Below are 72089 nucleotides of genomic sequence, written 5' to 3'. Positions count from 1 at the left end.
CGGTATACCTATACCTTGTTCAATGTCGTTATCGGTAAGTCTCTTTACTCGTTCCGTAGTACGTCATTGTGTGACTAATTCCTTAGTCACATTGAGCTCATGATGATGTTCTACCGAGTGGGCCCAGAGATACCTCTCCATCACACGGAGTGACAAATCCCGATCTCGATTCGTACCAACCCAACAAACACTTTCAGAGGTACCCGTAGTGCACCTTTATAGTCACCCAGTTACGTTGTGACGTTTGATACACCCAAAGCACTCCTACGGTATTCGGGAGTTGCACAATCTCACGGTCGAAGGAAAAGACACTTGACATTAGAAAAGCTTTAGCATACGAAAAATACGATCTAGTGCTATGCTTAGGATTGGGTCTTGTACGTCACATCATTCTCCCAATGATGTGATCCCGTTATCAATGACATCTAATATCCATGATCAGGAAACCATGATCATCTATTGATCAACGAGCTAGCCAACTAGAGGCTTGCTAGGGACACATTGTGATCTATTTATTCACACATGTATTACTATTTCCTGTTAATACAATTATAGCATGAACAATAGACGATTATCATGAACAAGGAAATATGATAATAACCATTTTATTATTGCCTCTAGGGCATATTTCCAACAGTCTCCCACTTGCACTAGAGTCAATAATCTAGTTACATTGTGATGTATCGAACACCCATAGCATTATGGTGTTGATCATGTTTTGCTCGAGGAAGAGGTTTAGTCAACGGGTCGGCAACATTCAGATCCGTATGTACTTTAGAAATCTCTATTACTCCACTCTGGACATGGTCCTGGATGGAGTTGTAGCGGCGTTTGATGTGCTTGGTCTTTCGATGAAACCTGGGCTCCTTGGCTATGGCAATGGCCCCAGTGTTATCACAGAAGAGTGTCATTGGACCCGACGTGCTTGGAACCACTCCAAGGTCGGTGATGAGCTCCTTCATCGAAATTCCTTCATGAGCTGCTTCTGAAGCAGCTATGTACTCCGATTGACATGTAGATGCCGCCACGACTTCTTGCTTGCTGCTGCACGAGCTCACTGCCCCACCATTCGAAACATACACATATCCGGTCTGTGACTTAGAGTCATCCGGATCTGTGTCGAAGCTAGCATCGACGTAACCCTTTACGACGAGCTCTTCGTCACCTCCATAAACGAGAAACATCTCCTTAGTCCTCTTCAGGCACTTAAGGATATTCTTGACCGATGTCCAGTGTTCCATACCGGGATCACTTTGGTACCTCCCTACCAAACTTATGGCAAGGTTTATATCAGGTCTGGTACACAGCATGGCATACATTAGAGAGCCTACGGCTGAAGCGTAGGGGACAATACTCATCTTCTCTCTATCTACTGTCGTGGTCGGTTATTGAGTCTTACTCAATCTCATACCTTGCAAAACTGGCAAGAACCCCTTCTTTGAGTTTTCCATATTGAACTTCTTCAATATCTTGTCAAGGTATGTACTTTGCGAAAGACCTATGAGGCGTCTTGATCTATCTCTATAGATCTTGATGCCTAATATGTATGCAGCTTCTCCAAGGTCCATCATTGAAACACTCTTGTTCAAATAGGCCTTTATGCTCTCCAACATCTCTATATTATTCCCCGTCAATAATATGTCATCCACATACAGTATGAGGAAAGCTACAGAGCTCCCACTCACTTTCTTATACATACGAGCTTCTCCATAAACCTGTATGAACCCAAACGCTTTAGTCACCTCATTGAAGCGAATGTTCCAACTCCGAGATGCTTGCTGAAAGTGCGTTATATCGACTAGAGGGGGGTGAATAGGAGATTTTGAGAATTTCATCACTGAGGAAATTCCTTTTGAGGAAATTCCTCACTGATGACTAACTTACAGCGGAAACAGTAAAGGATCAGACGTGCAAACGTTCACACCAACAGTATTTCAGAGTGAAGAATGTGAAAACAGATTGCACAGTAAGCAGGCACGATGAATACAGATGATGATTAACTATTGTGAAGAATTTGGGGTTGAGGAAATTCACAGAAAGTCTTCAACAAATTCTTCAAACAGTCACAGTGAAAGTCATCAACACATAATACAGAGAAAGTAAAGAGTTGAGGAGTTAGAACGCGATTCTCGGAGATGACAGTCGTTGATGACCCAGTTCCAACTGTTGTGACAGTTGTACATCTGGTTTGGAGCGGCTTGGTATTGAAACCAAAGGACACCCAGTCCCGGGACACACAGTCCCTACCGTATTCTCCTTGAGATAAGGACACACAGTCCTCGCCCAACACTCGTGGTAAGTCTTCAGGGCAGACTTCCAAACCCTCACAAACTTGGTCACCCGACGATCCACAATTGACTGCTGGATTGCTCTAGACCATGATGCCTAACCGTTTGGAGGATGCACAGTCCTCAAAGGTAAAAGGCTTCAGTCCCACACAGGAACAACTTCTTCAGTGATGCTCAATCACTAGGTTTGGTTTGTGGTTTCGGTGGGTGGTGTATTTCCTCACTGATGAATTACTCTTGAAGGCTCTGAGGAATTTGGGTTGCTCTTATGACAAGTGTCATTTTCTAACGGAGCAGCCAACCAGCTAGTGGTTGTGGGGTGGCTATTTATAGCCTGGGAGCATCCCGACATGATTTGACACTAATGCCCTTAAATAATATGACCGTTGGAGTGGATAAGACCAGTGACTTGGCGTGGTTATCGAAACGGTCGGGACCCTCAACTGTGAGAGTCCGCATGTCACTCATATTCCTCACTTGAGGCTTTTGGTAGGATTAGGCTTGGGTTGAGCATCATGAGGAAATCCATTCCATAGTGTTACTTTGACCCCCTTTAACAGTACGGTGTTCCTATTCATCAAATGCGAAGAAAGTAAAACAGAAAACGTAAATCTTCATGCTTCAATTTCTTCAGAATGATTTTCTTCAGGAACCACCGGTCTTCTCAATATCAGTATCTTCATGAGGAATATCAATTTCATCGCAGATTCCTCGCGATTCATTTCTTCAGCTTCAGACCAATTTCTTCAACTGAAGATATACATTTTTAGGGGTCGATATTCTTCAAATATCTCAAACTCCTCAATGACTTATAGATCCTGTGTATACTCACAAACACATTAGATACTTAACCTATAAGTCTTCAAACCACCAAAATCACTAAGGGGCACTAGATGCACTTACAATCTCCCCCTTTTTGGTGGTTGATGACAATTAGGTTAAGTCTTCAACGGGGATCAAAAATATGAAGTGTAAATACTCATTTGAGGAATTTGAAAACAAGATTCAGAGAGACTCCCCCTGAAGATGTGCATACCTTGAGGATTTTGCTTTTATAGCAGATACACATTGATGATTTATATCATGGAGATCTCCCCGTGAGTCTTGTAAATCATGCATACATATAACATATCATATGAAGAAAATGAAGATGCATGATGGAAAATGGTATCTAATGAATTCCAGCATGCGTGCATTAAAACTTTGAGGAATAAGCATGCGAATAAAAACGTTCAAAAGCGTCAGAGTACCATCGGGCTTAAGTTACAACTCATTACATAAAAACTTCAGAAGAGCCAAGAGTTTGTAACTTAAATATAGTTCATAAGCCCCAAAAATATCCCGCTTGAAGACTAACTCTCGAGTTTCTCCCCCTTTGTCATCAAGTGACAAAAAGGGACAAACTAAGGACTAACGCCCGTGAAGACTTCATTTCTTGGCGGTTGATGAAGAGACGTGACGCTTCTTGGGGGTAGTCTTCTTCCTTGGGCCGGTTGTTGTGTTGAGTTGTTCCTCATCAGATTCAGCGGTGCGGAATGAAGAAAAGGAGTTGTCTTCAAGGTCTGGCACTAGAATGGGCCTGAACTTCCTCTTGGGAGGCCACGACCAGTCAAAGTCCTGCTCAAAGTTCATTTCTTCAAGCTCAGTCCGAGTCTTCAGATGTGCAAGTGTAGCCCAGGTGCGATCGAAAACCTCATGCAGATAGTGATGATTAATGTTCACAGAGTTCTGGGTTTCAGTGAGGGTTTTCACAATGGCACCAAACTGGCGTTTGACCCATTTGTGGTTGTGATCCACCTTCTGGTGAAGACTGAGGAGAAGCTCTCTGGTGGTTAGCACGCGAGGAGGAACAGGGCTTGTTGGACGAGTCTCAGTATCATCCCATGAAGAATATGCTTCTGTCTCTTTGAACTGGCCATCAAGGGGCCTGCTGCCTTCTTCAATCACAGATTTTCCTTTTCCTTCGATGGGCTCAAAAGTCTTCTTGTTTACCCGGATAGGAGGCATATAACCCATGTGGTTTTGGAAATCTGTGTGGAAGTTGATGCCTGTCCTTGTCCTGATGAATCTCATGATCCATGGGGCATAAATCTTGTGATCATAGGGGCACATGGCATTGTCAGCCAAAGTCCTCAAGACGAAATCATGGATATTGATAGGAATACCATGAATGATGTTGAAGAGGATATTCTTCATGAGGCCTACAACATCTTCTTCATCGTCATGGCCTTTGATTGGCACGAGCACACTGTAGAGAATTCTGTAGACAAACCGGGGTGTGTACTTGAGCTCATGGACGAGGAATGTGGTTCTTGAGGGTTTTCCTGCAGCCAAAGGCTTCATGAGGACTTCCATCATTCCATTTGGCAGCTCACGCTCACCATAAAGCTTCACTGCCCCATCTGAGGGAATTGGTACGGGCAGTTCTCTGAGGAGTTCAGAAGCCGGAGCTTTGTAGTGAGTATTTTGGGACATCCAGTCGAACACCCAAGTGTTGATGTCATCAGCGTTGCCAGAAATGTGCAGAGTTGCATAGAACTGAAGAATAAGCTCACTATTCTAGTCTGATATGTCTGAGCACATAGGGAGCAAACCTGCATCGTGGAGTACACTGAGGACTGGTTCCAGACAGGGTATTGCTTCAAGCTCAACATGAGGAATGTGCCTGTGCTGGACTATCTTGTTGCGGCCACAGAGCACTGAGGAATAGTAGTTCATCTGAGTCCTTGTCCAAAACTTCAGATGCCTCATTTGAGGCTTGTCATAAGGGTTCTCTCCGATGAAATACATGCGTTCTTCAAAGAAATCTTCTTTCTGAAACTTTGGACGCTTGGAGAATGGTTGGCGCTGAACTGGCTTAAGATTCTGCTGAGGAATGGGAGGGGAGACAACCATGGCAGTCTCTGGGTTGAGCACAATGACTTCATTGTCTTGGACGGGTACATTTTCTTCAGCATTTTCCTCAAGTTGAGGAATTTCATCAGCTGGTGCTTGTTGCTGGAGAGATGATGCTTGCTCTGGCTGAGCTTCAGGCTGAGGAATTTCTGCTTCTTTCTCAGTTTGAGGAGTTGGGTTAGCCTGTTCCTCATCTTGAGGAGTCTGCTCAGAATGTACATTTTCCTCAGCTTGTTTTTCTTCAGCTGGCTTTGTGGCAGAAGGAGTCTCATCAGCTGCTGCAGCTGATGCTTGAGCGGTCTCTGTCTGAGGAATGAGGGGTTGAGGACTGTCATCAATCTGGATTTCCTCATCAGTGTGTTCCTTAGAGGCGACATCCTTCATTTCCTCATCAGCCCTTGTAGCTGGGTCATCAATGACGACCATCTCATATGAGGGGGCGACATTTAGAGGTACTGGATCCAGAGGAGCAGTTTCTTCAGTTTCTTTGAGACGCTTTGCCTCTGTCTCTTCTACTGCTGAGGAAGCTTTTCTCTTCTTTGCTTCCTTTTCAGCAGCCCTTGTTTTCTTCACGTCTGATGCAGACGGAATTATCTTCTTCACCTTTGAAGCTTTAGGTGAAGGTGTTCTTTCTGCAGATTCTTCAGATGGTAGTGAGGAACCAGCTGGAACAGAGTCATCAGCCTGCTTTGATGAAGCAGCTGGATCAGGAGCAGTCTCATCAGTGGTTGCAATTTCATCAGTTGCAGTTTCCGTGATGATTTCTTCAATGGCCGGTTCATCAGCACGGCGCTCCTGGTGTTCTTCCTCAGCTTGAGGAGTTTCCTCCTCATCAGGAGATGCATCTGCTGGCTGCTCAACCAGGGGCTGAGGAGTTGGTGTTGGTTGTGCGGTTTTCTTGTTGTATTCATCAACAACACTAGTGGCTAGTTTGATGAAATTGCGCTTGATGCTTTTGTGATCTGACAGCCTGTCATACTTGTCAGTCGGTACTTGCAGCTCTGCCTGAGTTGACACCAGTGCATCAGGAGTCAGCTTGAGGAGATTCTGCCTGAGGAATTTCTCCTTTTTTGCCTTTGCAACCTTTGCCTGCCGGGCCTGCTGTTCTTTCCACTCGGCTTCATTTATGAAGGTGGCCACCATGTGGCTGATGCCAGGAGGAAGTTTCAAATCATCAATGTGTTGGAATTATGCCCTAGAGGCAATAATAAATATAGTTATTATTATAATTCCTGTATCAAGATAATAGTTTATTATCCATGCTATAATTGTATTGAATGAAGACTCATTTACATGTGTGGATACATAGACAAAACACCGTCCCTAGCATGCCTCTAGTTGGCTGGCCAGTTGATCAATGATAGTCGGTGTCTTCTAATTATGAACAAGGTGTTGTTGCTTGATAACTGGATCACGTCATTGGGAGAATCACGTGATGGACTAGACCCAAACTAATAGACGTAGCATGTTGATCGTGTCATTTTGTTGCTACTGTTTTCTGCGTGTCAAGTATTTATTCCTATGACCATGAGATCATATAACTCACTGACACCGGAGGAATGCTTTATGTGTATCAAACGTCGCAACGTAACTGGGTGACTATAAAGATGCTCTACAGGTATCTCCGAAGGTGTTAGTTGAGTTAGTATGGATCAAGACTGGGATTTGTCACTCCGTATGACGGAGAGGTATCTCGGGGCCCACTCGGTAATGCAACATCACACACAAGCCTTGCAAGCAATGTAACTTAGTGTAAGCTGCGGGATCTTGTATTACAGAACGAGTAAAGAGACTTGCCGGTAAACGAGATTGAAATAGGTATGCGGATACTAACGATCGAATCTCGGGCAAGTAACATACCGAAGGACAAAGGGAATGACATACGGGATTATACGAATCCTTGGCACTGAGGTTCAAACGATAAGATCTTCGTAGGATATGTAGGATCCAATATGGGCATCCAGGTCCCGCTATTGAATATTGACCGAGGAGTCTCTCGGGTCATGTCTACATAGTTCTCGAACCCGCAGGGTCTGCACACTTAAGGTTCGACGTTGTTTTATGTGTATTTGAGTTATATGGTTGGTTACCGAATGTTGTTCGGAGTCCCGGATGAGATCACGGACGTCACGAGGGTTTCCGGAATGGTCCGGAAACAAAGATTGATATATAGGATGACCTCATTTGATTACCGGAAGGTTTTCGGAGTTACCGGGAATGTACCGGGAATGACGAATGGGTTCCGGGAGTTCACCGGGGGGGCAACCCACCCCGGGGAAGCCCATAGGCTATGAGGGTGGCGCACCAGCCCTTAGTGGGCTGGTGGGACAGCCCAAGAGGGGCGTATGCGCCAAGGATAAGAAATCAAAGGAAAAGAAAAAAAAGGGGGGGAAGTGGGAAGGGAGGGGGACTCCCTCCCACCAAACCTAGTCCAACTCGGTTTGGGGGGGAGAGTCCTCCCCCTTGGCTCGGCCGACTCCTTGAGGGTCCTTGGACCCCAAGGCAAGGCCCCCCTCCCTCCCACCTATATATACGGAGGTTTTAGGGCAGATTTGAGACGACTTTCTCACGGCTGCCCGACCACATACCTCCACGGTTTTTCCTCTAGATCGTGTTTCTGCGGAGCTCGGGCGGAGCCCTGCTGAGACAAGGTCAATACCAACCTCCGGAGCGCCGTCACGCTGCCGGAGAACTCTTCTACCTCTCCATCTCTCTTGCTGGATCAAGAAGGCCGAGATCATCGTCGAGCTGTACGTGTGCTGAACGCGGAGGTGCCGTCCGTTCGGTACTTGATCGTGGGACTGATCGCGGGATTGTTCGCGGGGCGGATCGAGGGACGTGAGGACGTTCCACTACATCAACCGCGTTCTCTAACGCTTCTGCTGTACGGTCTACAAGGGTATGTAGATCACTCATCCCCTCTCGTAGATGGACATCACCATGATAGGTCTTCGTGCGCGTAGGAAAATTTTTGTTTCCCATGCGACGTTCCCCAACAGTGGCATCATGATCTAGGTTCATGCGTAGATGTCTTCTCGAGTAGAACACAAAAGTTTTTGTGGGCGGTGATGTGCGTTTTGCTGCCCTCCTTAGTCTTTTCTTGATTCCGCAGTATTGTTGGATTGAAGCGGCTTGGACCGACATTACTCGTACGCTTACGAGAGACTGGTTTCATCGTTACGAGTAACCCCCTTTGCTCAAAGATGACTGGCAAGTGACGGTTTCTCCAACTTTAGTTGAATCGGATTTGACCGAGGAGGTCCTTGGATGAGGTTAAATAGCAACTCATATATCTCCGTTGTGGTGTTTGCGTAAGTAAGATGCGATCCTACTAGATACCCTTGGTCACCACGTAAAACATGCAACAACAAAATTAGAGGACGTCTAACTTGTTTTTGCAGGGTATGATTGTGATGTGATATGGCCAACGATGTGATGTGATATATTGGATGTATGAGATGATCATGTTGTAATAGAAATATCGACTTGCACGTCGATGGTACGGCAACCGGCAGGAGCCATAGGGTTGTCTTTATACTAACGTTTGTGCTTGCAGATGCGTTTACTATTTTGCTAGGATGTAGCTTTAGTAGTAATAGCATAAGTAGCACGACAACCCCGATGGCAACACGTTGATGGATGATCATGGTGTGGCGCCGGTGACAAGTAGATCGTGCCGGTGCTTTGGTGATGGAGATCAAGAAGCACGCGATGATGGCCATATCATGTCACTTATGAATTGCATGTGATGTTAATCCTTTTATGCACCTTATTTTGCTTAGAATGACGGTAGCATTATGAGGTGATCTCTCACTAAAATTTCAAGACGAAATTGTGTTCTCCCCGACTATGCACCGTTGCTACAGTTCGTCGTTTCGAGACACCACGTGATGATCGGGTGTGATAGACTCAGCGTTCACATACAACGGGTGCAAAACAGTTGCGCACGCGGAACACTCAGGTTAAGCTTGACGAGCCTAGCATGTGCAGACATGGCCTCGGAACACATGAGACCGAAAGGTCGATCGTGAATCATATAGTTGATATGATTAGCATAGGGATGCTTACCACTGAAACTATACCCAACTCACGTGATGATCGGACTTGGAATAGTGTAAGTGGATCATGAACCACTCAAATGACTAGAGAGATGTACTTTTTGAGTGGGAGTTTAGCATATAATTTGATTAAGTTGAACTCTAATTATCTTGAACATAGTCTAAAGTCCACTTTGAATATATTTGTGTTGTAGATCATGGCTCACGCGACAGTCATCCTGAATTTTAATACGTTCCTAGAGAAAGCTAAGTTGAAAGATGATGGAAGCAACTTTGTAGACTGGGCTCGTAATCTTAAGCTAATCTTACAAGCTGGGAAGAAGGATTATGTCCTTAATGCTGCGCTAGGAGATGAACCACCCGCTACGGCTGATCAGGATGTTAAGAACGCTTGGTTAGCACGTAAGGAGGACTACTCAATAGTTCAATGTGCAGTCTTGTATGGCTTAGAACCGGGACTTCAACGTCGCTTTGAGCGTCATGGAGCATTTGAGATGTTCCAGGAGTTGGAGTTTATCTTTCAGAAGAATGCCCGGATCGAGAGGTATGAGACCTCCGATAAATTCCATGCTTGCAAGATGGAGGAAAACTCGTCTGTCAGTGAACATGTGCTCAAAATGTCTGGGTACTCAAACCGTCTAGCTGAACTGGGGATTGAACTCCCGCAAGAAGCTATCACTGACAGAATCCTTCAATCACCGCCGCCAAGCTATAAAGGCTTTGTGTTGAACTACAACATGCAAGGGATGAACAAGTCTCCCGACGAGTTGTTTGCGATGCTGAAAGTCGCAGAGTTTGAACTCCGTAAAGAGCATCAAGTGTTGATGGTGAGCAAGACCACTAGTTTCAAGAGAAACGGCAAAGGCAAGAAGGGCAATTCGAAGAAGAGCGGCAAGCCTGTTGCCAATCCGCCGAAGAAACCCAAGGCTGGACCTAAGCCTGAAACAGAGTGCTTCTATTGCAAGGGTATGGGTCACTAGAAGCGCAATTGCCCCAAGTATCTGGCAGATAAGAAGGCGGGCAAAGAAAAATCAGGTATATTTGATATACATGTTATTGATGTGTACTTAACCGGCTCTTGTAGTAGTGCCTGGGTATTTGATACCGGTTCTGTTGCTCACATTTGCAACTCGAAGCAGGAACTGCGGAATAGACGAAGGCTGGCGAAAGACGAAGTGACGATGCGCGTAGGAAACGGTTCCAAGGTTGATGCAATCGCCATCGGCACAGTGTCACTTCAGCTACCATCGGGATTAGTGATGAACTTAAATCATTGTTATTTAGTGCCTGCGTTGAGCATGAACATTATATCTGGATCTTGTTTATTGCGAGACGGTTACTCTTTTAAGTCTGAGAATAATGGTTGTTCTATTTCTATGAGTAACATCTTTTATGGTCATGCACCGAATGTGAGAGGATTGTTCATATTGAATCTTGATAGCGATACGCATATACATAACATTGAGACCAAAAGAGTTAGAGTAAACAATGATAGCGCCATATTTTTGTGGCACTGCCGCTTGGGTCATATTGGTGCAAAGCGCATGAAGAAACTCCATGCTGATGGACTTTTGGAGTCACTTGACTTTGATTCACTTGACACGTGCGAACCATGCCTCATGGGCAAGATGACTAAAACTCCGTTCTCCGGAACAATGGAGCGTGCAAGTGACTTGTTGGAAATCATACATACCGATGTGTGTGGTCCAATGAGCGTAGAGGCACGCGGCGGATATCGTTATTTTCTCACCTTCACTGACGATTTAAGTAGATATGGTTATGTCTACTTGATGAAACACAAGTCTGAAACATTTGAAAAGTTCAAGCAATTTCAGAGTGAAGTGGAAAATCATCGTAACAAGAAGATCAAGTTCCTACGGTCTGATCGTGGAGGTGAATATCTGAGTTTCGAGTTTGGTGCTCACTTAAGACAATGTGGAATTGTTTCGCAGTTAACACCGCCTGGAACACCACAGCGTAATGGTGTGTCCGAACGTCGTAATCGTACTTTGTTAGAGATGGTGCGATCTATGATGTCTCTTACTGATTTGCCGTTATCATTTTGGGGTTATGCATTGGAAACAGCTGCATTCACTTTAAATAGGGCACCATCAAAATCCGTTGAGACGACACCATACGAACTGTGGTATGGCAAAAGGCCAAAGTTGTCGTTTCTTAAAGTTTGGGGATGTGATGCTTATGTCAAAAAGCTTCAGCTTGAAAAGCTGGAACCCAAAGCGGAAAAGTGCGTCTTCATAGGTTACCCAAAAGAGACAGTTGGGTACACCTTCTATCTCAAATCCGAGGGCAAAGTGTTTGTTGCTAAAAACGGAGCTTTTCTCGAGAAGGAGTTTCTCTCGAGAGAATTGAGTGGGAGGAAGATAGAACTTGACGAGGTTGTCGAACCTCTCATCCCTCTGGATGGTGGCGCAGGGCAAGGGGAAACCTCTATCGCTGCAACGCCGGTTGAGGAGGAAGTTAATGATGATGATCATGAAACTCCAGTTCCAGTTTCTGTTGAACCACGCAGGTCAACGAGATCACGCGCTGCTCCAGAGTGGTACGGTAATCCCGTCTTATCAATCATGTTGTTGGACAACAATGAACCTGCAAATTATGAAGAAGCAATGGTGGGCCCAGATTCCAACAAATGGCTAGAAGCCATGAAATCCGAGATAGGATCCATGTATGAGAACAAAGTGTGGACTTTGGAGATACTACCTGAGGGCCGCAAGGCTATTCAGAACAAATGGATCTTTAAGAAGAAGACGGACGCTGACGGTAATGTGACCGTTTATAAAGCTCGACTTGTGGCAAAGGGTTTTTCACAAGTTCCAGGAGTTGACTACGATGAGACTTTCTCACCCGTAGCGGTGCTTAAATCCGTCAGAATCATGTTAGCAATAGGTGCATTTTTCGATTATGAAATCTCGCAGATGGATGTCAAAACGGCGTTCCTTAACGGTTTCCTTAAGGAAGAGTTGTATATGATGCAACCCGAAGGTTTTGTCGATCCTAAGAGTGCTGACAAGGTGTGCAAGCTCCAGCGATCCATTTATGGACTGGTGCAAGCATCTCGGAGTTGGAACAAACGCTTTGATGAGGTGATCAAAGCATTTGGGTTTATACAAGTGGTTGGAGAATCTTGTATTTACAAGAAAGTGAGTGGGAGCTCTGTGGCGTTTCTAATGTTATATGTGGATGACATATTACTGATTGGAAACAACGTAGAGATTTTGGAGAGCATAAAAGGTTACTTGAATAAAAGTTTCTCTATGAAGGACCTAGGAGAAGCTGCTTACATTCTAGGCATTAAGATCTATAGGGATAGATCAAAACGCCTGATAGGACTTTCACAAAGCACATACCTTGATAAAGTTTTGAAGAGGTTCAAAATGGAACAGTCCAAGAAAGGGTTCTTGCCAGTTTTACAAGGTACGAAATTGAGTAAGACTCGGTGCCCAGCAACTGATGAAGATAGAGAGCATATGCGCTCCGTCCCCTATGCTTCAGCCATAGGTTCTATCATGTATGCGATGCTGTGCACTAGACCGGATGTTAGCCTGGCCATAAGTATGGCAGGTAGGTTCCAGAGTAATCCAGGAGTGGATCACTGGACAGCGGTCAAGAATATCCTGAAGTACCTGAAAAGGACTAAGGAGATGTTTCTCGTGTATGGAGGTGACGAAGAGCTCGCCGTAAAAGGTTACGTCGATGCAAGCTTTGACACAGATCCGGACGACTCTAAGTCGCAAACTGGATACGTATTTATTCTTAATGGGGGTGCAGTAAGCTGGTGCAGTTCCAAGCAAAGCGTCGTAGCAGATTCTACATGTGAAGCGGAGTACATGGCTGCCTCGGAGGCGGCTAAGGAGGGTGTCTGGATGAAGCAGTTCATGACGGATCTTGGAGTGGTGCCAAGCGCACTGAATCCAATAACCTTGTTTTGTGACAACACTGGTGCCATTGCCTTAGCAAAGGAACCACGGTTTCACAAGGAGACCAGACACATCAAACGACGCTTCAACCTCATCCGCGACTACGTCGGGGAAGAGAACGTAAATATATGCAAGGTGCACACGGATCTGAATGTAGCAGACCTGCTGACTAAACCTCTTCCACGGCCAAAACATGATCGACACCAGAACTGTATGGGTGTTAGATTTATTACAATGTAATTCACATGGTGATGTGAGGGCTAGATTATTGACTCTAGTGCAAGTGGGAGACTGTTGGAATTATGCCCTAGAGGCAATAATAAATATAGTTATTATTATAATTCCTGTATCAAGATAATAGTTTATTATCCATGCTATAATTGTATTGAATGAAGACTCATTTACATGTGTGGACACATAGACAAAACACCGTCCCTAGCATGCCTCTAGTTGGCTGGCCAGTTGATCAATGACAGTCAGTGTCTTCTGATTATGAACAAGGTGTTATTGCTTGATAACTGGATCACGTCATTGGGAGAATCACGTGATGGACTAGACCCAAACTAATAGACGTAGCATGTTGATCGTGTCATTTTGTTGCTACTGTTTTCTGCGTGTCAAGTATTTATTCCTATGACCATGAGATCATATAACTCACTGACACCGGAGGAATGCTTTGTGTGTATCAAACGTCGCAACGTAACTGGGTGACTATAAAGATGCTCTACAGGTATCTCCGAAGGTGTTAGCTGAGTTAGTATGGATCAAGACTGGGATTTGTCACTCCGTATGACGGAGAGGTATCTCGGGGCCCACTCGGTAATGCAACATCACACACAAGCCTTGCAAGCAATGTAACTTAGTGTAAGTTGCGGGATCTTGTATTACGGAACGAGTAAAGAGACTTGCCGGTAAACGAGATTGAAATAGGTATGCGGATACTAACGATCGAATCTCGGGCAAGTAACATACCGAAGGACAAAGGGAATGACATACGGGATTATACGAATCCTTGGCACTGAGGTTCAAACGATAAGATCTTCGTAGGATATGTAGGATCCAATATGGGCATCCAGGTCCCGCTATTGAATATTGACCGAGGAGTCTCTCGGGTCATGTCTACATAGTTCTCGAACCCGCAGGGTCTGCACACTTAAGGTTCGACGTTGTTTTATGTGTATTTGAGTTATATGGTTGGTTACCGAATGTTGTTCGGAGTCCCGAATGATATCACGGACGTCACGAGGGTTTCCGGAATGAGAGTTACCGGGAATGTACCGGGAATGACGAATGGGTTCCGGGAGTTCACCGGGGGGGGCAACCCACCCCGGGGAAGCCCATAGGCTATGAGGGTGGCGCACCAGCCCTTAGTGGGCTGGTGGGACAGCCCAAGAGGGGCCTATGCGCCAAGGATAAGAAATCAAAGGAAAAGAAAAAAAAGGGGGGGGAGTGGGAAGGGAGGGGGACTCCCTCCCACCAAACCTAGTCCAACTCGGTTTGGGGGGGGAGAGTCCTCCCCCTTGGCTCGGCCGACTCCTTGAGGGTCCTTGGACCCCAAGGCAAGGCCCCCCTCCCTCCCACCTATATATACGGAGGTTTTAGGGCAGATTTGAGACGACTTTCTCACGGCTGCCCGACCACATACCTCCACGGTTTTTCCTCTAGATCACGTTTCTGCGGAGCTCGGGAGGAGCCCTGCTGAGACAAGGTCATCACCAACCTCCGGAGCGCCGTCACACTGCCGGAGAACTCTTCTACCTCTTCGTCTCTCTTGCTGGATCAAGAAGGCCGAGATCATCGTCGAGCTGTACGTGTGCTGAACGCGGAGGTGCCGTCCGTTCGGTACTTGATCGTGGGACTGATCGCGGGATTGTTCGCGGGGCGGATCGAGGGACGTGAGGACGTTCCACTACATCAACCGCGTTCTCTAACGCTTCTGCTGTACGGTCTACAAGGGTATGTAGATCACTCATCCCCTCTCGTAGATGGACATCACCATGATAGGTCTTCGTGCGCGTAGGAAATTTTTTGTTTCCCATGCGACGTTCCCCAACACAATGGGTGTGTTTGGGTCCTCATACCATATATTGATGTAGTCGAGGAGGACCTTGGGGTCCATGGCCAGAGGAATAGCACTGCATGATGCTTGTGCTACCCTTTCTTGGTTTTTTCTGATGATGGCTTGTAGGGTTTCATCATCATAGTCATCACTTCCCTCTGATGCAGACGGGACTGCGATGATTTTGCTAGGGCTGGGCAGAGGTGCACGTTCAGTAGTTGCCAAAGTCTTTACAAGTGGTGTTGAAGACTTTGTCTCCGAGCTAGTTGCAGCTGGGAGTGAGGAGCTGGAGCTGGCGGTCGTAGGCTTCACGACATGCTTTTGTACTGGTTTTTCTTGAGGATTTGGAGGTGGAGCTGAGGACTTTGGTGCAGAGGAGATTGGTGCTGAGGGTTTTGGCGCTGATGGTTTTGGTGTTGAAGGTTTTGGAACTGAGGGTTTTGGAGCTGAGGGTTTTGTGACAGAAGCCTGAACAGACTTCTCTTGAGGCTTTGGAGCCCTTTCCTTTGTTGGCACAGACTGCGTGTGAGGAATTTCTGAGCCTGAGGTTTCTGCCGCTGAGGAATTTGCAGTACCGGAGGCAGCAGCTGAGGATTCATTAAATTTCCTCACTGCAGCTTCTGCTTGCTTCTTGAGCTTAGCCAGATGTTTTTCTTTCTCATCTGGGTAGTCATCAATTGTCATAAGGTTAGATGGATGAGCTACTTGATGATCCTCAAGTGGGGCCCTTCTGCCAGGAGGCTTCAAAGCGAATTTCTTCGCATATTTTGGAGTCACAAACATGTACTCCTTCCATTCCTTCGCCCATCGGCGTTCAATCTTCTGCAGCCTTATCTTTCTCTTGGCCATTGTCTCATGTTCTTCATCAGGCGTACAATAGTCCAAGTATATGTCCTCAGGAATATCAGCAGCTGTGTTCTGCTCAAGTTTCTTTCCTCCTTCTATTTTCTCTCTTCCTCCATTTTCTTCAGTTGAGGACTTTGCTGATGATTTTGAACTCTTGAGGATTCTGATGAGCCTTCAAGAGTTTCTTCTAGAAACGCTGCAAATGAGTTAATGTGATGAGAACCGAGAGATTCATCAGCTGACATGTGTGTACCTGTGAACAGAGTATAGTTGTGAGGAATTTGGAGAGGTCATATGCATTCTCAGATTTGAAGAAAATGAAAAAGTTTGACGGTTTGAGGAATATAACCAGTGGTTGAGGAATTTGCCTAAGCATACTGTTCTTGGATTTCAGAGTTGTACATATCCGAAAATTCACACAATTGAGGAATCTCATGAAAATCTTAGATGCTTAGCTAGTTCATTAATGATTGCGGTGATAGGTAGTGTTTGAGGAATCATGTGCGCATCGTATCTTGAGGAAAAATAGATTTCACATAGAAGAGGTAAAATTTCAGATCTAATCTGCTGTAAAAATGGGATATATTTACCCTGGAAGGTGCGAACGAAGAACTAAGAAAGTAGTGTTGGAGAGGCTCTTCGGTCGAGTGTCCAATGCACCCTAACTTGGCGGCAGAGGACGTCTATGGCGGCGGAGGACGTAGATGGTCCGACTCCGGCGTGATCCTGGCGACGAAAAGGTCGAGGCAGTGAAGCTCTTCCTCACCGGCGACAAGACTACCAGCGGTGGCGCTAGGGTTTGGTGGAGTGTGTTGTGGCAGGAGAGTGATGAGGCGAAGAAGAGGATACCGAGGGGGATAAGGACATATTTATAGCCCGGAAGTTGCTGTTTGGCGTGAAAGTTTCGGACCACATAGCCCCTGCCTCTACGTCTCCGCAGGACACGTGTAGCTCCCGTACGATGCGGTGGAGATAGTGGAGATCGTGGTTATCCGATCGTGGGAAGTGGGGGTTCAGTTACTGTGCCTTTAAAGAAAACAATTTTTAAAGATTTGAGGATTTTCGTTACAAAATCATCAGCTGACAAGGATGCAGTGAGGATTTTGAACAAAGTTTCAAGTAGAACGCATATGAAGAATTGAATAGACTGGATAAGTATAACATAGAGGGAAAGTAGGGTCCGATCACATTCACTTAGCAGAAACATCAACTTGAAGAAATAGCAATAAGTGAATGCTGTTGAGGACTAGAAATCACAGTCTACCTAGGCAAATGAAAGTCATCAAGTGTTTTTGAAGATTTTGTAATAGATCATCACAATGAAGAACAACTGTTTTGAAGAAAAATGCATTGTGAGGAAATTGATCATTTGAAGAAAATCAACTTGAGGAATTTCACATTGGGCGGTGGCGTTACCCACCATATAAGAATGTTGATTACAGACGCCGCGTACAATTGTCGTAGGGCCCTGAGAATCAATTTCTTGGTTAATTTCTTCACATTCAGAGTGACTTTCTTCATCAGTTGAAGAAAATCGTTTCATCATGTCTTGCACATCTAAGTCATCAACTTTGCATAAGTGTTAGGATGCGTGCATGTTTTTTTTACAAAACATTTGAAGACTCTAAGGTATTTAGCTCACACCGCAACTTGCAAAACCTTTTCTCATCCAAGGGCTTAGTGAAGATATCTGCCAGTTGATCATTAGTCTTCACATGGTCGATGAGGATATTGCCCTTGAGGACATGGTCCCAAAGAAAATGATGACGAATCTGGATGTGCTTGGTCTTCGAGTGCTGTACTGGGTTGTATGCAATCTTGATAGCACTCTCATTGTCACAGTAGAGAGGCACATTCTTCATGTTGATGCCGTAGTCCTTGAGGGTTTGCTTCATCCAGAGCAATTGTGCACAGCAAGAACCAGCAGCAATGTACTCAGCTTCGGCAGTGGAGAGTGATACGCACTTCTGCTTCTTTGAGGACCAGCAAACTAGTGATCTTCCGAGGAAATGGCATGTGCCAGAAGTTGACTTGCGATCCACACGGTCACCAACATAGTCTGAATCAGAATACCCTACCAGATGAAGATTGGAGCCCTTGGGATACCATAATCCTAGTGTTGGTGTGTGAGCTAAGTATCGAAGAATATGTTTCACAGCCTTATGGTGTGATTCCTTCGGTTTTGCTTGAAAACGTGCACACATGCAAACACTAAGCATTATATCTTTCCTAGATGCACATAGATACAATAAGGAGCCAATCATAGAACGGTATACCTATTGATCGAAATCTTTACCATTTTCATCAGTGCCGAGGTGGCCGTTGGTAGGCATTGGAGTCTTGGCACCTTTGCATTCGTGCATGCCGAATTTCCTCCGAACATCCTTGAGGTATTTCTCCTATGATATGAAGATTCCATTGATTTGTTGATGAATTTCAAGACCTAAGACGAATTTCAGCTCCCCCATCATGGACATCTGATATTCTTCACTCATCATGTAGGCAAATTCATCAGTGTATCTTTTGTCAGTACAGCCAAATATGATATCATCAACATATATTTGACATACAAACAGCTCATTATCATAGGATTTTGTGAAAAGAGTTGGATCGAGTGAACCAAGTTTGAAGCCTTTCTTCATGAGGAATTCCTTCAATGTATCATACCATGCCCGAGGGGCTTGCTTGAGGCCATACAGAGCCTTTTTGAGTCTGAAGACTTTGTCTGGATTCTTTGGATCCTCAAAACCAGGGGGTTGAGCAACATATACTTCTTCCTCAAGCTTACCATTGAGGAATGCACTTTTCACATCCATTTGATATAAGGTGATGTTATGATGATTAGCATAAGAAAGTAGTATTCGAATAGCTTCAAGTCTAGCAACAGGTGCAAAAGTTTCATCGAAATCTGTTCCTTCAACCTGGGTGTAGCCTTGGGCTACAAGTCGTGCCTTGTTCCTCACCACTTGACCGTCCTCATCTTGCTTGTTTCGGAAAATCCACTTGGTGCCGATGATGTTACGCTTGCGAGGATATGGTCATTTGATGAGCTCCCATACGTCATTCAGCTTGAATTGAAGAAGTTCGTCTTGCATAGCTTGGATCCACTCCGGTTCCAGAAAAGCCTCAGCTACTTTTGAGGGTTTGGTGATGGATACAAAGGAAAAATGCCCACAAAAGTTAACTAAGTGTGAAGCTTTTGAGCGAGTGAGAGGACCTGGCGCGTTGATGTCGTTGAGGATTTTGTCAAGTTCTACTTCGTTTGCAATCCTCGGATGAGCTGGTTGAGGATTTTGTCTGGGCTGAGGAAGTGGTGCTGTTGCAATTTCCTCAGGAGCATCTTCTTGGTTTTTATCAGCGATGGGGATCGTTTCTTCACCAATTTCCTCAGTGGGGACAATGTGTTCAGTAGGCTTAAGCTTTATCGCTTCCTCAGGAGACAGCTTATCTGGATCAGAAGGCAATTGTTCTCTTTGAGAGCCATTAGTTTCATCGAACCGCACATCTACAGTCTCAACAACTTTGTTGTGATAGTTATTGAAGACTCTGTAGGTGTGCGAGTCCTTTCCATAACCGAGCATAAAACCTTCATGTGCCTTAGGTGCAAATTTTGAGCTATGGTGAGGATCTCTAATCCAGCATTTTGCACCGAAGACTTTGAAATGACTTACATTGGGTTTCTTGTCAGTGAGGAGTTCATATGAGGTTTTCTTGAGGAATTTGTGAAGATATACCCTGTTGATGATATGGCATGCAGTGTTGATTGCTTCAGGCCAGAAGTGACGAGGAGTCTGATATTCTTCAAGCATAGTTCTTGCCATTTCAACCAGAGTCATGTTCTTCCTTTCGACGACACCATTCTGCTGAGGAGTCTAAGGAGCAGACAATTCGTGAGTAATACCAAGTTCATCAAGATAATCATCAAGACCAGTGTTTTGAACTCGGTTCCATTATCACTCCTAATGTGTTTGATCTTGATGCCAAAGTTCGTCGAGGCCCTTGAAGAAAATCGTTTGAAGATTTCCTGCACTTCAGTTTTATACACTATGATATGCACCCAAGTATATCTGGAATAATCATTGACTATGACGAAGCCATATAAAGATGCTGCATTGGTTAGTGTGGCATAGTGAGTAGGTCCAAATAAGTCCATATGAAGCAATTCGAATGGACGTGTTGTAGTCATGATGGTTTTAGAGGGATGCTTGGATCTGATCATTTTCCCGGATTCACAAGCACCGCAGAGATGGTCCTTGAGGAATTTGACTGATTCGATGCCGATGACATGCTTCTTCTTTGCAAGTGTGTGCAAATTCCTCATGCCTACATGACCTAGTCTTCGGTGCCACAACCATCCTTCTGAGGTTTTTGCTAGGAAGCAAGTGGCTGGTTGAGGACCTGTAGAGAAATCAACAATGTACAAATCCCCTCTTCTTACACCTTCGAAGACTTTGGATCTGTCAGATTCCATGATGACTACACATCTATATCTACCAAAGATAACAATCATATCAAGATCACAAAGCATCGAGACTGACATGAGGTTAAAACCAAGGGATTCAACAAGCATCACTTTGTCCATATGCCTATCCTTGGAAATAGCTACTTTGCCAAGTCCCAATACCTTGCTTTTACCTTTGTCAGCATATGTGATTTGCTTCAGAGGTGATGGAGTTAGTGGCATATTCATCAGTAGGCTTTTATCACCAGTCATGTGATGTGTGCAACCACTATCGAGAACCCACTCAGTATTTTTGGGTTTGTCATCCTGCAGATGAATTAGTACAGCTTACCATCTCATATGCTTCAGATTTGAAGAATATGATACTAATTTCAACAGTTTAGTAATTTCATCATAACAGAAATGTAAGGACGTCTGAAATATTTCTATTTCATCAATCATTAGCTTGCGTCCTATCAAGCATTTTCTCAGGTCTCCAGCAAATTCTTCAGATGTTGATTTTCATCTGGAGACCTGACCTGCAGAAGTGATTAGTTTGATTTCTTCACCACCCACATCTGAAGGGGTGGCAAAGAGTTCATCATCCTGCGAGCACCATATGAGAAAGGTGGCATTGAAGCTAATGCACTTCTCTTAACAGTAGGGGGGGTTAAAGTACTCATATGGATATGCAGAGAACTAGTTTGAGGATTTATGAACATAATGATTTGAGGAGTAACGCTCATATTCATATTCCTTGTAGTTCCCCTGCATGTTAGACACATAAGCATGGGTACGAGCATAGTTTTGACCAGTTGAGGATTTTGATCCTCTTGAAGACTTTGGTCCTCCTGAGGAATTTGATCTGGGGTTCAGATTCTTCAGAGGTGGTGTCATGAGGACATTCACCTGAAGGTTTTCAAGACAACTTTTGGGAACCCAGATTTTCCTCAGAGGAGGGCCATTCCTGCAGTTAGTTCCAACATATCGAGCAAATACTTCACCAGATTAATTTTTGAACAGTTTATAGTTGTAATCAAATGACTCATCCGAGGAATAGGATAATTCACATGAGAAGCCAGTTAGATTAGATGGATCAAAAGGAGGCCCAGTAGCAGCAACCCATGAGGTTTTGGGATACTGCTCAGGTTTTCAATAAGATCCATCAGCATTTAATTTCCTCTCAAAGGCAATTCCTTCTTTCCTCGGGTTCCTGTTCAAGATCTACTTTTTGAGCACATCACAAAGGGTTTGGTGTCCTTTGAGGCTTTTGTACATGCCTGTCACGTACAATTCCTTCAACCCTGCATTTTCATCAGTAACATTTGTGTTTTCCTCAAGTGAGGAAATAGACACAACAGGTGCAGTTGAAGAATTTGTAGCATTTGATGATTCTGGTGAGGAATTAGCAGTTTCACGTTCAATGCATTTAAGACATGGAGGAATAAATTCAACTTGACTAGCGCTGATTTGTTGAGCTAGTAATGAATCATTTTCCATACGAAGATCATCATGAGACATCCTCAGCTTCTCAAGATCAAGCTTCCTTTGAAGAAATTCGTAGGAAAGCTTCTCATGATCAGTGAGGAGTGTATCATAACGATCCTGAAGATTATCAAATCTAGACTGAAGATTTTTCATGTCATCAGCGAGGATTTGATTTCATTTCATCATTCAACAGATCATCACTTTTGTCTAGCAGTTTTTGAAGCTTTTCCAGAGCAGTTTGTTGTTTAGTGGCAATGATAGCAAGTTTACTGTAACTGGGTTTCTTATAATCATTATGTTCACAGTCACTTGAATCAGAGGAGGAGGCATTATTTGATACATTTGAACCTTTTGCCATGAAGCAATAGGTTGGAGTGATGTCATCAGCATAATCATCAGTATGGATGGTGCAATCATTTTCTTCAAGATTGAAGATTGACTTGCTGACGAAAGTGGTTGCTAGTGCGAGACTAGCCTGTCCGGATTCTGAGTCTTCTCCAGAGCCTTCTTCTTCATCACATTCCTCTGATTCTGCCTCGGAGTCCATTTCCTTGCCAATAAGTGCCCGAGCCTTTCTGAAGCTAGTCTTCTTGTCGTTGGGGCATAGTTTATGCCTAAGTAATTTTGGTGATTGATGACAGTACCGTACAGGACTAATCGTGTGTGTCAAGGTTTCACGTAACACTCGTCAACGGCACAAGACGACACGTCTCCTCTCTTCTGGAACGGAAGCACGACGCTCTCTACGATTCTCTTTATTTTGAGTCATAGGAAAGCCGTACTATTAAGAGGGGATCCGTAGTGGAAAGGTTTGGATGGAATCTATCTTTACACACGCGCACTTCACATTCTCCCTTTCCTTATCTTTTGGAGCGGCCCTCGCCTATTCGTCTCGATTATCTCTGCAAAATGGTCCCCAGCGGTAGTACCGCTGGTGCCAGCGGTAGTACCGCCCCTGGTCAGCGGTAGTACCGCTAGCCAGCGGTAGTACCGCCCTTGGTCAGCGGTAGTACCGCTCCAGGTGTTTTGTTCCACCTACCTAGCGGTAGTTCGTGGACGGACCCTTTTGCGAAGACTTTCCCGGCGGTAGTAGTGCTTGTGCACTACCAAGGGGCCAGCGGTAGTACCGCTGGTGTCAGCGGTAGTACCGCTGGAGGCCCAGCAGTAGTACCGCTGCAGCCAGCGGTAGTACCGCTCCTGCACAGCGGTAGTACCGCTGGTACTCGGGCAGAGAGTGGGAAAACGGTCTGAATTTTCCCCCCACTATATAAAGGGTTCTTCTAGCTGAGGAACCCTATCTCTTACCTCTCTAAGCTCCATTGTTGCTCCACAAGCTCAAAAGTGCCCGATCTCTCTCCCTAGCCAATCAAACTTATTGATTCTTTAGGGATTGGTTGAGAAGGCCTAGATCCACACTTCCACCAAGAGAAAAGTTGATTGCCCCACCAATCCCTTGCGGATCTTGTTACTCTTGGATGTTTGAGCATCCTAGATGGTTGAGGTCACCTCGAAGCCATATTCCATTGTGGTGAAGCTTCATGGTTTAGTTGGGAGCCTCCAAGCTTTGTGTGGAGTTGCCCCAATCTTTTTTGTAAAGGTTCGGTCGCCGCCTTCAAGGGCACCTATAGTGGAATCACGGTACCTTGCATCGTGCGAGGGCGTGAGGAGAATACGGTGGCCTTAATGGCTTTTTGGGGAGCATTGTGCCTCCACACCGCTCCAACGGAGACGTACTTCTTGTCAAGGGGAAGGAACTTCGGTAACACATCCTCGTCTCCATCGGTTCCACTTGTGGTTATCTCTACCCTTTAATTTGTATTTGCTTTTGCTTGTGACTATATCTTACTTGTCTTAATAGCTCTCGTTGTTAGCTTCTATAGGGTTCACCTCATTGTCATATTATTTGTGAACCCGTATAGTGTTTACCTTAACTTGTTAAGATTAATTAAAAAGTGGTCGTTGTCTATTCACCCCCCCTCTAGCCAACCATATCGATCCTTTCAATTGGTATTAGAGCCACGTCTCTTTATTAAGGGTTCAACCACCCGAAGAGTATGGAAGGCGGAGAGGAAGTTAACCGTGGGCAACTCGAGGATATGGACTTGACTTTGGTCACAAGGGACGACTTGAATACGGCTATGGCAGCTCTCAAGACGTCCTTGATGAGCGAAGTCAAAACCATGCTTAAAGAATTAATTGATGGTCTTAAAAGTTCACCCGAACCGGCTTTAGTGGTTAAACCCACCATTTCCGATTCGGAGGCCAACTCCTCTAAGGAAGCGGCTAAAGGTATGCAACCTGCTTCACCTCACGAAAAGGATGGGACTGGAACATATGCTTCGGTTCCACCTCCCATGACATATGGAGGATCCGTTCTCGCACCTCGTCTTAATCCTGTTGGTCCTCCTCCTAAACTTGTGAAAGGTGACTTTTCTAACTGGGTATTTTCTATTAAGTCTCATTTGAATCATAGCTCAACAAACTTGTGGAGAATCATCGAGCAAGGATATTATCCCCATGACCCAAGCAACCTCACTCCAAGAGAAGATGCAGACAATCAATACAATCACTCCGCGTTGTTTATTGTCCAGTTTGCTGTGCCACCTGAAGATCTTCCCCACTTGCGTCCCTTCACATTGGCCAAGGATTGTTGGGAGCATATTATGGTACTGTACAAGGGAAGCTCAAGTATTCAACGATCCAACTATGAAGTGATACTTGATAAGGCCGATGAGTTTGTGATGAAGGAAGACGAGGACCCTCGTGATCTCTATCGGAGGGTGACTGCTATTGCTGTGGCACTAAAGGATCATGGGCAAGTTTCTCAAAGCCATCATGCCTTTCAATAAAGCCATGTCATCTGTCATTCGTCAGCGGCCAGACTTCCACTCCTTGTCTTCCAGTGAAGTGTTGGATGAGTTCATTGCAATGTCAATCATGAACGAAACAGCCGACAATGCACTTGCTCGTGTCCGATCAAAAACCACTTCACCCAACCTTGCGTTGAAAGCAAGAGCAATGCTTGAAGAAGAAGAAGAAGATGAGGAAGAGGAGAGCTGCCCTGAAGACACAAAGTATGCTTATCATGAGCACATGGCTCTTGCATCAAGGCAATTCTGGGGAAATAAAAGGAACTCAAGACCCACCTTCAACAAGAACAACTCGAGTGGATTCAAACCCAAACAACGAGTGAGGACATGTTATAACTGTGGCAACGTGAGTCACTTCGTGGCAGAATGTCCCTATGAGAAGAGGGAAGACAACGGAGGCAAGCTCATTCGCAAAGACAAAACCAAATCATTTCCAATCAAGAACAACTCTGTGAAGAAACCTCACCCAAAAGGGATGGTGGCCCTGGAGGAGTATCCTTCTGATGATGATGGCGATGATGATGATACAGTGGCAACGGCAACTGTTGCTATCGCCACTACCTCTTCCCAGAAGGTGTCTCTCTTCAACTCCCCCAACGAGAACCACATCACCAAGTGCCTCATGGCAAAAGGTACCAATCAGGTAACTCCCATCATTAAGACCAACATTGCTTTTGCTCCTTCATTGTTAAATTGTGTAGAAGGTAGTGATGTTGGAGAACTTAATGAGCATGATCTTGATAAGTTTCTATGCACTATTAAGGGAGAACCCAAGAAGCACTTTGTTGCTCTCTTGGAACAACTGGGTGAGGCCACTGACCTCATTGAGTCTCATGAGGAGACCATCTCCGAACTTCAGGGACATAGCCGTGACTATGCCGATGAAATTGCCGAATTATCTAGTGCTCTAGAAGAAGAGCGCACTCTTCGTTTGGCTCTTGAGGAGTCATATAACGATGACTACGCTAAAATGCAAAAGAAACTAGATCATGATGTTGTTCTTACTCGCATGCTTAAATCTGAAAAGTATGCTCTTGAAGTTGGTCGTGACAGACTCAAGGAAGAGTTTGACATACTTGACAAGGCCCACAAAGCCTTGAAAGGTGTTCATTTCTCTCTGAAAGAGTCTCATGATCAACTCCAAGCAAAGCTCACCAAGGAGATCTCTACTTGTCCTCCCTTTGTGTTAATTGATAATACTTGTGCAACTAACCCTTGTTGTGAGCATGTTCATCTTGTGGAGGAAAATGCCAAGTTAAAGGAGAAACTTGAGAAGGGTCTTGCGGCATGCAGACAAGGTGAGAAGAGTCTGAACGATCTCTTGAGCACTCAAAAGGGTGTTGTATGAAAGGAAGGACTTGGACTTACCTCCAAGTCAAAAGGTAAAAGGAAGAACAAGGACAAACGATCTCTCACCCTCATGGACATCTTTGTCAAAGAGGGTGAGGGGACTCAGAAGGTGAACAGGAACAAGGTGGACTATGGGAACCCCAAGAAGGGCAAAACCGCTCCTACTAACACAGCCGGCAAACTCAATTCCTCTTATGTGTTATGTTGTGCTAGTAATGGGCATGTTTATGCCAGATTTGTTGGTTCTTACGATGAAGATATTGAATGGGCTATCTGGGTTCCTAAGACCCTTGTCTCTAACATGAAAGGACCCATTAAAAATGGGTACCTAAAATCAAGCCTTGATCTATTGCAGGAGTTTGCTTCCGGTGGGGTGTCATGGTTGCTCGATAGTGGAGCAACAAATCATATGACCGGAAGCAAGGACTTAGTGGTGGATGTGCATCCTTCTCCATCTATGCCCACCCATGTCCAATTCGCCGATGCATCCTCGTCAAAGTTATTGGGATTTGGTAAGGTGGTCGTCTCTCAAGATTTATCTATTGAGAAGGTCATGCTTGTTGAGTCACTTGCCTACAATTTACTTTCGGTTCGTCAACTTGCAATCATGGGTTTTTCCACATTCTTTAATATCGACACTGTGGTCCTCCTAAGGAGCAAGACTCTTAAAGTAGCCTATGTTGGACATGTCGAAAATGGTCTCTATGTGGTGAACTTCTCAAAGCGACCCACTAAGACTGCGACATGTTTAATGGCTAAAGTTGACGTGGGCTGGCTTTGGCATCGCCGTTTAGCTCATGTCAATATGAGATCTTTGCAAAGTCTTCTGACAGGGGACCATGTTCGTGGACTAACAAATGTGAGCTTTGCTAAAGATCGTGTTTGCAGTGCTTGCATTGAAGGAAAGATTCATCAAACTGCTCATCGTCTAATGACTCTTATCTACACTAAGAGACCATTGGAACTTCTCCATATGGATCTGTTTGGTCCTCCAACATTTGATAGTCTTGGAGGCAGAAAATATTGCTTAGTGATTGTTGACGACTACTCAAGATATACCTGGGTATATTTCTTCAAAAGGAAGAGTGAAACTCAACAAACAGTCATCAACTTTGCTAATGAAGCGCAACGTCAACATGAAGCAAAGATCTTGATGATTAGGAGTGACAACGGCACCGAGTTCAAGAACTACACCCTAGATGAGTTTCTAGGTGATGAGGGAATAAAGCACCAATATTCTGCACCATATACCCCTCAGCAAAACGGCATGGCAGAAAGGAAGAACCGGACCTTGATAGACGCTGCAAGAACAATGATGGCAGAATTCAAATCTCCATACAACTTCTGGGCAGAGGCCATCAACACAGCATGTCATGCGTCCAATCGGCTCTACATCCGCAAAGGCTTGAAAAAGACTCCGTATGAGATTCTAACTGGAAACAAACCCAATCTCAAGTACTTCCGGGTATTCGGTTGTAAGTGTTTCATTCTTAAAAAGGGAGCTCGGTTAGCTAAATTTGATTCTAGAGCACATGAGGGTATCTTTGTTGGTTATGCTACAAACTCTCATGCTTACCGTGTCCTCAACAAGTCCACCGGACTAATTGAGGAGACGTGTAACGTAGAGTTTGACGAAAATAATGGCTCCCAAGTGGAGCAAAGTGGTCTTTGTGATATAGGTGATGAAATTCCTCCCGAAGCCATAAGAAGAATGGGTATTGGTCAAATACTCCCCATTGAGGAACCCCTTGTGGCCGAAGGAGAAGGACAATGCTCTACTCAAGTGGAGCCATCACCCCCACAAGCCCCACACGCTTCCGATGAACAAATGGAAGACTCTCAACAAGTTGATCAAGCTCTCGGTCAAAATCAGTTGCCTAACAATGGTGATATGCCCCATGATATTCAAGCCTTACTCCAAGACCCTGAACCAGCACAAGATCAAGATCAAGAGCAACCACTAATACAAGATCAAACTAGTGAACCTGCTCAAGTCGAAGGACAAGATGATCAGGAGACTGTCTCACAATTCCCGTCTGGAGCTCCATCAACCGGCTCAAGACGCAAGGGCAAACAAAAGAAACAAGTCGATGCTCCTCCGCTATCTAATGAAGAACTCTTGGAGCGTCGAGCAGCCAAGAATGCGAACAAGCTGAGAGCCAAGTCACATCTTATGAAGAATGTTCTTGGCAGTTTAAAAAGGGGAGTATCTACTCGTCAACAGCTTTGGAATTATTGTGAGCATCACGCGTTTGTCTCGTATTGTGAACCTCAACAGGTACAGGAAGCGCTCGATGATGAGGATTGGCTTATGGCCATGCACGAAGAACTTAACAACTTCGAGCGCAACCAAGTCTGGGATTTAGTGCCTCGACCAACGAAGGAACATAATGTCATTGGGACCAAATGGATATTTAAGAACAAGAAAGATGCAAATGGAATTGTGATTCGAAACAAGGCAAGATTGGTGGCTCAAGGCTACTCCCAAGTCGAGGGTATCGACTACGGTGAAACCTTTGCCCCTGTTGCTCGTCTAGAATCTATTCGCATGTTACTTGCATTTGCTTCTCATCATAACTTCAAATTACAGCAAATGGATGTGAAAAGTGCATTTCTTAATGGTCCTTTGAATGAGTTGGTATATGTCAAACAACCCCCAGGATTCGAACATCCCAAGCTCCCCAATCATGTGTACAAACTCAATAAGGCACTCTATGGCCTTAAACAAGCCCCACGCGCGTGGTATGAGTACCTTACTGAGTTGTTACAAGATCGTGGGTTTGAAATTGGGAAGATTGATCCCACTCTTTTTACTAAGAGGGTTAAAGGGGATTTGTTCATATGCCAACTATATGTTGATGATATTATCTTTGGCTCTCCTAACATTTCATTCAATGAAGAATTTGCTGCACTAATGACTGAAAAGTTTGAGATGTCCATGATGGGAGAGTTGAAGTTTTTCCTCGGGTTCGAGATTAAACAAGGTCTAGAAGGGACATTCATCAAACAAGCCAAGTACACTCAAGACATGCTCAAGTGGTTCGAGCTCGAAGATGTCAAACCGGTCAAGTTCCCCATGCCAACCAGATGCAAGCTTGACAGTGATCCCAATGGTAAAGCAGTGGATCAAAAGGTATACCGCTCCATGATTGGATCCCTCCTTTACCTCTGTGCATCTAGACCGGATATTATGTTGAGTGTAGGGATATGTGCACGGTTTCAATCCGCACCAAAAGAAAGTCATTACATGGCTGTCAAACGAATCTTTCGATATTTGGCTCATACCCCAAACTTTGGCCTCTGGTATCCCAAAGGAGCAAACTTCAATCTAGTTGGCTATTCTGACTCAGATTGGGCTGGAGATTGTGTGGAGAGGAAGTCAACGTCTGGAGGATGCCAATTCCTTGGTCGCTCTTTGGTAAGTTGGTCTTCAAAGAAGCAGAACTCTGTCTCCTTATCATCCACCGAAGCTGAGTATGTGGCAGCTGCAAGTTGTTGTGCACAATTGCTATGGATGAGGCAAACTTTAAAGGATTATGGTGTCACTTGTGACAAAGTGCCTCTTCTATGTGACAATCAAAGTGCCATCAAGATTTCCCTCAACCCAGTGCAACATAGCAAAACCAAAAATATTGATATTCGTCATCACTTCATCCGTGAACATATCAAGCTAGGTGATATTGAGGTTCATTTCATCCACACTGAAGAGCAACTTGCAAATATTTTCACCAAGCCACTAGATGAAGCAAGGTTCCGGGAGTTAAGGCATGAGCTAAATATCATTGATTCAAGTAATGTGGATTGAAACTAGGCATGTTGCACCTCACTTTACATTTCATCTTGGTCTAGATGTAGGCATGGACATAGGGGGAGTGTTGTTCTCTCAATGAACTCTCCCTCCCCCCATTATGCGTAAATCAATCTAGTCTTTCACTTTAGCCATTGTCAAATGGCACTTGTGCTTCAAAGACGAGCATTGGTCATGAACCCAAGGATAATTCTTCGCGGTGTCATACCATTGTCTCAAACATAGGTGGCCTCGGCCACCGCCCCTTCATCCTCTCTTGCGCATAAAGGAGAGGATATACAATGACAAGTCAGTACATTTTCTTGGATGCCATCTCTTTTCACTCACTTGTCATGTGATCATTTTCTAGCCGTGTTGATACATGTACAACGGTACTACCGCCAGGACCCCAGCGGTACTACCGCCAGGACCCCAGCGGTACTACCGCCAGGGGTGGCGGTACTACCGCCAGGATTCAAAATCTAACACGACCGGCTAGAAAAATTTCTAGGGTTTCAAGGGGGAGCGGTACTACCGCCAGGACCCCAGCGGTACTACCGCCGGTCGTGTTAGATTTTGCATCTGGCGGTACTACCGCCAGCTAGCGGTACTACCGCTAGGTCCACAGCGGTACTACCGCTGCCCGTACCCCTTGGGCTATATAAAGGGAGGGGGAGCCCGATTTTCTCATCTGTTTCTTCTTCCTCGCGGCTCCTCCCTCCCCTAGCCCGAAAACCCCCTGCTTGGATCTCTCTTCGTGGAGCTCCTTCTCCCCGTTGGTGTGGAAGGGTTGCATCACCTCTTCTTCCTCCTCCAAAACCATGAATCCCGGTAAAAAGGCTCCTCCCTTCTTCTATTTTGTTGTTGTTCGTGTTCTAGGGTTAGGAGCATTGGGGATTGGATTCATATTTTTGATCCTATGGCTAGTTCTTGAATGGCATGAAGGAAATATTTGAGGGGAGTATAGGTCGGATGATTTGTTGTTGAATTTTCTGCCATGTCCTAGGATTTACTCGTCTTAGATCGAACACTTGAACTTTGGGATTAGATCTAAAACGTGCTATCTCTTGCCTAGGCATGTATGTATCTCTTGTTGCTAAGTGTTCCTCATGACAGTAGGGCTGGCGTGTACGTCTTAGTGTTCATATTCAGCCCATGCCATCGAAAACGAGTTTTATATGTCAGATCTGAAAGTCAAACCCCCAGCGGTACTACCGCTAGGGGTAGCGGTACTACCGCTATGACCCCCAGCGGTACTACCGCCAGGTTTGGCGGTACTACCGCCAGGCCCCAGCGGTACTACCGCCAGGGGTGGCGGTACTACCGCCGTGAGCATTCACTATGAACTTTTTCTGCTTGTTTTTGCTTAGCAATGCGTGTTTACTTGTTTTGCGTTCTCAAGTTTCATTGCCTTGACTTCTCTTGTTGCCTCTTTTTCGCTCTGTGGTCTGTGTCACAGGTGGCTCTGCTCGCCGTTCGAACCCCCCACGGGACACGGCGTCCAAACAGTTTCGCAACACAGAGGCGCCCGAGGGGTCTGCCACATCTGGTCTGCCTCCCAAGAAGAAGTCCTTCAAGAAGGTCGCTCACAAGGACAAGAGGGTCAATATCCGTACAATGTCCCCCAAGGACTTTCTGCAATTTAGCACCAAGAACCTCTATCTCAAGGAGAGGGAAGTGATTGATGGTGTTGAAAATGTCCGGGCAAGGGACCAGTGCAGGATCTATCGGGATGCTGTTGCTCACTTCAAGAAGAACTATGTCTCTGTCCAGTGGATTGATCTGGCACATCTTCAGCGGAACATGGACTACTTTGGTGATGCCCTCTCTCTGGTTGACAAACTGGGCATCAAAGACATCATCACCTTCAAGACGGACATTGATCCCACTGCAGTTGCTCAGTTTTATGTCACAGTCCATTTCTCACCTAATGCATAACGTTCCATGATATGGATGACTGGGTCACAGAAGATGACCGGTTCCTGGACTGAGTTCATGCAGTTCCTTCACATTGACTTTCAGGGTGCTGACACTCCCCTTGGGCTGCGTCCCCATGCTGCAGCCTCCACCGATAGGGCCCCCGCAAAGGACAGACTGCAGTCACTGTATCTGAGGAAGGGGGTGCTTCCCAAGCACCTGGACATCTTGCATCGGATCTTTCGCAACACCCTCTTCCCTCGGAGTGGTAACTTCGATGAGGTCCATGGCTACTTGCCTGAGATGTTGTTACTTTGTGAGGACGCTATGTCTCAGGAGTCTGCTCAGCTGGATATTTCAGATGTGATGTTCACAGAGCTTTGGAACTGCATCATCAATCGTAAGGTTCCTATCTACGGGCCTTACCTGTTCGCATACATCAGCCATAAGTGGCAACAGGCTTTTCCGGATGAGCTGCTCTACGCACAGTCTGATTACATTGTGCATGACCCAATCAGGCTTCTCGTCAAGGACAAGTGGGCCAACCCATCTACATCCTCTCAGCATATGGATACTGATACAGAGACCGCTGCTGACAGAGGAACTGCCTCTCAGTCACGCTCGTCTGCCATGCCATCTTGGGCTATCAAGCTGCAGGACAAGATGAAGACACTTTTCTGTATGCAGGCCAAGGGTCAGTACCAGACACACGTGGCTCAGAAGCAGAGCCGCCAGAGGCATAAGCGTGTTCTCAGGACCTTGGATGTGGACATCTCCAGCGGCTCAGAGGACGACATCACTCCTGAGGCCACTTGGATGCAGGCTCAGGGGTACCAGTGGTCTGGCGATGAGGCAGAAGAGGAGGAGCACACCGACCAGGAGGGGACAGACGAGTCTGGTGATCCTGAAGACGAGGAGTAGTTACCTGTGGCATTAGGTGTGCCCCCTTTTTGGTGTCTTGTGCGAAAGGGGGAGAGAGTCTAGGATTTGCTTTTCATTTCGAACTTTGCATTGCTTTGCTTTATCTCGTATGTTTTGCTTCGAACTTGGTTTGATTCTCGTTTGCTATCTTTTGTGAGACATGATCTTATGTGAGATTTATTTCCATCATATGCTGTGAGTCATATGTCCCGTATTGTCATATATCTCTATCTTTTTGTTCTCATATTATTCTCTGTGCAAATCCGGTATTGTCATCAATCCACCAAAAAGGGGGAGATTGTTGGGGCATAGTTTATGCCTAAGTAATTTTGGTGATTGATGACAGTACCGTATAGGACTAATCGTGTGTGTCAAGGTTTCACGTAACACTCGTCAACGGCACAAGACGACACGTCTCCTCTCTTCTGGAACGGAAGCATGGCGCTCTCTACGATTCTCTTTATTTTGAGTCATAGGAAAGCCGTACTATTAAGAGGGGATCCATAGTGGAAAGGTTTGGGTGGAATCTATCTTTACACACGCACACTTCACATTCTCCCTTTCCTTATCTTTTGGAGCGGCCCTCGCCTATTCGTCTCGATTATCTCTGCAAAATGGTCCCCAGCGGTAGTACCGCTGTACTGCCAGCGGTAGTACCGCTAGCCAGCGGTAGTACCGCCCTTGGTCAGCGGTAGTACCGCTCCAGGTGTTTTGTTCCACCTACCTAGCGGTAATTCGTGGACGGACCCTTTTGCGAAGACTTTCCCGGCGGTAGTAGTGCTTGTGCACTACCAAGGGGCCAGCGGTAGTACCATTGGTGTCAGCGGTAGTACCGCTGGAGGCCCAGCGGTAGTACCGCTGCAGCCAGCGGTAGTACCGCCAGGCAGCGGTAGTACCGCTCCTGCACAGCGGTAGTACCGCTGGTACTCGGGCAGAGAGTGGGAAAACGGTCTGAATTTTTCCCCCACTATATAAAGGGTTCTTCTAGCTGAGGAACCCTATCTCTTACCTCTCTAAGCTCCATTGTTGCTCCACAAGCTCAAAAGTGCCCGATCTCTCTCCCTAGCCAATTAAACTTGTTGATTCTTTAGGGATTGGTTGAGAAGGCCTAGATCCACACTTCCACCAAGAGAAAAGTTGATTCCCCGACCAATCCCTTGCGGATCTTGTTACTCTTGGATGTTTGAGCATCCTAGACAGTTGAGGTCACCTCGAAGCCATATTCCATTGTGGTGAAGCTTCGTGGTTTAGTTGGGAGCCTCCAAGCTTTGTGTGGAGTTGCCCTAACCTTGTTTGTAAAGGTTCGGTCGCCGCCTTCAAGGGCACCTATAGTGGAATCATGGTACCTTGCATCGTGCGAGGGCGTGAGGAGAATACGGTGGCCTTAGTGGCTTTTTGGGGAGCATTGTGCCTCCACACCGCTCCAACGGAGACGTACTTCTTGTCAAAGGGAAGGAACTTCGATAACACATCCTCGTCTCCATCGGTTCCACTTGTGGTTATCTCTACCCTTTACTTTGTATTTGCTTTTGCTTGTGACTATATCTTACTTGTCTTAATAGCTCTCTTTGTTAGCTTCTATAGGGTTCACCTCATTGTCATATTATTTGTGAACCCGTATAGTGTTTACCTTAACTTGTTAAGATTAATTAAAAAGTGGTCGTTGTCTATTCACCCCCCCTCTAGCCAACCATATCGATCCTTTCACTTGTGTGATGAGGACTTTGAAGATGAGGATTTTGAAGATTTCTTCTTCTTCTTCGAGTCATCAGAACTGTCATCCTTGTATTTCTTCTTCTTTGATTCCTTTCCCCGGCGGGGACAATCAGCAATGTAATGACCTGATTTCTTGCACTTGTGACAGGTCCGTTTCTTCTAGTCCTCAGATGCAGATTCTGATTTCCTCATGTCTCTTCTTGATGATTTACCGAACTGGCCTCGTCATGTAAATCTCTGGAATTTCATCACAAGCATTGCAAGCTCCTGTCCAAATTCTTCAGGGTCACAACTGCTGTCATCTGTGTCTTCTTCTTCAGATGAGGAAATTGCTCTAGCCTTCAGTGCACGTGGTCTGGAATAGCTTTGTCCATATAGATCTCTCTTTTCTTCTAGCTGGAATTCATGAGTATTTAGCCTTTCAAGGATATCAGCTGGATCCAGCATCTTGTAGTCTGGTCTTTCTTGAATCATCAGAACTAGAGTGTCAAATGAAGAATCCAAGGATCTCAGCAGTTTCTTCACAACTTCGTGATCAGTGATGTCTCGAGCTCCCAGTGCTTGCAGTTCATTTGATATATCAGTGAGGCGATCAAAGGTGTCTTGGCAGCATTCATTGTCATGTCTTTTGAAGCGATTGAAGAGATTGCGAAGAATATCAACACGAGAGTCACGCTGGGTTGATACACCTTCGTTTACCTTGCACAGTCTCTCCCAGATCAGTGTTGCAGAGCCCAAAGCACTTACTCTTCCAAACTGACCAGGGCTCAGATGGCCACAGATGATGTTCTTCGCTTGAGAATCAAGTTGCTTGAATTTCTTTACATCAGTTGCAGTGACACTGGCAGAAATGATGGGGACGCCATTTTCCACAATATACCAGAGATCATTATCAATAGCTTGTAGATGCATTTGCATTTTGTTCTTCGAGAAGGGAAAGTTCTTCCCTTCGTAGGTAGGACATGCTGCAGTCACCTTGAACATGCCTGCAGTCGACATAACTAATACTCCAGGTGGTTAAACCAAAATCACACAGAACAAGGGAGTACCTTGCTCTGATACCAATTGAAAGTGCGTTATATCGACTAGAGGGGGGTGAATAGGAGATTTTTAGAATTTCATCAGTGAGGAAATTCCTTTTGAGGAAATTCCTCACTGATGACTAACTTACAGCGGAAACAGTAAAGGATCAGACATGCAAACGTTCACACCAGCAGTATTTCAGAGTGAAGAATGTGAAAACAGATTGCACAGTAAGCAGGCACGCAGAATACAGATGATGATTAACTATTGTGAAGAATTTGGGGTTGAGGAAATTCAGAGAAAGTCTTCAACAAATTCTTCAAACAGTCACAGTGAAAGTCATCAACACATAATACATAGAAAGTAAAGAGTTGAGGAGTTAGAACCCGATTCTCAGAGACGACAGTCGTTGATGACCCAGTTCCAACTGTTGTGACAGTTGTACATCTGGTTTGGAGCGGCTTGGAATTGAAACCAAAGGACACCCAGTCCCGGGACACACAGTCCCTACTGTATTCTCCTTGAGCTAAGGACACACAGTCCTCGCCCAACACTCGTGGTAAGTCTTCAGGGCAGACTTCCAAACCCTCACAAACTCGGTCACCCGGTGATCCACAATTGACTGCTGGATTGCTCTAGACCATGACGCCTAACCGTCTGGAGGATGCATAGTCCTCAAAGGTAAAAGGCTTCAGTCCCACACAGGAACAACTTCTTCAGTGATGCTCAATCACTAGGTTCGGTTTGTGGTTTCGGTGGGTGGTGTATTTCCTCACTGATGAATTACTCTTGAAGGCTCTGAGGAATTTGGGTTGCTCTTATGACAAGTGTCAGTTTCTAACGGAGCAGCCAACCAGCTAGTGGTTGTGGGGGGTGGCTATTTATAGCCTGGGAGCATCCCGACATGATTTGACACTAATGCCCTTAAATAATATGATCGTTGGAGTGGATAAGACCAGTGACTTGGCGTGGTTATCGAAACGGTCGGGACCCTCAACTGTGAGAGTCCTCATGTCACTCATATTCCTCACTTGAGGCTTTTGGTAGGATTAGGCTTGGGTTGAGCATCATGAGGAAATCCATTCCATAGTGTTACTTTGACCCCCTTTAACAGTACGGTGTTCCTATTCATCAAATGCGAAGAAAGTAAAACAGAAAACGTAAATCTTCACGCTTCAATTTCTTCAGAATGATTTTCTTCAAGAACCACCGGTCTTCTCAATATCAGTATCTTCACGAGGAATATCAATTTCATCGCAGATTCCTCGCGATTCATTTCTTCAGCTTCAGACCAATTTCTTCAACTGAAGATATACATTTTTAGGGGTCGATATTCTTCAAATATCTCAAACTCCTCAATGACTTATAGATCCTGTGTATACTCACAAACACATTAGATACTTAACCTATAAGTCTTCAAACCACCAAAATCACTAAGGGGCACTAGATGCACTTACACTTGCAGCAACCCATAGATGGAGCGCTGGAGCTTGCACACTTTGTTAGCACCCTTAGGGTCGACAAAACCTTCTGGTTGCATCATATACAACTCTTCCTTAAGATTCCCGTTAAGGAACGATGTTTTGATGTACATTTGCCAAATTTCATAATCATAAAAGGCGGCAATTGCTAACATGATTCGGACTGATTTCAGCTTCGCTACGGGAGAGAAAGTCTCTTCGTAGTCAACTCCTTGAATTTGTCGAAAACCCTTTGCGACAAGTCGAGCTTTATAAACGGCCACATTACCGTTTGCATCAGTCTTGTTCTTGAAGATCCATTTATTTTCTATGGCTTGCCGGTCATCGGGCAAGTCTACCAAAGTCCATACTTTGTTCTCATACATGGATCCTATCTCGGATTTCATAGCCTCAAGCCATTTGTTGGAATCCGGGCCCGTCGTTGCTTCTTCATAGTTCGAAGGTTCACCGTTGTCTAACAACATGATTTCCATCACAGGGTTGTCGTACCACTCTGGTGCGGAGCGTGCCCTTGTGGACCTTTGCGGTTTAGTAGTAACTTGATCCAAAGCTTCATGATCATTACCATTAACTTCCTCTTCAGTTGGTGTAGGCACCACAGGAACAATTTCCCGCGCTGCGCTACTTTCCTGTTTGAGAGGGGGTGTAATTACCTCATCAAGTTCTACTTTCCTCCCACTTACTTCTTTTGAGAGAAACTCTTTCTCTAGAAAGGATCCGTTCTTGGCAACAAAGGTTTTACCTTCGGATCTAAGATAGAAGGTATACCCAATAGTTTCCTTAGGGTATCCTATGAATACCCATTTCTCCGCTTTGGGTTCGAGCTTCTCTGGTTGAAGTTTCTTCACATAAGCATCGCAGCCCCAAACTTTAAGAAACGACAACTTAGGTTTCTTGCCAAACCATAGTTCATACGGTGTCGTCTCAACGGATTTAGACGGTGCCCTATTTAAAGTGAATGCTGCATTTTCTAATGCGTATCCCCAAAATGATAGCGGTAAGTCGGTAAGAGACATCATAGATCGTACCATATCTAATAAAGTGTGATTATGACGTTCAGACACTCCGTTGCGTTGCGGTGTGCCAGGCGGCGTCAGTTGTGAAACGATTCCACACTTCCTTAGGTGTGTGCCAAACTCGTGACTCAAATATTCTCCTCCACGATCAGATCGTAGACACTTAATTTTTCTGTCACGTTGATTCTCAACCTCACTCTAAAATTCCTTGAACCTTTCAAACGTCTCAGATTTGTGCTTCATCAAGTAGATATACCCATACCTACTCAAATCATCGATGAGAGTGAGAACATAATGGTAGCCACCGTGAGCTTCAACGTTCATTGGACCACATACATCAGTATGTATTATTTCCAATAAGTCGGTCGCTCTCTCCATTATTCCTAAGAATGGAGTCTTAGTCATCTTGCTCATGAGGCACGGTTCGCATGTGTCAAATGATTCAAAGTCAAGAGACTCTAATAGTCCATCAGTATGGAGCTTCTTCATGCGCTTAGCACTGATATGACCAAGGCGGCAATGCCACAAGTATGTGGGACTATCATTATCAACTTTACATCTTTTGGTACTAACACTATGAATATGTGTAACATCACGATCGAGATTCATCAAGAATAAACCATTCACGAGCGGAGCATGACCATAAAACATATCACTCATATAAATAGAACAACCATTATTCTCTAACTTAAATGAGTAGCCGTCTCGCATTAAGCAAGACCCTGATACAATATTCATGCTCAAAGCTGGTACTAAATAACATTTATTAAGGTTTAAAACTAATCCCGACGGTAGATGTAGAGGTAGCGTGCCGACGGCGATCACATCGACCTTGGAGCCATTCCCAACGCGCATCGTCACCTCGTCCTTGGCCAGTCTCCGCTTATTCCGGAGTTCCTGCTTTGAGTTGCAAATGTGAGCAACAACACCGGTATCAAATACCCAGGAGCTACTACGAGCGCTGGTAAGGTACACATCAATAACATGTATATCACATATACCTTTAACGTTGCCGGCCTTCTTGTCCGCTAAGTACTTGGGGAAGTTCCGCTTCTAGTGACCTTTTCCCTTGCAATAGAAGCACTCAGTCTCAGGCTTGGGTCCATTCTTTTTCTTCTTCCCGGCATCTGGCTTACCGGGCGCGGCAACGGCTTTGCCGTCTTTCTTGAAGTTCTTCTTACCCTTGCCCTTCTTGAAGCTGGTGGTCTTGTTGACCATCAACACTTGATGCTCTTTCTTGATTTCTACTTCTGCAGACTTGAGCATCAAGTACAACTCGGGAATGGTCTTCTCCATCCCTTTCATGTTGTAGTTCAGCACAAAACCTTTGCAGCTTGGTGGGAGAGACTGGAGAATTTTGTCAATTATAGCATCATCCGGAAGTTCGACTCCAAGGGAAGTCAGACGGCAGTGTAACCCAGACATTTTGAGTATGTGCTCACTGACACAACTGTTCTCCTCCATCTTACAGCTAAAGAACCTGTCGGAGACTTCATATCTCTTGACACGGGCATGAGCTTGAAAAACTAGCTTCAGCTCCTGGAACATCTCATATGCACCGTGTTGCTCAAAACGCCTTTGGAGCCCCGTTTCCAAACTGTATAACATGCCACACATAACCAGAGATTAGTCATCACTCCGCGTGTGCCATACATTCAGAATGTCCTGGGCTGCTGCGGGAGCGGGAGGGTCACCTAGCGGCGCATCAAGGACATAAGCCTTTTTAGCTGCTTCAAGGATGAGCTTCAAGTTGCGAACCGAGTCCGCATAGTTGCTACCATCATCTTTCAGCTTGTTTTTCTCTAGGAATGCATTGAAATTGAGGTTGACGTTGGCCATCTACAATATTTATAAAGACAACTTTTAGACTAAGTTCATGACAATTAAGTTCATTTAATCAAATTCAGTATGAACTCCCACTTAAATCGACATCCCTCTAGTCATCTAAGTGATAGATGATCCATGTTGACTAACCTGTGTCCGATCATCACGTGAGACAGACTAGTCATCATGGCAAGCAACTTCATGCTGATCGTATTCAACCATACGACTCATGTTCGACCTTTCGGTCTCTTGTATTCGAGGTCATGTCTGTACATGCTAAGCTCGTCGAGTCAACCTAGGTGTTTCGCGTGTGTAAATCTGGCTTACACCCGTTGTATGGGAACGTTAGAATCTATCACACCCGATCATCACGTGGTGCTTCGAGACAACGGTCCTTTGCAACAGTGCACACTTAGGGGAATACGTTCTCGAAATTTTAAGAGGGATCATCTTATTATGCTACCGTCGTTCTAAGCAATAAGATGAAAAACATGATAAACATCACAATGCAATCATATAGTGACATGATATGGCCATTATCATCTTTGCTCTTTCGATCTCCATCTTCAGGCATCGCATGATCATCATTGTCACCGGAGTGACACCATGATCTCCATCATCGTGTCTCCGTGAAGTCGTCACACCAACTACTACTATCACTACTACTATAGCTAACTGTTAGCAATGAACTAAAAGTAGTAAGCACATGGCGTTGCATCTCATACAATAAATTAAGACAACTCCTATGGCTCCTGTCGGTTGTCATACTCATCGACATGCAAGTCGTGAAACCTATTACAATAACATGATCATCTCATACATCATACATGCAACATCACAACTTTGGCCATATCACATCACATGTCAAACCCTGCAAAAACAAGTTGGACGTCCTCTAATTATTGTTGCAAGTTTTACGTGGCTGATTTGGGTTTCTAGCAAGAACGTTTTTTTACCTACGCGATAGCCACAACGATGATATGCCAAAGCTATTTACCCTTCATAAGGACCCTGTTCATCAAATCCAGTCCGACTAGAGTAGGAGAGACAGACACCCGCTAGCCACCTTTATGCACGGTGTGCATGTCTGTCGGTGGAACCAGTCTCACGTAAGCCTACGTGTAAGGTCGGTCCGGGCCGTTTCATCCCACAATACCGCCGGAAAAGAATAAGACTAGCAGCGACAAGCAATTGACAAATCATCGCCCACAACCTTTTGTGTTCTACTCGCGCATAGAATCTACGCATAGAAAACCTGGCTTGCCACTGTTGGGTAACGTAGCATAAATTCACAATTTTTCCTAATCATATTTAGATCTTCCTATGGAGAGACCAGCAACAAGAGAGGGGTGAGTGCATCTTAATACCTTTGAAGATCGCTAAGCGGAAGCGTTGCTAGAACGCGGTTGATGGAGTCGTACTCGCGGCGATTCAAATCGCGGTGAGATTCCGATCTAGTGTCGAACCACGATACCTCCGCGTTCAACACACGTGCAGCCCGGTGCCGTCTCCCGCACCTTGATCCGGCAAGGAGGAGGGAGAGGTTGGGGAAGATCTCCAGCAGCACGACGGCGTGGTGTCGATGGAGAGACGAGGTCTCCCGGCACGGCTTCGCCAAGCACCGTGGGAGGAGGAGGAAGGAGGGGAGCAGGGCTGCGCCGAGAGGAGAGAAAACCGTGTGCAAAACAACCCCAAACCCCTAGGTATTTATAGGAGGAGGGGAGGGGGTGCCGCCCCTAGGGTTTCCCCCTAGGTGGTGCGGCAGCCCCCCCAGACGGGAGGTGCGGCGACTAGGGCAGGGAGAGGGGGTGGCGCACCCCTTAGGTGGGCCTTAGGCCCACCAGCGCCTAGGGTTCCCCCCTTGTCTCCCTCCTGCGCCTTGGGCCTCTTGTGGGAGGCGCACCATCCCACTTTGGGCTGGTTGCCCTCCCCTTTTGGCCCATGCTACCTCTTGGGCCTGGTGGCCCCTCCCGGTGGACCCTCGGGACCATTTCAGGTGGTCCGGGTGGTCCCGGTACGCTACCGGTGATGCCCAAAACATTTCCGGTGTCCAAAACCATCCATCCTATATATCAATCTTTACCTCCGGACCATTCCGGAGCTCTTCGTGACGTTCGGGATCTCATCCGGGACTCCGAACAACTTTCGGTAACCTCGTATAACATTTCCTTATAACCCTAGCGTCATCGAACCTTAAGTGTGTAGACCCTACGGGTTCGGGAAGCATGCAGACATGACCGAGACGTTCTCCGACCAATAACCATCAGCGTTATCCGGATACCCATGGTGGCTCCCACACGTTCCACGAAGATCTCATCGGATGAACCACGATGTCAAGGATTCAATCAATCCCGTATACAATTCCCTTTGTGTGTCGGTATAGAACTTGCTCGAGATTCGATCGTCGGTATACCTATACCTTGTTCAATATCATTACCGGTAAGTCTCTTTACTCGTTACGTAGTACGTCATCGTGTGACTAGCTCCTTAGTCACATTGAGCTCATGATGATGTTCTACCGAGTGGACCCAGAGATACCTCTCCGTCACATGGAGTGACAAATCCCGATCTCGATTCCTACCAACCCAACAGACACTTTCAGAGGTACCCGTAGTGCACCTTTATAGTCACCCAGTTACGTTATGACGTTTGATACACCCAAAGCACCTACGGTATCCGGGAGTTGCACAATCTCACGGTCGAAGGAAAATACACTTGACATTAGAAAAGCTTTAGCATACGAACAATACGATCTAGTGCTATGCTTAGGATTACGTCTTGTCCATCACATCATTCTCCCAATGATGTGATCCCGTTATCAATGACATCTAATGTCCATGATCAGGAAACCATGATCATCTATTGATCAACGAGCTAGCCAACTAGAGGCTTGCTAGGGACACATTGTGATATATTTATTCACACATGTATTACTGTTTCCTGTTAATACAATTATAGCATGAACAATAGACGATTATCATGAACAAGGAAATATGATAATAACCATTTTATTGTTGCCTCTAGGGCATATTTCCAACAGGTAGGTGAGCGGCGCCGGAATCAGTACGGTGCCGAAAGATGTGGTGCGCGAAGGCGGTTCCGGAGAAGAAAAGGCCTTTTTTCGCATGAGAGGGGGCCCGACGCGTCGTTTTTTCCTTCCGCCGGCGTCCACGGGTGGCCCTCGACGCGCTGGGTTCGGACTTGGACCACCGGAGCCAATTTCGGCCCTAACCAGTGAAAAACCGGCTCCTGGGGGCGCGACTAGGCCGTTTTTTCCTCGCTGGCGGAAAAATAGCCTCGGGAGGGTCTGTTGGGGGCACGACTGGAGATGCTCTTAACCTTACGAGCATCTCCGAGAAACTGGGCCGATAAATCACGGTGAGATTCATGAAGTCGCCATATGTGTCTTTGTAGTCGACGGAAACATCTCCTTCCACTCAACGCACATCACGGAACGTCTAAAATTAATAGAGGAAAATACCACAAACATTGTCAAGTACTTGAATCCTCGTGTGTTGGTTCCATTGCAAGAAATCTAACTATCTGAGCCACATTAGTTTCCTAATGATACTGAATTCCTTGTTGGAAATTTGCAAGAAAACATGTAGCTACTTAAATAAAAGCATTCAGAAATATATGTGATTTATTTTATAAGATATAAATGTATTAAATATATTTCTAGCCTCATCATGACAAAATGATCTTGCTTTACAAGAAAAAATGATCCAGCTTCACTAAAAAATGTTCCATCTTATTAAATTATTTTCTACTCCTTCCTGACCTAAATATAAGACCTTTTATAAATTTATACGAATGTATATAGATATATTTTGAAGTATGAATTCACTTATTTTACTTTATATACAATTCATAAAAAATCTCTAAAAGATCTTATATCTATGAACAGAGAGTAGTTTGTAAGAAAAATAAATACACTAAAATATAACATCTATAATAATGTATGTTTTAAAGTAAAAATATTTGAGAAATAACCTAGGTGGTAGGAGGGCAACGGTATCCCGAGGTCATCAAGGATCAAACCTATAAAGACGAAATGTTCTTTCAATGAGAGGCAATGTTTCTATCGATAGCAAGATGTCTATCATGACTTCGTCGATAACAAAACCTGCAGGCTCAATCTTTCGAAAGTGCGCATAAGTGTATGATGTGCGTGAGTGTGTTCATATAGATAAGTGTATGTGCATGTTTGTGAGTGTATGCATTTGTAATGTGTTCCCAAAAACAAAAACAAAACTCAAATTGTATCTTATTTTATTAAATTAATACAAAATACCATTGTTAGAAGTGATATGCCGTTCTTCTCCCGAGACTAAGCAACCACATGAAACACGACATTAATAACAAGTCCTATCAAACATCAATCGTATTTTCATCAAAAGGAAAAAAACTGTACCCAAGGCATGATACGAGCTTACCACGTTGATACCGCTATAGTACCACATGTATGGTCATCCGGGCACTAGCACATTTTGTTCCCCCCTCACCTATGTTATTCGATTGACATATGTGTGCCTACCTTATGTTATACACAAAACCTAGGATACAAGTGTCCAACTTAAATATGACTACACATGATATGACTAAAAATTAACAGTAATTTTAACTCATAAAAAATATTTGACACATATTTATGACTGTGTGCATCAACTGATGCAGATGCAAGGGGATTAACCTCCTTTTCGAAGAAAAAATGACACATACTCCCTCCGTTCTAAATTTTTTGTTTTAGGTTTGTCTAAAAATGGTGTATCTAAATACTAAAACGTAATTAGGTACATTCATACCTAGACAAATCTAAGATAAAAAAATTTAGGATGGATGGAGTATTTAACACTGTCTTGTTCGTAGGAAATCAAATAGTATCGAGTTTTATTTTGTACTCCCTTCGTCCCAAAAATTTTGTCTTAAATTTATCTAAAAACGGATGTATCAAAATATTGAAACGTGACTAGATACATTCATATCTAGACAAATCTAAGACAAAAATTTTAAGACGGAGGAAGTATGATTTATTTAGTAATACAGCCACCTTCATAACGATCCATTAATGGTTAGCTCTTTTTTTTTGCGACAGTCACGTATCCATGTACTCGTAATCCAAATTAAAACATGCTTGCTAATTTGCCATCGAAAAGCAGGACAGACAGGAATCCATCCTGTAGGGGGCGCCAAGTGTGGCTCGCGCGCGTCCAGTGGAAAGGGATAGCGAGCGAAGGGAAGCCATGAATGCCACGCAGCCTCCACACTGCCCTCACCTCCTCAACTCCACTCCAACCATCGCTCCTGCACACCGGACCAGACAGCAAAAGGAAAAGTGCAACACTTCCTTCCAGCACCAACGGTCCAACCATCGGCTCTTATCCCCTCGATTCCTCCTCTCTCTCTCTCTCTCTCTCTCTCTCTCTCCGTCTCCACCCCTCCTGTCGAGCTCTTTTGCCATCGTGCACTCGATCAGTCCTTGGCAGCAGTATCGTGCGTCGACCAGTTCTTTGCTTTCAAGCTAGGCAGGCCCAAGGAAGAATCCGAGCCAGGGAGGGTTGTGGCAATGGCACTGCAGATGCAGGCCCCGTCGCTGATGCGCGCGCCGGCGGGCGGCGGCCCCGCGCGTCTCCGGTCGGCGTTCTACGCGCCGCCGCTGCTGGTGCGGCTGCCGGCGCCGGGCAGGGCGAGGTCCGTGGCGGCGGCGCGGATCACGATGCGGTTCAGCCGCGTTCAGACGAAGCAGGCATACATCTGCCGGGACTGCGGGTGGGTGAGCCTGCCGCGACCGACCGCGCGTTGCTATGGTGAAGTTGACTGATCCTGACATGCTCTGCATTTTGCGACTGTTGTAGGTACATATACAAGGACAAGACTCCGTTTGAGAAGCTGTCCGATGACTACTACTGCCCTGGTGAGAATAACCATTTTTCGCAGAATGTTAAGCAGACAAGTTCCACGAGTGTTGCAGACACCTTCTTATCCCACCTGCCATAGTCATTTGCTAACCAATTTTTGCACTTGCGCAATTATGACGATCAATCTAGCCATCATAACTTTAGCTTGACTCTCAGATAAATAAATAAATAAATACAAATACTGTGGCCTCAGTTGTTGCGCAAAAGTGAGGTGGAGTGTGGAAGGCAAGCAAACATTCTTTTAGTCCTTTGGAGGACTAGAATCCTTACGGACTTTTTAATATTGGTCGATTGATTCGTAAAAGATCTTTTCCTAAGGGATAATTTGTATCCCCTCTGTCCTGAAATACTTGTTCGAGAAATGGATAAAAATGGATGTATCTAAAACTAAAATACATCTAAGATACATCCATTTCTTCGACATGTATTTCTGGACGGAGGGAGCACTTCATTTCGTAGGAGATCTGACACCTCTTGGAAAAATTCATAGTTTCCGTGGCACTGTCAAACAAACTCAAATTCTGTAGAATTCGAATATGCATGGCATTTTAGTCTTGAGCTTTTACAATCATGTGAACCAAAGAGACTCTTAAATTTTTCATTTTTTAATTTCCTTTTCACTTTAAAGAATCGAGCAACAATAGCAATTTCCGCACATGAGACCCCCAACAAACAATTCAAGTCCTTACCTAGGAAATGAATACAATCAGAGTCATGTTAGTATCAACCTAAACCGATGGTTACAAAGATCAAGATCACTAATCACACGAAGGGGAACCTCCTCCGTTGGTTCTTTATAAGTTGCCATACGAAGATGGCATTCATTTCGATATTCCAAGAACTGATCTCCGTTGTTGATGCAGTCTGTGCCGCTCCCAAGAGAAGATTCAGGCCCTACGAACCACCGGTGGCCAAGAACGCCAACGCCACTGATGCTCGGAAGGCGAGGAAGGAGCAGCTCAAAAAGGACGAGACCGTGGGGTAAGTAGTTGAACCCTTCAAGAGGAAAAGGAAAATAATCAATTAACTTGACTTTTCATTCATACACGCCAATTCAGCGTTGTGATGTTATAACTTCAAAGAGTAGAAATTGACTGATGATGAACTTTGGAAAACTATTTTGCTCTCCTGCAGGAAAGCTTTGCCTATTGGTATCGCGGTCGGGATTGTTGCATTGGCCGCCCTGTTCTTGTATCTGAACAGTGTCTACTAGACCAAGAAAAAAATACAAAAAAAAGGTATAAAAGAGAATGCTTCATGTGATGGAAGGAACTAAGTCTGTTTCACGGTTCTTTTTTTTTTTGCATCTATACGTGGGTGGTCATATAGAGCAAGTTTGGTTTGTCCAAAACTAGACATATTAAGATCTTGGATGGCATATTATAATACTTTGTCTCTTGTTTAGTTGTTCATTGTGAAAACTGAAAAGTGTCTGAAAGTTAGATGGCTTTAAGTTCCTACTTCCTCTGTCTCAGAATGTAAGACGCTTTTTTAACACTATCAGTGTGAAAAAACATTTTACATTTTGAGATGGAGGGAGTATATATTAATTCATGGATATATGTCACATGCCCCATTTGTGATGTGATGATACTGGTAGCAGCTTAGTCCCACACGGGAAAGTGGAGAAAAGTTTGAAAACATATACGAAACTCTCATCCACATCCTATAGAAGTTTGAGAAGAAGAGTGGTACGAATAATCTGCCAATTGCCTGATATTTGAGATATGAAAATCACGGTTTAACTTTCAACTGAATGTGCAATGAGACAGTGCTAACGATGGGCATCTCGTGTACACGCCGCTGCGAACATATTGTTGAAACAGCACTCCAACGACCGCCTTCGTCAGCGCATGCACGCGTGTATCGCCCTTGCGCTCGCCCACGACCGAGCCCAGTCCGCGATCGTTATCGCATGCGCAGGATACGCTGCCTCACTCTTCACTTCCCCTCCTTCTAGCTCGGGTTAGTTAGGGTAGTTAGCGCAGCTTATCTTTTCCCCCTTGCACATGTATAAATACCTGGTATGTCAATGGGAATCGATGTGTGCAGCAAATCCTTCCCTCTCTTGCTTTACATGGTATCAGACGCTCATCCCTGATCGTCTTCGCTTCCGCATTTCTTCTCACCGGCCATGGCCTCGCCTAGCTCCGCCGCCTCCGGTGAACTCAATCCCTTCGGTTTCGAGCCTGTCAACCCCTCCTCTCTCCGTCTCCTCCACATCCAGGACCATGTTCCGATCACCCTCGACCTCCACACCCCGTCGTTCTCCACCTGGCGCACCTACTTCTCCTTCACCTTCCGCGAGTTCGGCATCCGTGATCATGTGGATGGCACGGTGGACGACCTCGCCATGCTCGGCGACGATCAATGGCTGTCGGTTGACACCACCATCGTCAAGTGGCTCTACCGCACGGTGAGCCGCGAGATCCTCTTGCAGGTCATCCGCGACGACGACACGGCGCTCGGCGCCTGGACCTCCATCTGCCAGCTCTTCCTGGACAACCAGCTGCAGCGCTAGGTTCTGTTGACGACGGAGTTCTACAGCCTCATGCAGGAGGGCATGGGGTTGTTCGACTATTGCCTGCGCCTCAAGGTCCTCGCCGACGAACTACGCGACGTTGGCGCCCCCGTCTCCGACGCCACGATGCTGACCAACCTCATCCGTGGTCTCGGGCCCGACTACGCCAACGCCGCCTCCAATCTCAACCTCCTCACCGAGCCTACCTTCGCGCGGGCCGTCAACTACCTGCGCCTTGAGGAATGTCGCATGCGGCAGGCCTCGCTGCAACGTTCTCAAACGGCTCTCGCCGCCGACACTGTCCTCCCTCCGACGCCGGCCGCACCTCCGGTTCCCGTCCCGGCGTCCTCTCCTCCGGGAAACGCCCGCAAGAAGAAGCGCGGCAATGACGGCCGCCCTCGGAACGCCAGCCCGTCCTCCGGCGGGCCTCGCGCTCCGGCTCCCCCCGTCGCGCCCTCCTCCCCGGCGCCCTGGTTTGATGGCGTCAGCCCCTGGACTGGGGTCGTGCACGCCTGGGCCATGCCGCCTACTCGGGCGCCTCGTCCCGGTATCCTCGACGCTCACCCTGCGGGTCACCAGGCGCTCCTGGCCGCGCCTCACTCCGGCGGGCCTGCTCCGTCGCCCTGGCCGACTGCGCCCCCTCCCACCTGGACTGGCGCGTCCGCAAGCAACTACGACCCCGCCCTCCTCGCCACTCTCCACCAGGCTCCTTCCCCCGGTGCCTATTCCGGCAACGGAGACTGGTTCGTGGACACCAGCGCCTCCTCCCACATGGCGTCCAACCCCGGTATTCTCACTTTCGCTCGTCCCTATCCCACCGCCACTCGCATCACCGTTGGTGATGGGTCTTCTCTTCCCATCACTCACCGCGGTGACCTCTCCATTCCCTCCTCCTCTTCTTCCCCTACTCGTCTCTACGATGTTTTAGTTTCTCCTAATTTGATCACTAATCTCATCTCTGTCCGTGCTCTCACGCGGCAGCATCCCGTGACTGTCAAATTTGACGCTTTCGGTTTCTCTGTCAAGGATCTGCAGACCAAGACGGTGCTCCTCCGATGTAACAGTCCCGGCGATCTCTACCCGCTGCGTCCACCAACACCAGCCACTGCCGCTCCGGTTGCGCTCACCGTCGGCCTCGACCTCTGGCATGCGTGCCTCGGCCACCCTGGCGCCTCTGCCCTGCATCAGCTCGCTCGCCATTTCCCCTTCCCTTGTAATAAGACAGCCCAGCACTCCTGCTCGTCCTGTTGCCTTGGCAAGCACACACGCCTGCCCTTTTCTTCTTCTTCCACTGTCTCTACTTTTCCTTTTGAACTTTTGCACTGTGATGTATGGACGTCCCCAATAAAAATTAATTCAGGTTTTGAGTATTACTTGGTGCTCCTCGACGATTTTTCTCATTATGTTTGGACGTTCCCCCTCCGGCGCAAGTCTGATGTGCTCGCTATTCTTACCTCCTTCCTCGCGTTCGTTCGTACCCAGTTCGGGCATGCTGTGCTCGGTCTCCAGACCGACAATGGCCGCGAGTTCGATAACGCTGGTGTCCATCGCCTGCTTGCGGCTCACGGCTCCACTCTGCGTCTCACCTGCCGGTACACATCTCAACAGAACGGCAGCGCCGAACGAGCTCTCCGCACCCTCAACGAGGGCGTGCGCACCCTCCTGTTTCACGCTGGCGTCCCTCCCCGCTTCTGGCCAGAGGCCGTCGCCACCTCCACGCACCTCCTGAATATTCGACCCTGCCGTCCCCGCGGCAACTTCTCTCCCCACCATCTTCTTTTCGGTCACCCTCCCTCCTACGATGCCCTGCGTGTTTTTGGCTGCCGCTGCTACCCCAACATCACTGCCACCACCCCCCACAAATTGGCACCGCGATCCATTCCCTGTGTCTTCTTCGGCTACCCTCCTAACACCAAGGGCTATCGCTGCTACGATCCCGTTTCTAATCGCGTGATCGTCTCCCGACACATTTACTTTGATGAAACTGTCTTCCCTCTTAAGCAGGTATCTTCCGTCAACTCCCCGTCGCCGCCGTCGCCGATGCGCGTTCCGGTGCTCCTGCCGGTCCCCGCTCCGCACCCGCACCATCCGCCACGTCGTGCTCCTCCACCATCGCCTGCTCCTGCGCTCGACACGCCCGCCGCATCGCACGCGACAAGTGGGCGATCTACATCATCATCGGCCCCCTCCATGGCCGTCTCCTCGGCGCCGCCCTCTCGTCCGCTTCCCGCCGACGATGTGACGGCTCCTCGGGCCGCCGGCCCCTCGGACGTCCCCGCTACCGCTCTGGGGTGGCCTGCTGCTCCCGCGCCGCCATCTGGCTCGGGCGCTCCTGCTGACGCTCGGGGGGGGGGGGGGTCTTCACCAGTGCTCGCGCGGGTATCCGTCGCCCAGTCAATGGTACTCCGCGGCCGACTACGTCCTCGCTGCATCGACCACTCCCTCCGTCACCGACGACGTGCCGACCTCCGTTCATGCCGCCCTGCGTGATCCTCGTTGGCATGCCGCCATGCGCGAGGAGTTCGACGCTCTCCTTCGGAACAACACCTGGCGTCTCGTGCCGCGCCCCCATGGCGCCAATGTGATCAGTGGCCGTTGGGTCTTCCGTCGCAAGCTCCGCGCCGACGACACGCTCGAACGCTACAAAGCCCGTTGGGTCGTGCGGGGGTTCCGCCAGCGTGCCGGCGTCGACTTCACGGACACCTTTGCACCTGTCGTCAAAACCAACACCATTCGCTGCGTCCTGCACCTGGCCGTCTCGCGTGGCTGGGCGGTGCACCAGCTCGACGTCTCTAATGCGTTCCTCCATGGCCACCTTGCCGAACGCATTCTCTGTGAGCAACCTGCTGGCTTCGTCGACACCGATCAACCTGACGCTGTCTGTCTCCTCTCACGCTCGCTCTACGGGCTCAAACAGGCCCCCTGCGCGTGGCGCCAGAGGATCGCCGGCTACCTCGTCCGGCTCGGCTTCGTCTCCACCCGGTCCGACGCCTCCTTATTCGTCTACAACCGCGGTGGTGACATGGCGTATCTTCTGCTCTACGTCGACGACATTGTCCTCACCGCCTCCAGTGAACGCCTGCTTCGCCACCTCGTCGATCTTCTTCGCAGCGAGTCCGCGCTGAAGGGTTTGGGTCCTCTCCGCTACTTCCTTGGCATCGAGGTCACGCGGCGTCCCGATGGATTCTTCTTGTGCCAGCAGAAGTATGCACACGAGCTCCTCGAGCGCGCCGGGATGGACAACTGCAGGATTGCTCCTACTCCCGTCGACACCAAGGCCAAAACCTCGACGACCGACGACACCCCTCTTCCTGATGGCTCGTTCTACCGCAGCATCGTCGGCGCGCTCCAATACCTGACGCTCACCCGCCCCGACCTGACCTACGCCATTCAACAGGTCTGCTTGCACATGCACGCGCCGCGGGACGTGCACTGGGCTTTGGTGAAACTGATCTTGTGTTATATCCGCGGCACTCCGTCCATGGGGCTCACCATCCACGCCTCTTCTTCGCTCGACATCGTCGCCTACTCCGATGCGGACTGGGTCGGCTGCCCCGACACTCGACGCTCTACCTCTGGCTACTGCGTCTACTGTTGGAATTATGCCCTAGAGGCAATAATAAATGTATAGTTGTTATTATAATTCCTGCATCAAGATAATAGTTTATTATCCATGCTATAATTGTATTGAATGAAGACTCATTTACATGTGTGGATACATAGACAAAACACCGTCCCTAGCATGCCTCTAGTTGGCTAGCCAGTTGATCGATGATAGTCAGTGTCTTCTGATTATGAACAAGGTGTTATTGCTTGATAACTGGATCACGTCATTGGGAGAATCACGTGATGGACTAGACCCAAACTAATAGACGTAGCATGTTGATCGAGTCATTTTGTTGCTACTGTTTTCTGCGTGTCAAGTATTTATTCCTATGACCATGAGATCATATAACTCACTGACACCGGAGGAATGCTTTGTGTGTATCAATCGTCGCAACGTAACTGGGTGACTATAAAGATGCTCTACAGGTATCTCCTAAGGTATTAGTTGAGTTAGTATGGATCAAGACTGGGATTTGTCACTCCGTGTGACGGAGAGGTATCTCGGGGCCCACTCGGTAATACAACATCACACACAAGCCTTGCAAGCAATGTAACTTAGTGTAAGTTGCGGGATCTTGTATTACGGAACGAGTAAAGAGACTTGCCGGTAAACGAGGTTGAAATAGGTATACGGATACTGACGATCGAATCTCGGACAAGTAACATACCGAAGGACAAAGGGAATGACATACGGGATTATACGAATCCTTGGCACTGAGGTTCAAACGATAAGATCTTCGTAGAATATGTAGGATCCAATATGGGCATCCAGGTCCCGCTGTTGGATATTGACCGAGGAGTCTCTCGGGTCATGTCTACATAGTTCTCGAACCCGCAGGGTCTGCACACTTAAGGTTCGACGTTGTTTTATGCGTATTTGAGTTATATGGTTGGTTACCGAATGTTGTTCGGAGTCCCGGATGAGATCACGGATGTCACGAGGGTTTCCGGAATAGTCCGGAAACGAAGATTGATATATAGGATGACCTCATTTGATTACCGGAAGGTTTTCGGAGTTACCGGGAATGTACCGGGAATGACGAATGGGTTCCGGGAGTTCACCGGAGGGGGGCAACCCACTCCGGGGAAGCCCATAGGCATTTGGGGGAGTCACACCAGCCCTTAGTGGGCTGGTGGGACAGCCCACCAATCCCCTATGCGCCAAGAGAGAAAAAAATCAAAGGAAAGGAAAAAAAAAGGAAGAAGTGGGAAGGGGGAAGGACTCCCTCCCACCAAACCAAGTAGGACTCGGTTTGGGGGGGGGGGACAGTCCTCCCCCCTGGCTCGGCCGACCCCTTGGGGATCCCTTGGACCCCAAGGCAAGTTCCCCTCCCTCCTCCTATATATATGGGGCTTTTAGGGCAGATTTGAGACGACTTTCTCACGGCTGCCCGACCACATACCTCCACAGTTTTTCCTCTAGATCGTGTTTCTACAGAGCTCGGGCGGAGCCTTGCTGAGACAAGATCATCACCAACCTCCGGAGCGCCGTCACGCTGCTGGAGAACTCTTCTACCTCTCCGTCTCTCTTGCTGGATCAAGAAGGCCGAGATCATCGTCGAGCTGTACGTGTGCTGAACGCGGAGGTGCCGTCCGTTTGGTACTAGATCGTGGGACTGATCGCGGGATTGTTCGCGGGGCGGATCGAGGGACGTGAGGACGTTCCACTACATCAACCGCGTTCTCTAACGCTTCTGCTGTACGATCTACAAGGGTACGTAGATCACTCATCCCCACTCGTAGATGGACATCACCATGATAGGTCTTCGTGCGCGTAGGAAAATTTTTGTTTCCCATGCGACGTTCCTCAACAGTGGCATCATGAGCTAGGTTCATCCGTAGATGTCTTCTCGAGTAGAACACAAAAGGTTTTGTGGGCGGTGATGTGCGTTTTGCTGCCCTCCTTAGTCTTTTCTTGATTCCGCGGTATTGTTGGATTGAAGCGGCTTGGACCGACATTACTCGTACGCTTACGAGAGACTGGTTTCATCGTTACGAGTAACCCCCTTTGCTCAAAGATGACTGGCAAGTGACGGTTTCTCCAACTTTAGTTGAATCGGATTTGACCGAGGAGGTCCTTGGATGAGGTTAAATAGCAACTTATATATCTCCGTTGTGGTGTTTGCGTAAGTAAGATGCGATCCTACTAGATACCATTGGTCACCACGTAAAACATGCAACAACAAAATTAGAGGACGTCTAACTTGTTTTTGCAGGGTATGATTGTGATGTGATATGGCCAACGATGTGATGTGATATATTGGATGTATGAGATGATCATGTTGTAATAGAAATATCGACTTGCATGTCGATGGTACGACAACAGGCAGGAGCCATAGGGTTGTCTTTATACTAACGTTTGTGCTTGCAGATGCGTTTACTATTTTGCTAGGATGTAGCTTTAGTAGTAATAGCATAAGTAGCACGACAAACCCGATGGCAACACGTTGATGGATGATCATGGTGTGGCGCCGGTGACAAGAAGATCGTGTCGGTGCTTTGGTGATGGAGATCAAGAAGCACGTGATGATGGCCATATCATGTCACTTATGAATTGCATGTGATGTTAATCCTTTATTGCACCTTATTTTGCTTAGAACGACGGTAGCATTATGAGGTGATCTCTCACTAAAATTTCAAGACGAAATTGTGTTCTCCCCGACTGTGCACCGTTGCTACAGTTCGTCGTTTCGAGACACCACGTGATGATCGGGTGTGATAGACTCAACGTTCACATACAACGGGTGCAAAACAGTTGCTCACGCGAAACACTCGGGTTAAGCTTGACGAGCCTAGCATGTGCAGACATGGCCTCGGAACACATGAGACCGAAAGGTCGATCATGAATCATATAGTTGATATGATTAGCATAGGGATGCTTACCACTGAAACTATACTCAACTCACGTGATGATCGGACTTGGGATAGTGTAAGTGGATCATGAACCACTCAAATGACTAGAGAGATGTACTTTTTGAGTGGGAGTTTAGCATATAATTTGATTAAAGTTGAACTCTAAATTATCTTGAACATAGTCTAAGTCCACTTTGAATATATTTGTGTTGTAGATCATGGCTCACGCAAGTGTCATCCTGAATTTTAATACGTTCCTAGAGAAAGCTAAGTTGAAAGATGATGGAAGCAACTTTGTAGACTGGGCTCGTAATCTTAAGCTTATCTTACAAGCTGGAAAGAAGGAATATGTCCTTAATGCTGCGCTAGGAGATGAACCACCCGCTACGGCTGATCAGGATGTTAAGAACGCTTGGTTAGCACGTAAGGAGGACTACTCAATAGTTCAATGTGCAGTCTTGTATGGCTTAGAACCGGGACTTCAACGTCGCTTTGAGCGTCATGGAGCATTTGAGATGTTCCAGGAGTTGAAGTTTATCTTTCAGAAGAACGCCCGGATCGAGAGGTATGAGACCTCCGATAAATTCTATGCTTGCAAGATGGAGGAAAACTCGTCTGTCAGTGATCATGTGCTCAAAATGTCTGGGTACTCAAACCGTCTAGCTGAACTGGGGATTGAACTCCCGCAAGAAGCTATCACTGACAGAATCCTTCAATCACTGCCGCCAAGCTATAAAGGCTTTGTGTTGAACTACAACATGCAAGGGATGAACAAGTCTCCCGGCGAGTTGTTTGCGATGCTGAAAGTCGCAGAGTCTGAACTCCGTAAAGAGCATCAAGTGTTGATGGTGAGCAAGACCACTAGTTTCAAGAGAAACGGCAAAGGCAAGAAGGGCAATTCGAAGAAGAGCGGCAAGCCTGTTGCCAATCCGCCGAAGAAACCCAAGGCTGGACCTAAGCCTGAAACAGAGTGCTTCTATTGCAAGGGTATGGGTCACTGGAAGCGCAATTGCCCCAAGTATCTGGCAGATAAGAAGGCGGGCAAAGAAAAATCAGGTATATTTGATATACATGTTATAGATGTGTACTTAACCGGCTCTCGTAGTAGTGCATGGGTATTCGATACCGGTTCTGTTGCTCACATTTGCAACTCGAAGCAGGAACTGCGGAATAGACGAAGGCTGGCGAAAGACGAAGTGACGATGCGCGTAGGAAACGGTTCCAAGGTTGATGCAATCGCCGTCGGCACTGTGTCACTTCAACTACCATCGGGATTAGTGATGAACTTAAATCATTGTTATTTAGTGCCTGCGTTGAGCATGAACATTATATCTGGATCTTGTTTATTGCGAGACGGTTACTCTTTTAAGTCTGAGAATAATGGTTGTTCTATTTCTATGAGTAACATCTTTTATGGTCATGCACCGAATGTGAGAGGATTGTTCATATTGAATCTTGATAGAGATACGCATATACATAACATTGAGACCAAAAGAGTTAGAGTAAACAATGATAGCACCATATTTTTGTGGCACTGCCGCTTGGGTCATATTGGTGTAAAGCGCATGAAGAAACTCCATGCTGATGGACTTTTGGAGTCACTTGACACGTGCGAACCATGCCTCATGGGCAAGATGACTAAGACTCCGTTCTCCGGAACAATGGAGCGTGCAAGTGACTTGTTGGAAATCATACATACCGATGTGTGTGGTCCAATGAGCGTGGAGGCACGCGGCGGATATCGTTATTTTCTCACCTTCACTGACGATTTAAGTAGATATGGTTATGTCTACTTGATGAAACACAAGTCTGAAACATTTGAAAAGTTCAAGCAATTTCAGAGTGAAGTGGAAAATCATCGTAACAAGAAGATCAAGTTCCTACGGTCTGATCGTGGGGGTGAATATCTGAGTTTCGAGTTTGGTACTCACTTAAGACAATGTGGAATTGTTTCGCAGTTAACACCGCCTGGAACACCACAGCGTAATGGTGTGTCCGAACGTCGTAATCGTACTTTGTTAGAAATGGTGCGATCTATGATGTCTCTTACTGATTTGCCGTTATCGTTTTTGGGTTATGCATTAGAAACAACTGCATTCACTTTAAATAGGGCACCATCGAAATCCGTTGAGACGACACCATACGAACTGTGGTATGGCAAAAGGCCAAAATTGTCGTTTCTTAAAGTTTGGGGATGTGATGCTTATGTCAAAAAGCTTCAGCCTGAAAAGCTGGAACCCAAAGCGGAAAAGTGCGTCTTCATAGGTTACCCGAAAGAGACAGTTGGGTACACCTTCTACCTCAAATCCGAGGGCAAAGTGTTTGTTGCTAAGAACGGAACTTTTCTCGAGAAGGAGTTTCTCTTGAGAGAATTGAGTGGGAGGAAGATAGAACTTGACGAGGTTGTCGAACCTCTCATCCCTCTGGATGGTGGCGCAGGGCAAGGGGAAACCTCTGTCATTGCGACGCCGGTTGAGGAGGAAGTTAATGATGATGATCATGAAACTCCAGTTCAAGTTTCTGTTGAACCACGCAGGTCGACGAGATCACGCGCTGCTCCAGAGTGGTACGGTAATCCCGTCTTGTCAATCATGTTGTTAGACAACAATGAACCTGCAAATTATGAAGAAGCAATGGTGGGCCCAGATTCCAACAAATGGCTAGAAGCCATGAAATCCGAGATAGGATCCATGTATGAGAACAAAGTATGGACTTTGGAGATACTGCCTGAGGGCCGCAAGGCTATTCAGAACAAATGGATCTTTAAGAAGAAGACGGACGCTGACGGTAATGTGACCGTTTATAAAGCTCGACTTGTGGCAAAGGGTTTTTCACTAGTTCCCGGAATTGACTACGATGAGACTTTCTCTCCCGTAGCGATGCTTAAGTCCGTCAGAATCATGTTAGTAATAGCTGCATTTTTCGATTATGAAATCTGGCAGATGGATGTCAAAACGGCGTTCCTTAACGGTTTCCTTAAGGAAGAGTTGTATATGATGCAACCCGAAGGTTTTGTTGATCCTAAAAATGCTGACAAGGTGTGCAAGCTCCAGCGATCCATTTATGGACTAGTGCAAGCATCTCGGAGTTGGAACAAACGCTTTGATGAGGTGATCAAAGCATTTGGGTTTATACAAGTGGTTGGAGAATCTTGTATTTACAAAAAGGTGAGTGGGAGCTCTGTGGCGTTTCTAATATTATATGTGGATGACATATTACTGATTGGAAACAACGTAGAGCTTTTGGAGAGCATAAAAGGTTACTTGAATAAAAGTTTCTCTATGAAGGACCTAGGAGAAGCTGCTTACATTCTAGGCATTAAGATCTATAGGAATAGATCAAAACGCCTGATAGGACTTTCACAAAGCACATACCTTGATAAAGTTTTGAAGAGGTTCAAAATGGAACAGTCCAAGAAAGGGTTCTTGCCAGTGTTACAAGGTACGAGATTGAGTAAGACTCAGTGCCCAGCAACTGATGAAGATAGAGAGCATATGCGCTCCGTCCCCTATGCTTCAGCCATAGGTTCTATCATGTATGCGATGCTGTGCACTAGACCGGATGTTAGCCTGGCCATAAGTATGGCAGGCAGGTTCCAGAGTAATCCAGGAGTGGATCACTGGACAGCGGTCAAGAATATCCTAAAGTACCTGAAAAGGACTAAGGAGATGTTTCTCGTGTATGGAGGTGACGAAGAGCTCGCCGTAAAAGGTTACGTCGATGCAAGCTTTGACACAGATCCGGACGACTCTAAGTCACAAACCGGATATGTATTTATTCTTAATGGGGGTGCAGTAAGCTGGTGCAGTTCCAAGCAAAGCGTCGTAGCAGATTCTACATGTGAAGCGGAGTACATGGCTGCCTCGGAGGCGGCTAAGGAGGGTGTCTGGATGAAGCAGTTCATGACGGATCTTGGAGTGGTGCCAAGTGCACTGGATCCAATAACCTTGTTCTGTGACAACACTGGTGCCATTGCCCTGGCAAAGGAACCAAGGTTTCACAAGAAGACCAGACACATCAAACGACGCTTCAACCTCATCCGCGACTACGTCGAGGAGGAGGACGTAAATATATGCAAGGTGCACACGGATCTGAATGTAGCAGACCCGCTGACTAAACCTCTTCCACGGCCAAAACATGATCGACACCAGAACTGTATGGGTGTTAGATTTATTACAATGTAATTCACATGGTGATGTGAGGGCTAGATTATTGACTCTAGTGCAAGTGGGAGACTGTTGGAATTATGCCCTAGAGGCAATAATAAATGTATAGTTGTTATTATAATTCCTGCATCAAGATAATAGTTTATTATCCATGCTATAATTGTATTGAATGAAGACTCATTTACATGTGTGGATACATAGACAAAACACCGTCCCTAGCATGCCTCTAGTTGGCTAGCCAGTTGATCGATGATAGTCTGTGTCTTCTGATTATGAACAAGGTGTTATTGCTTGATAACTGGATCACGTCATTGGGAGAATCACGTGATGGACTAGACCCAAACTAATAGACGTAGCATGTTGATCGAGTCATTTTGTTGCTACTGTTTTCTGCGTGTCAAGTATTTATTCCTATGACCATGAGATCATATAACTCACTGACACCGGAGGAATGCTTTGTGTGTATCAATCGTCGCAACGTAACTGGGTGACTATAAAGATGCTCTACAGGTATCTCCTAAGGTATTAGTTGAGTTAGTATGGATCAAGACTGGGATTTGTCACTCCGTGTGACGGAGAGGTATCTCGGGGCCCACTCGGTAATACAACATCACACACAAGCCTTGCAAGCAATGTAACTTAGTGTAAGTTGCGGGATCTTGTATTACGGAACGAGTAAAGAGACTTGCCGGTAAACGAGGTTGAAATAGGTATACGGATACTGACGATCGAATCTCGGACAAGTAACATACCGAAGGATAAAGGGAATGACATACGGGATTATACGAATCCTTGGCACTGAGGTTCAAACGATAAGATCTTCGTAGAATATGTAGGATCCAATATGGGCATCCAGGTCCCGCTGTTGGATATTGACCGAGGAGTCTCTCGGGTCATGTCTACATAGTTCTCGAACCCGCAGGGTCTGCACACTTAAGGTTCGACGTTGTTTTATGCGTATTTGAGTTATATGGTTGGTTACCGAATGTTGTTCGGAAACGAAGATTGATATATAGGATGACCTCATTTGATTACCGGAAGGTTTTCGGAGTTACCGGGAATGTACCGGGAATGACGAATGGGTTCCGGGAGTTCACCGGAGGGGGGCAACCCACTCCGGGGAAGCCCATAGGCATTTGGGGGAGTCACACCAGCCCTTAGTGGGCTGGTGGGACAGCCCACCAATCCCCTATGCGCCAAGAGAGAAAAAAATCAAAGGAAAGGAAAAAAAAGGAAGAAGTGGGAAGGGGGAAGGACTCCATCCCACCAAACCAAGTAGGACTCGGTTTGGGGGGGGGACAATCCTCCCCCCTGGCTCGGCCGACCCCTTGGGGATCCCTTGGACCCCAAGGCAAGGTCCCCCTCCCTCCTCCTATATATATGGGGCTTTTAGGGCAGATTTGAGACGACTTTCTCACGGCTGCCCGACCACATACCTCCACAGTTTTTCCTCTAGATCGTGTTTCTGCAGAGCTCGGGCGGAGCCCTGCTGAGACAAGATCATCACCAACCTCCGGAGCGCCGTCACGCTGCCGGAGAACTCTTCTACCTCTCCGTCTCTCTTGCTGGATCAAGAAGGCCGAGATCATCGTCGAGCTGTACGTGTGCTGAACGCGGAGGTGCCGTCCGTTCGGTACTAGATCGTGGGACTGATCGCGGGATTGTTCGCGGGGCGGATCGAGGGACGTGAGGACGTTCCACTACATCAACCGCGTTCTCTAACGCTTCTGCTGTACGATCTACAAGGGTATGTAGATCACTCATCCCCTCTCGTAGATGGACATCACCTTGATAGGTCTTCGTGCACGTAGGAAAATTTTTGTTTCCCATGCGACGTTCCCCAACATCTACGTCGGCTCCTCGCTCATCTCCTGGTCCTCCAAGCGCCAACCGACGGTGTCCCGATCGAGTGCCGAAGCTGAGTATCGTGCCGTGGCTAATGCTGTGGCTGAATGCTCTTGGCTCCGGCAGCTCCTTGGCGAGCTTCACTGTGCCGTTGCCGTGCCACCGTTGTCTACTGCGACAACGTCTCCGCCATCTCCCTGTCCGCCAACCCGGTCCATCATCGGCGGACTAAACATATCAAACTCGACATACACTTCGTACGGGAGAAGGTCGCGCTCGGGGATGTCCGCGTTCTTCATGTACCCACCTCACAGCAATCCGCCGACATCATGACAAAGAGGCTGCCGGGGACGGTCTTCAAAGATTTCCGGTCCAGCCTCTGCGTCTCCGCCGCCACTTCGTCTGCGGGGGGTGTTGAAACAGCACTCCAACGACCGCCTTTGTCAACGCATGCACGCGCGTATCGTCCCTGCGCTCGCCCACGACCGAGCCCAGTCCGCGATCGTTGTCGGATGCGCAGGATACGCTGCCTCACTCTCCACTTCCCCTCCTTCTAGCTCGGGTTAGTTAGGGTAGTTAGCGCAGCTTATCTTCTTTCCCTTATACATGTATAAATACCTGGTATGTCAATGAGAATCGGTGTGTGCAGCAAATCCTTCCCTCTCTTGCTTTACACATATCTACCAGCACATGATCATCTATTCATCTCGTCATCATCATCACTAACGATGGGCATCTCGTGTACACGCCGTTGCTAAGATTACATATCTGTAATCAAATGGGTTGTCCGTCACCCAGTGGCGGAATCATGATTGAAGAGGACCCCGGGCCAAAACTGGACGTTTTTTATTGAGTCATAATGCAGCATCGAGTGATACAAACAATGAGAACACACACTCGGCCCCATAACTAAGAAGTGCATATTCCAACACTACAAAACACTAGTAAAATGTAAAGTCATATAAGCTATGCCTAGACGAAGAAAGAGAAGAAAAAACCTAAAGTGATCAAAACAATGATCGATGAAATAGAACAACAACCATTGACACCATTCATTTTTTTTAATAACATAAGGACTATGAGAAGGGTTCTACAAAAGCAATGACAGGCGCTGTCATCACCATATCACACTCCAAAGGTCAGATCTTGGTTTTTACCTTGAAGGTCAATTCCGAGCAACCTCCAAGCAATGTCTTCAACAGGGTAACAACGCAAAAATGTCGCCATTGCTGGGTAGATAAGTAGGTAGATATGTTCGCACAATAATCTGTGTTCAAGACCGAGTGCTCGAGAAGCACCACCTGATGGGGTTGTACGTTAGGGCTAGGCCTACAGACCTGCTTCCCTAGGCCCATTTATGACCCCTTATAGACATTAGTGTCCTTAAAGTCACGGATGTAGCCTTGACCTCACTCGGCCTGTCTATAGTCACTCAGATCACGTTGCATCAGTCGGATGCATCTTGGCACTCACTACAGCAAGGAGAAGGCACCGAAGAGGCTGCAACGGCCAAGGAATTAATCCATCACATGAAGTGCAATGAAGGCTCGCGTTACCAGTAACACCGAGAGTTATAGCTGTCGTTTCTAGTAACTTTCATATTTATCAGCATTAATTACCTTGTAATGAAGCTCGGTCGGTCGTGGCAGCAACTATATAAGCCACTCCCGGGCTCCAGCTCAAGGGTTCAGTACTTAGTAATCCTTCATACCCCATAAGAAAACATCAGCCTGAGGGCTCGAGATGTAGGGATGTTACCACTTCCAAGTGGGGCCTGAACTCGTACATCCGAGTGCATCTGTTGTGCCTAGTTAGACTTCGCCCCTTCGTTCGTACCCCTAGGTACTATTATCAGGGTCATTCTCACGAGTGTTGGCGCCCACCGTGGGCTGCGCGTCTAGCAAATCCAGCGCAGTTGGAGATTTATCACATTTTTTGTTAACATGATGACACTCAGCGGAGAGATCCTCTTCGGCTCGCTCAACTTCATCGTCGATGACTCGGCGTGGCTGCCGGATGCGCCACTGAACACCAACGCCCTCCCTTCACGAGGTACGTCACATTTCAGCGCAGTCGTCGGTGACGTATCACTCGACACCCCCGTGTCCTGTTCTGTTCGCCACAAGCGCTCTGGGAGGTCGTGATGCAGCGGTGGATCAAGCACGCCATCGCCAACCAGGCCATTTTCGGTCAGGTGGCCATGCTCAGCTTCGATGAGCCCACCGTCAGCCTCTTCCCTTCATGAAGCGAGGAGTCACTCGACGACTCCGACTGCGGCAACAGCAGGGGTGCCGCCGAGATCCTGATGGCCGACACCAACAAGGGAGGCAATGCAGGTTACGCCGCGGAGAATTATCCCTCACGTGACACCGAAGAGCATCGCCACGGCGACGACAACCGCCACATTCTGTAGCCGCTCAACGAGCAACAGCGGGAGGAAGTTCGGTGGAGGAGTGATCAAGTTCTTCGCACCCCCATCACCGGGAACACCCCGGAGGAGATCGCGCTGGAGAACGCGCGTCTGGCCAATCTGGCCGAGCGCGAGCGCCTCGAGCGACTCTAGCGTTCGCTCGATGCTCGGGCCACGAGGGACCAGCCGAGCTCCAGCCGCAGTCGCACGCAGTTGTTTCCGAATGATCGCCAACGACACATCGAACCTGGCCGCAGCCACTCGGATCGCTGATTCAATTTAGCCGAGTGACTGCGCGGCCGGAGAAGGCATTTGAAAAATTTAGGCTCTCTTGAAGACTGCCATGCAGCAGAATTCCGCAATGTTGCAACTGCGGCATCGCATTCACAACAAGCCCGTCCAGGCGGACACCGTGTAGTCAGCTCATAGCCTGCACGTGCACAGACGGCGCGAAAGGTCTCCTCCTCTTCTGAGAGGCCCGCATGGAGACTGGAGGCAAGGTCACCAAGACCGAAGCAGGTCACCCCCCAGTGGAGTGTCTCACTCGGTTGCCGTCCTCGCGGCCACACGTCAAGCCCCAATCGGCGTTGGGGTAATGATGGTGACGAATACTGGGGCCCCGAGTTTAACGCTCGGTCTATAATCATGCAACACGTGGTTGATCGATTGCGAGCTGGCCAGGGAGTGTCCGGCCTCGAGTGCTCCGGCCGACGCATCCGAGAGGTCGAAATCCCCTCCAACTACCGGTTGGCCACGGGGATCGGTAAGTTCAATGGCGAGTCGAAGCCAGAGACCTGGCTGGAAGACTACCGAGTGGTTGTCCAGATCGGCGACGACGACGATTACGTCGCTATGAAGCATATGCCCCTCATGTTGGAGGGGTCTGCGAGGGTGTGGCTCAACCAGCTGCCCTCCAGCAGCATCCATAGCTGGGGTGACTTCGCCCGAGTGTTCGTCAAGACCTTCGAGGGCACATACAAGCGCCCAGGCGGCCTGACTGAGCTGCAACATTGTGTCCAGAAGAGCAACGAGACTCTTAGGGAGTACATCCCAGCGATGGACCACACTTCACAACACCGTTGAGAATGTCACCGAGTACCAGGCCGTGTGCACTTTCAAAGCGTACACTCGGTATCGAGAGCTCATTCTCAAGTTTGGCCGGTCAGGGGACCTGTCCCTCAGTCGGGACATGGAGATCGCCAATCGGTACGCGAACGACAAAGAAGAAGACTGTCTCCACAACGGCAAAGGCCGAGCCAGCGAAACCCCTCAGTCGGGCAACGCTGGTAAGAAGCAGAAGCGAAAAGGCGACCCATCGGGGAAAGCCGAAGTAGCTGTTGTCCCAGGGTAGAGCCAAAATAAAAATCAAAAATAAAAAGGATTGGGCTGGCAAAAAGAAAGCTGAGACAAAGAGCAGCCTATTGGACCAGCCATGTCCGATTCATTCTCGCAAGGACGAGGAGGGGGAGACTATCCACGCCAAGCACACAGCTCGCGGCTGCCGTCTGCTGCGGATAGAGATGGGAGGAGAGCCCTCTGGGGACAAGGAAGATGACAACGACCCAACGGACGACTCTGGGTACCCTGAACATTCAGGCGACCCTCATGATCTTCGTGGACGTCGAGAGCAACAGCCGATTGAAAGTTATAAATGGGAGGTGAACATGGCAGCCCCGGCTGTCACAAAGTACCTCGACTGGGCGAAGACGTCCGTCACATTCGACCAGTTGGACCATCCGCCAACATAGCCACCCCCGGGAGGCAGACGCTGGTGGTCGTTCCCGCAGTCAGTGGGTTTCGACTGCGGAAAGGTCTCATGGACGGAGGCAGCTATAACGACTAAGATGCGGTCCTTTCCGATTTGGGGAACGAGGCCCCGAATTGGAAAGAAGCGCATCTAAGCATTTCGCAAACATAGTAACATAGCACATACATAATAATAGAGGAATGACAATAAGGGATTCAATTACCATCTCATAAATATATCAAAGTTACATCACGCATCCAAACAAGGTAGTTCCACTACGGACTACAAAACATGAGAAACGACTATGCTACCCTACATGCTTGCCCACGATCACGACCACGCCTAAGTCTTCTGGATAGTTCATGTACAGGCGGTCGTTGTCCTCATCGTACTGCCACGCCAGCTGCGTGCCGTCGGGATCACCTGCCTCGGGGGTACCTGAACCTGTTGGTGTTGTGAAGGAATCTGTGAGCCACGGGGACTCAGCAATCTATGACCTCGGTGCCAGAACTAGTCAAGTTATTAGGTTGGAAGGTGGAGTGTTTGAGTTGTGGTCATGGTAATATTGAAGTTATATTAGTAAGGTGTTGTGAATCTAGAAATACTTGTGTTGAAGTTAGTGATTCCCGTAGCATGCACGTATGGTGAACCGCTATGTGATGAAGTCTGAGCATGATTAGTCTATTGATTGTCATCCTTTGTGTGGCGGTCGGGATCGCGCGATGGTTTATACCTACCAACCCTTGCCCTAGGAGTATGCGTTGAATGCTTTGTTTAGATTACTAATAAAACTTTTGCAACAAGTATATGAGTTCTTCATGACTAATGCTGAGTCCATGGTTTAGATGCACTTTCACCTTCCACCATCACTATCTTCTTTAGTGCCGTGCAACTTTCGTCGGTGCACAAAACCCACCATTAGCCTCCCTCAAAACAGCCACCATACCTACCTACTATGGCTTTTTCAAAGTCATTCCGAGATATATTGCCATGCAACTACCACCATGACATGTGCCACCACGTCTACATTTCCATTTCATGATCATAATTAGCTAGCATGATGTTTCCATTTATGTCTATGCCATGCTAGATCATTGTCACGGTACACTACCGAAGGCATCCCATATAGAGTCATCATTGCTCTAAGTTTTGAGTTGTAAGTGTGATGATCATCATTGATGGAGCATTGTCCCATGTCAGAAAATAAAAGAGGCCAAAGATGCCCACCAAAATAAATAAATAAAAGAGGCCAAAGAGCCCATCCAAAAAAAATGAGAGAAAAAGTGAGAAGGGACAATGCTACCACCTTTCCACACTTGTGCATATTAAGCACCATGATCTTCATGATTGAGAGTCTCTCATTTTGTCACCACCATATAGCTAGTGGGAAATTTTCATTATATAACTTGGCTTGTATATTCCAAAGATAGGATTCCTCAAAATTGCCTTAGGTCTTCGTGAGCAAGCAAGTTGGATGCACACCCACTAGTTTTCCTTAAGAGCTTTCACATACTCATAGCTCTAGTGCATCATTTGTATGGCAATCCCTACTCATTCACATTGATATCTATTGATGAGCATCTCCACAGCTCATTGATATGCCTAGTTAATGTGATAATCTTCTCCTTTTTGGTCTTGCCACCTCCACCACACTCCACACCACTTATAGTGCTACAACTATGGCTCACGCTCATGTATTGCGTGAGAGTTGAAAAGGTTTGAGAAAGTAAAGGTGTGAAAACAATTACTTGGCCAATACCGGGGTTGTGCATGATTTAAATTCGTTGTGCAATGATGATAGGGCATAGCCAGACTATATGATTTTGTAGGGATAACTTTCTTTTGGCCTTGTTATTTTGAAAGTTCATGATTACTTTGCTATTTTGCTTGAAGTATTATTGTTTCCATGTCAATAGCAAACTATTGTTTTGAAATTAATGGATCTGAACATTCACGTCACATAAGAGGAGTTACAAAGGACATCTATGCTAGGTAGCATGAAAGCATCAAAAATTCATTCTTTATCACTTCCCTACTCGAGGACGAGCAGGAGTTAAGCTTGGGGATGCTTGATACGTCTCAAAACGTATCTATAATTTTTGATGGTTTCACGCTGTTATCTTGTCAACTTTGGATGTTTTGTTTACCTTTTATATCTTTTTTGGGACTAACTTATTAACTCAGTGCCAAGCGCCAGTTCCTGTTTTTTCTGTGTTTTGGACTCTTTTCAGATCTGATGTTGGAACGTAGTCCAAACGGAATAAAATCCCCAAAATGATTTTTTCCAAAACGGAAGAAGATCAGGAGGCTTGAGGGCCAAGCAAGTGGGCCCACAGGGAGCCCACAAGCCCTCTTGTCGCGGCCAGGGGGGAGGCCGCGGCAACCAAGCTTGTGGCCTCCCTGTGGCCCCCCTGCCCTAGGTCTTTGGCCTATATATTCCCTAAAAATCCAGAAAAAATCAGGGAATCCACGAAAACACTTTTCCGCCGCCGCAAGCTTCCGTTTCCGCGAGATCTCATCTGGAGACCCTTCTCGGTGCCCTGCCGGAGGGGACTTTGGAGTTGGAGGGCTTCTACATCAACACCATCGCCCCTCCAATGACTCGTGAGTAGTTCACTTCAGACCTACGGGTCCGTAGTTTGTATCTAGATGGCTTCTTCTCTCTCTTGGATCTTCAATACAAAGTTCTCCATGATCTTCATGGAGATCTATCCGATGTAATCCTCTTTGGCGGTGTGTTTGTCGAGATCCGATGAATTGTGGATTGTGATCAGATTATCTATGATATATATTTGAGTCTTTGCTGATTTCTTATATGCATGATTTGATATCCTTGTAAGTCTCTCTGAGTCTTGGGTTTTGTTTAGCCGACTAGATCTATGATTCTTGCAATGGGAGAAGTGCTTGGTTTTGGGTTCTTACCGTGTGGTGACCTTTCCCAGTGACAGTAGTGGCAGCAAGGCACACATCGTGTAGTTGCCATCAAGGCTAACAAGGTGGGCTTTGTCGTAGATATGAGATTGTCCATCTACATCATGTCATCTTGCTTAAGGCGTTACTCTGTTCTTTTGGACTTAATACACTAGATGCATGCTGGATAGCGGTCGACGTGTGGAGTAATAGTAGTACATGTAGAAAGTATCGGTCTACTTGTTTTGGACGTGATGCCTATAGATATAATCACTGCCATAGATGACGTCACGACTTTGCGCGGTTCTATCAATTGCTCGACAGTAATTTGTTCACCCACCGTCTACTTGCTTTCATGAGAGAAGCCACTAGTAAACACTACGGCCCCCAGGTCTATGCACACGTATCGTTTCGACTTCGCTTTTACTTCGCTTTGTTACTTTGGTGCTTTCAGTTCTCACTTGGCAAACAATCTATAAGGGATTGACAACCCCTACATAGCGTTGGGAGCAAGCTTTGTGTTTGTGCAGGAACTTGTGATACTCCTTCACTGGATCAATACCTTGGTTCTCAAAACCGAGGGAAATACTTACCACCGCTGCGCTACATCACCCTTTCCACTTCGAGGGAACACCAACGCAAGGCTCCAAGGATACGGGGGAAATCATTTGCATATTTTCCTAGGAAGTCCCTTAAGGCGTAGCCGTAGCATAAGGATTCCTGGTGCCGTTGCTGAGGAGAATCAATACAAGAATAGTCTCCCGTCAGCACGTGTTTTCGGCGCCATTGGAAGGTCTTTTGTTGCAGTAGCACATCCTAAGCTTTATATGGTGGCTAACTTACGTAAAACATGTAATGAAGGTGGTCTATACTAGCGGTCGATGATTCACTGATCACTAAGTGATCCTGAACACCTACTTATGTCAGTCATAACCCCACCGTGTTCTCGATCGAAGAAAGGTCTTCGAAGGGGACAGTCACGGTTACACACACAATTGGTAATTTTATTAGCTTATGTTGAAGTTGTCTATTACCGGATGTTAACAAACATTCCAGGTTGCCACATAACCGCGGGCACGGCTTTCCGAAAGATTAAACCCTGCAGGGGTGCTCGAACTAGTCAATCACAAACGTACACGGGACGCAAAGTAATCCTCTATCACGAATCTTGTGATCTCGTCGGATTCCTTATAGGAAAACCTCAACTCTGGGGAGAACCAAAGCTTCACCGGGATTCCTATACGCAAGATATACCGCTAAGCTAAGACAAGACTAGCAGGACCTCCCGTCGTGTCGACGACCCTGATAAGAGCCACGTATCTCAGTCTCAGGACACGACGGATGAGCTAGACGTCGGGATGGCTAAACCTCTGGGTGACCAGTGGGGCCCCGGACATCGCTCAGGTGGGACCAACACTTATGAGGAGCACTGGCCCGGGTTGTTGATTAAATTCCTCGGGGTAGCTATTCCCTATGCAGATTATTATTAAGTGATTAGCAGAATAAAGCCAATGTTGGGTCCTTCCGGACAAGTTTTCACACTACACGATTTACCAAGGGGCCCCAAAACAACCCCGAATGTGTTAGGAGCGATCCGTTATGGAATCAAACACCGGTAGCCGGTAACTAAGGCGGCAATAACGGAACAAAACACCCGGCAAAAGGCTAGGCCTTCCGTTATTTACCAAGTATATAGGTGCATTAATTAAATAACAGATTTAGCATAATGATATCAAACTCATGTTATCACATGAGACAATTGCACCTGCAACTAGCAACGCTAACATTAGAAGCTTAGGAAAGCCTACTTAGCCATTCAAGATTTGCTAGGAGGGGGAAGTGTTTGGGTTTCATGGCAATTCAGGAGGCAATTATTTCAGTGGTAGGCAGCGAGCACATGACAAAGGAAACGTAATCTAGCACACCAAGTCTAGAGATGGAATCAAGGTCATATCCAATGCATTCCTGGGATTATTCTACCCCAAAAACATATATAATACCTACGCACTTGTATAGAACAAATGGGCACACGTGCTATTCACTAGATCTACACTTATACAAGCTCTTGCACATGACCACAACATCAATGGGGCATATGAGGGGTAGACCTCATGCCCATGTACCTTGGCACACCACCACACCATCACATGAATCAATCACAACACAATAAAAACACCTACACATGATATTGAGGGCACACACACTAGTGACACCATAGATTCTACACCCCTACTATATAAGCATGCTCATGAGATCAGCAAGGCCCTCCATTCTTTGGGCATGTATGTGGACACACACACCCCAACAACACACTCACAACACCAAAGCATCTACATAGGACACAAACACAAGGTATGTGTGGGGGAACCCCCCCACACACACATCACCACACTTGCACTCACTAGTGCATCAACTCCTCCCCAAGAGGATGAGCTGCTCATAAACACACAACTATAGGCTAGTTCAAAGCCCACAAGGTGCACACACACTCCATCCTCTCATGAGACAATACTTACATGTATGCAAAATAACCCACACAAGCCTACACCAAAGTATTCACAAACTAGCAAAATCACCAAGCACCACATGCTGTTTTTAGGGAAGATCAAATTCCCCCATGGTGCAAGCACACCACAACAAAATATACAACAACCAAAGGGGAGAGTGCACATGAAAGCAAAAGGAAACAAAAATAACAGGAGGGGTAGGATTCGAAGCCTAGACCTCCTGGATCCAACACTGCAACAATGCCACTGGGCTGAGATGCCCTAGTTCGACAGAGAAGGGCATCTAAGCAGGTTAAACTGCTCTGCTGCTGCAAATGCTACTATTCCGAAAATAAAATGCAAAAGAGTGCCGAGGGGGGAATCGAACCCACGACCTCCAACTAGCACCAAAACCACCCTACCACCGCGCTACTACTCCGGAGCTTAACAGGAGTGGGGAGTTTACTCTTTTGAGTAATCCCTCTCAGCAACCCTCTGCCTGACGGTGGCCGAAACAGGGGACGATGCTCGCCGGCCAGATACTGCAAATTCATCTACGACTCCTAGATGGAAGGGAAAACAAGTCCCCACGGTTCCATTTCTACTCCTATCTCTGCCCGAGAGGCTCTGCTACGACGACTCGACGTAACGCGGCGGCTCCGGCGACAGAGAAGAAATGCCGACGACCCTATGGCCTGCTACTCGAGATCTGGTACAGGGAGGAAGGGGAGATGGCTCTACCTCACCTACGGAATGAGGGGAAGCTTCATCTCGAGAGGAAGTAGAGGAAGGAGCAGGAAGTAGCCGATCGGTGAAGCTCGTCGGGGAAGGAAGCCGCCATCGTGGAGGAGAGGAAGCAGAGTAGGTCTTGATGTCCTAGTCGCGGGGATGGATTCCTGGAGGGTCCCGCGTGCTCGCCGAGGCGTCGGAGGGGAAGAAGAGGCATGGGTGCGATGGCGAGGAGCTCCTCAACTCTCGGCCATGGCGAAGGAACTGATCCCCTTACCTGGAGTTCGTGGACAGAGAGGGAGATAGCGAGGGAATAGTGGTGGCAGCACGAGAGGGAAACCCTATCTTGCACGGACGCCAAGGGGGCTACTTTTATGGAGGAGGAGGGGCGAGGGACGCTCCTCGACGTCCATGACGGCGTCTGAGGCCGTCGCTCTGTTCCTGCAACTCTGAAGAAGAACTGACGGAGGAAGGGGGGAACACCACGGCGTCTACAGGAGAAGTGGGCAGCTGGGCTGCGACAGAAAGAGAGGAGGGGGAAGATGGGCCTGCTAGTGGGAGTAAGCCCACTAGTGGCTCCAGATTGATAGAAATAAACCCCTGGGGGTTTTCCAATATAAAAAATAACAAGAGAAAGAAAAGAAAGCCAAGACAAATCCGTTGGGGGTTAAAACAAAACAAGAATGCCCCTGGTCATGATAAATTATGACCTATTTGAATAAATTGGAAAAGAATTATTTGGAGCTTCTAAATATTTACAAAAGAGAATTATAGGGTCTGTTTTGTAATTGTTTGCACCATTTAAAACACCTATTCAAAACAGAAAAACCACATCTCCAATCCACCACAAAACAAAGCTAACACATGGGCATTTTTAAAACAAGGAAGGAGCAAAGATATTTGGGCTTGAGATAAATAGGAGGGAGAGTGTTTTGAAGGCTATGCAAACCACAAATATAATCCTACTATCCAACCACATC

The 72089-nt window shown here is 46.8% G+C and overlaps 1 protein-coding gene across 1 annotated transcript; it reads left to right on the top strand.

The window, feature by feature from the left end:
- Positions 1 to 45185: 45185 nt before the first annotated feature.
- Positions 45186 to 47257, top strand: LOC123447919. The gene is made up of 4 exons (XM_045124643.1): positions 45186 to 45687; positions 45774 to 45832; positions 46700 to 46817; positions 46971 to 47257. Exons 1-4 carry the CDS (start codon positions 45485 to 45487, stop codon positions 47047 to 47049), a joined length of 459 nt encoding a protein of 152 aa, XP_044980578.1. The 5' UTR covers positions 45186 to 45484; the 3' UTR covers positions 47050 to 47257.
- Positions 47258 to 72089: the final 24832 nt, after the last annotated feature.

This window comes from Hordeum vulgare, chromosome 4H, assembly GCF_904849725.1.
Source record: "Hordeum vulgare subsp. vulgare chromosome 4H, MorexV3_pseudomolecules_assembly, whole genome shotgun sequence".
NCBI lineage: Eukaryota > Viridiplantae > Streptophyta > Magnoliopsida > Poales > Poaceae > Hordeum > Hordeum vulgare.
This window is presented reverse-complemented; position numbering and strand designations above follow the sequence as displayed.

Bases quoted from the DNA above. Each gene is read 5' to 3' on its own strand.
- LOC123447919 (XM_045124643.1), top strand. From the start codon at position 45,485: ATGGCACTGCAGATGCAGGCCCCGTCGCTGATGCGCGCGCCGGCGGGC. The intron at 45,833-46,699 runs GTGAGAATAACC...TTGTTGATGCAG, and splicing joins CGATGACTACTACTGCCCTG to TCTGTGCCGCTCCCAAGAGA. The intron at 46,818-46,970 runs GTAAGTAGTTGA...GCTCTCCTGCAG, and splicing joins AAAAAGGACGAGACCGTGGG to GAAAGCTTTGCCTATTGGTA.